The sequence below is a fragment of the Glycine max genome, chromosome 13 (assembly GCF_000004515.6).
Source record: "Glycine max cultivar Williams 82 chromosome 13, Glycine_max_v4.0, whole genome shotgun sequence".
In the NCBI taxonomy this organism is placed as follows: Eukaryota; Viridiplantae; Streptophyta; class Magnoliopsida; order Fabales; family Fabaceae; genus Glycine; species Glycine max.
The window spans coordinates 8,741,644-8,813,732 of NC_038249.2; the positions used below are offsets into that span (position 1 = coordinate 8,741,644).

At 40.6% G+C, this 72,089-nt stretch overlaps 2 pseudogenes; both read left to right on the plus strand.

The window, feature by feature from the left end:
* The first annotated feature begins 3,061 nt into the window (after nt 1–3,061).
* Nucleotides 3,062–6,679, plus strand: LOC100811266 (protein WUSCHEL-like; annotated as a pseudogene).
* Nucleotides 6,680–61,540: 54,861 nt separating this feature from the next.
* On the plus strand, nt 61,541–63,200 carry LOC100812327 (transketolase, chloroplastic-like; annotated as a pseudogene).
* Nucleotides 63,201–72,089: the final 8,889 nt, after the last annotated feature.

Consider the following 72,089-nt stretch of genomic DNA (forward strand, 5'->3'; position numbering starts at 1 on the left):
TTACGGAAGGAAAACAAGTATCGTTACGGAATTCGTAAATTTTCGTAACATTACGAAAAAAGAATCAGCAAAAGAAGGCAGGGGGTGTATTTAGTTAACAGGGGGATGCAAATAGAAACCAGGCCCACTTGGGCCTTCTAGGATGTTCCTCTAGAAGGTGGTTGCTTCTGGAGGAAGCAACCTAGCTCGCCTGGGCGAGCTGGGTGGCAAGCTCCTCTCCCATTTTCCTATAAATAGGGGGAGGAGTGAAGGAGAAAAATGTTCAACCCTCCTGGTATCTTGGGATCACTTGAAATTAGTGAAAAAAATCGTTTCCGTGAAGAAAATCCATGCCGAGGCGCTTCCGTAACACATCTGAAACGTTTCCGTGGGTAATTCCGTGAAGATTTTCCGTCAGTAAGTTCTCAAAATCGAACTTTTTAATTCATTCTATGTACCCTTGGTGGTCCCCACTTGTTTCGTGTACTTTTATTTTCATTTCATTTACTTTCCGTACCCCTTTTTGACGTGCTTTAGTCATTTATTTAAGTCATTTTCTCGCCTAATCAAAGAATAAAATAAATTTCCATCGATCATTTGAATTGTAACATCCGTTAATTTCTGTTAAAATGAAATACGACCGTTCGGTCATGCTGTAACCACATTGGAAACCCAAAAAGAGGTAAAATAATAATATAATAATTAAAAAAATATATTTTAGTAAAATAAAGCAAAAAAAAATCAATCAGACGTTTCTCTTTGGGATTTTTCTATCTTAATTAAATTGACTAATAACTAAAGTGAAACTAAGGCTAAAATCGACTCACAAAATCAAGCTTTGTCCGCAAAAATCACTAAAAAACGTTTTAAAGTCCAACGCCTCAGCTTTTCTCACCAAGTAAAAATGGATCATTTTAAGGTCCAACGCCTTAAATGACCACCTTCCAAGTAAAAAGAATCGCTTGATTCGCCCCTTTTGAAAGAACTACATAGGTCTGATTTCCTTTTCGATGGAGGGTACGTAGGAGCAAGAGTCCCGCTTTTGTCGATCTCAAAAATAAAAAAGAAATAAAAGTTTAGATACACAATTTCACACAATTCTAATTTAAGGCTGTTGTCCTTTGGGACAAACGTGAGAGGTGCTAATACCTTCCTCAAACGTAAATACAACTCCCGAATCTGGAATATTCTTCATGACTGGTTTCCATTGGTTTTTCTAACGTTTTCCTTTCAATAAACGTTGGTGGTGACTCCGCGCATTTTCCTCCTTTGGAAGACGCACCCGTGAGCCTCGCCTCTCTCGCCCGCAAAAGGGTAGGTTGCGACAGTGTCTGTGAAGGAAGCTATGAGAAAATTGAACTAAAAAAAAACATAACAAAATTGTTGCATATCATCATCCTATTTCCCTTCATTATGCCTACTATCATGATTCTTGGTTCCATCACCCGCATGCTCATGCTCACACCTCCCTTCTAATTTCTAAACACTCGCTCACTCACTACTCTCATTCCAATATTAGTTATTAGCACTTCCCTTTCAATCTTTTGAGCAAATATCCACTAATTAAACAGATCATTTGCGTACAATCCAATATTAAACAATTTAAAAACTCAATTAAAATGAAACAATTGTACTAAACAGGGCCTAAGATGCCTAAACCATGTGGCTTCAACGTTATATAACGGGAATCCTGCTACTTGTGCATTTAGTTTTACTTTAGTTTCACTGAATCCAAATAAGAAAACAAAAGTACTCTAGACTCTAGGTAGTGGTTACCTTTGTATGAATGAAGTTTTCAACACTGGTTCTGACTTCAAACTATCAGATTCAGAGCTATAGAGGTAGCATGTATAGCTTCATTGCTTCACCAATATCCCAATTCCCATACCAATGTATTGTCCTGTACGTGTCTCCAAAGAAGCTAGTGTTTGGAAACTAACTTTTAACGTGAAAAACCAATTTTAGCTTGGCTTACTTTAATTGTAATGTCATCCACACTACACTTGCAGTCTATGGTAGCTAGAAATAATTAAAAGCACTGCTTGTGCATGTGGCTACTATAGGGTCAAACGTTTTGGTTAACAAAAGTGTAATTCCCACCCACTTGTCATTCTCAACAAACACAAATGATGCAGCAAGATCAAGATAGTTGCTTGATAAACAAATTTCATATATAACCAATTCTAGCTTGTTTACCTTACTACACTTTAGCCACCCATTATTCATACTTCAAATACTGAATAACTAACAGAAAGTAATGATTAAATAGTAATACCTGTAATTGAACACCCACAAGTGGAATACAACATTGAATTAAGGTATCATTTAATTCATTTTGACCTGTAATTCAATTAAGTGGCATATCTAATGAAGACAAAACCACAAAGTTGAAATTGCCAGGACGGCAAATATGTCACATATAGCAGTGTTGCGATTCTGAATACTCGTTTAGAAATTGCCCAAAATTATGAATCAAATTCAAATTAAGATGCTGATATTAAGATATTATGGATACCTAGTAGGAAAGAGACTAGTGGAGAACCAAGAATACTATGTAATGCAGTGAAATAGTTGAACAAAAGCAAAACGAAAGAAAACCTACTTATTATGACTAAAAGCTACATGAAAACCCAAGGAGAACAAGTGACCTTTCTAGCTAAACAATCAGCATGTCGCGCCTTTTAAGAAAATGCATCATTAAAGCAAATATTTGACTAAACATCAAGAGCAACAACTCCACAAATAAGGTAAGAGGTATAATAACATACATTACTACAATTTTTTTAATAGAAGTGAAAGGCTTAGGACAAGGAGCTTTGGGGAAGAAAGGTAACTAAGCTTGAGATGGAACAGGTAAAATGCGTGGGATACCAACTTGTGTGTTTTCACCAACAACATGATGGCAATCAATTTCCAAGTGTTTGGCGTGTTTGTGAAAAACTGGATTTGCAGCTATGTGAAGAGCACTTTAGTTGTTACAATATTAATTTAACTGAGGTACATGTGCATTGAACTTTGAGATTAGAGAACAAATACATAAGTCATTATAGTTCACAAACAACAGAGACAAATGCTTTATATTATGGGTTGGGATAAGTGTTTTGTTTTGTTTGTTGAGAATGACAAGTGGGTGGGAATTACACTTTACTACAACAATGGAATTGGATCCCTGAGTGCAGAGCAGATTCAGAGGATCTCTGCAAGGTTGAGGCAGTACGGTAAGATTGAAGGCAAGAATGTCTTGTATTGGTTCTAGAACCACAAAGCTCGAGAAAGGCAGAAGAAAAGGTTCACCTCGGATCATAATCATAATAATGTCCCCATGCAAAGACCCCAACTAATCCTTCTGCTGCTTTGAAACTTGATCTAGTTGATCCCATTCACACCACCAAGTATTGTAACATCTCTTCTATTGCAGGTAGGTTAACCAAACCAACCATATACTTATTTACCTCTCTCACTTCTTATCTCTCAAATTATTTTCTTAACTTTCCTTTTAGGATAACTAAATTAAATATGTCTTATTCTTATATTGTGGCCATGTTTGTGTATGTAGGGATCTCTTCGGCATCATCTTTTGTTGAGATGGTTATTGTGGGACGGATGCGGAATTATGGGTATGGTTCTATGCCCATGGAGAAAAGTTTTAGGGTAAGTTAATTAAGATGACTCCTGCTATGAATAATACTAGGGGCCTGCAACTAGCAAAGAAGCAGCAAGAAGAGAGTGAAGCTAGGCCCAAGAGAAAGAAGGCGATACCCATCTATTTGGAGGACTACGTACGAAATGGATAGATAGTCATGCAGGCTGCTATGCATGGCGTGTAAAGCTCTGAACCCATTTTGTTAGGATTTGTAGAATATTCTCGATGCGGTTAGGATATTCGCTGTAAGAGAACTCATTCTGTTAGGATTGTTGGGCCATGTTCCCTAGTCATATAAAAACCTTGTAATAACTCATTGAAGGAAATAAAAATACATAAGTTCAATCATTCTCTCTCTACATTCCAGAGGCTTCTTGGTCCTCGAAAACCAAGTGTAACATTGGGTGCTTTCATTGCACAACAATGGTGGATGCAACTCGTTCTAAAGCTTCTGCAGATCGCCTGGAAGATGCCATTGTGAAACTCACAGCCTCTCAGCTCTCCATGAATTCAAAAATTGATGATCTTCTTCATCGCATGTCGCAACTTGAAGCTAACCAGCAACCTCCACAGACACCTCCATCGTCCTCGGTGAGACCTGTGGCATCACCGTCGTCGGAACTTTATCATCGTATGAAGCTTGACGCGCCTTGATTTGATGGCTCCGATCCAACCGGTTGGACCTTCAAGATCATGCAATTTTTCAAGTATCACTCCACGCCTAATCAGGAATGCTTGACAATTGCTTCATTCTATATGGAAGGATCATCTCTCGCGTGGTTCCAATGGATGCACCGTAATGCGCAGCTCTCTTCGTGGTCAGCGATTCTCTATGCTTTGCACTCTCGTTTTGCTTCATCTACATATAAGGATTCCACATGTTCGTTGTGTAAGCTTCAACAATGTTCATCGGTAAGCGCTTATTTGTCCGAATTTGAGTCTCTGGCAAATCGTATAGTGGGACTACCAGCACCATTTGTGTTGAGTTACTTTATTTCGGGGTTGAGTCTTGCCATTCGCCAGGAGGTGCAAGTCCTACAACCTATCTCCTTGGCTCAAGCAGTTGCTTATGCTCGCTTACAGGAGGAGAACCTCCTCGATGCACGCAGGCCACCTACACATCGTTTTCAACCGGCCACCGCAACAACCATAGCCACACAATCAACTTCAGTCAACCCCACGCCACCACTATTACCTACTCCTCAAAGAACCTCAGCTCCCTCCATTCCTTTTAAGAGTTTCACACTAGAAGAGCTCGCGGTCCATCGTGAGAAGAGGTTATGCTTCCATTGTGACGAGAAGTTTTCTCAAGGTCACAAGTACTCACCCTCATTGTTAAGAGCTCGCATCGGAGGTGGTCCCACCATGATCACCATCGCCAACCTCTGATTTACTCCCTGAACCTCCTCCGGCACAGCTCAGTTTGCATGCCTTATCAGGCCACTCAGCGCTTGAAACTTTACATATGAAGGGGCTCATTGACAAGCATCATGTCAGTATACTGATTGATGGAGGCAATACGCATAACTTCCTCCATCACTGTGTCGTAACGACATTAGGTCTCTCACCACAGGAGATAGCTCCACTTCGAATTACTGTGGGTAGCGAAGACGAGATCCGTTGTCATCAGCTTTGTACGGCCGTTACAATACAAATTCAAAGGCACTCCTTCACTATTGACTTTCACATCCTACATTTATGTGGCGCTGACGTCGTGCTAGGGGTGTAGTGGCTTAAAACCCTGGGACCAATGCTCACAGATTACACTTCATTGAACATGAAGTTCATTACAAGCGATAAGCTAGTCAAATTGCATGGTGACTGCGAGAAAGACGTGGAACCTGTTTCCCCTTCCCAGTTACGTCGTCTCCTTCATACGAACCCTTCCAACACCTACTTTCATATTCGCGTGGAATCATGCCCTCAGTTGCCTTCCACGAAACCAACCTTACCAAAAATCACCTCTTTAACCACCAAATACTCTTCATTATTCTAGCCACTCACAACCCTACCACCCTCACGGCTGACAGATCACTCCATTACCCTTCTACTCAACTCGGCCCCAATGAATGTGAAACCCTATAGATATCCCTACTATCAGAAACAAGAGATCGAAGACCAGGTGACTGTCATGCTTGCGAAAGGTTTCATTCAACCAAATTCAAGCCCATTTTCTTCGCCAGTTTTGTTAGTGAAGAAGAAGGATGAAGCATGACAGTTTTGTGTAGACTTGGAGGGTGAGTTGTTGGACGAACTTGGAGGGGCCTAATTTGGTTTTTATGGACATGAGAGATGTTATATATAAAAAAAATTATACCCTCTCTCCCAATTTAATATGAATTCCTATCTATATATATTCTCTTTTATCATTGCTTAGTGACCATGTATGTAACTTTGGGATGCATTGAAATGGAAAGCAATATCCATGATCCATGACATGTGTAGTGCACAAGTAAGTGATAGTCTACAATATACCCACGATATATTATTTAAGAACAAAACGGAGCGACAATCAGTCTTTTACACTATTCAATCCTTGAAACTTCCATAAAAGGAAGAACCCCACTGGTCTCTTGACTCTCTTCTATAACGACAAAGCAATGTATATAAAGGAAAACATTTCATGAATAAAACTTATACATTTCTCTTGAGAGAGAGGGAGTATCCAAAGTTCGAACAAGGAGTTCACTAGCTTATAAGTAGATTTACAAATCATTTCATAATTAAGTGTTTGATTAATTCTTAATTAATTCATTTTGTTTTGAATCCTTTTAATTAATTTCTTATTAGGACTGCTCAATATCAGCTGGGGATAGCAGTGGCCATGTTGGAATAAACCACAACTTGGGGTGGGTTGGTGTGGACCCATATAATTCCTCAACCCATGCCAACTTCTTTGACAAAATAAGGCCAAGTGATCAAGAAACCCTGGAAGAAGAAGCAGAGAACATTGGTGCTACTAAGATATTAGCTTGTGTTCATGTGCATCTCCGATCTAATAGTGTGCTCGGCCGGACAAGCGTTCCAGTGGGACTGGCCAAGGCAAATTGGTTTTAATAACACTGGATGATTGCATTATATTGAACTAACATTTTAAACGAAAAAAAAAAACTGATGATTAATGAAAAAATAAAGAACAAAGAAATCTATATCTATAAATTTGAAAATATTTTAAAAAGTTCGGAATCCACTAAAATTTCTCATTTAACATGTTTTAAATAGTTACAGTTTGTCGAGATCATTTAAATTTTGAATCTTAATTTTTTTATAGGATTTTTAATAAAGGTTATCATTACACAGAAACAAAATCATAAATATGTTGTTTCTATTTTGAATAACTATTTCCGAAAAATATAAATTATTACAAATAAATCACTGTCCTCATTATTAATATATTGTAAGATATTAGCTTGCATCAAATAATCACAGAAGCAACAATTTGGTTCATATAAAATTATTTTAAATTAGATAATTAAATTAGTTAATGTGATTTTAAATTTAAAATGGATCATTACTTTTAACCTAAATATCAAATTTCCATTGAAATTATTTACATATTAAAATAATAATTTATGATCATATTATTTACTTATTTATTTATTATTCATGTTGTTAATTCAAAATGATTTACTAGAATTCTTATGGATTAAAATTTAGAATTGATAATCAATTTGAGATAACTATATAATTTTATTTTATTATATTTAAATTGAATTGAATTTTATTTTCTTTCTCATTTTCTAAATTAAATAATTGAATGAAATTAAAAGCAAGCAAATTTCATTATTATCATCATAAATTTAAAATGATTTAAATTTAAATTAACGAATAAATAATAATTAAAGAAACAAAGAATTTAAAGGAAAAAGAAAAAAATTCAAAATATATTAGAAATGTGTAATTAATTTTATATTAATAATTAATTCGATTAATTAAAATACTTAACTTAATTTTATATTTATAAATGAAGAATTAAAAAGAAGAATTTAATTTAATATTTTCTTTTAAATTGATAAGTAACAATTTTAAATTTATTTATTAGCATAATTTCTATAAATTAATTTTATTAGATGGACTAAAATATAATAAACGGACTAATATATATGAACAATCAGTAATTAATGTTCATATTATCAAAGTTATATATAGTATATTTTTTATTCAAATTTTGTTTTTTATTCAGTATATATAGTATATAGACAAATCTTTATACGAATAAAAGTAACAGTTTTAATATGTTAAAAAGGAAAGTTTATCTTACCCAAAACAGGGTCATTTTTTAAAATTTGTTTGTGCATCCATTTTTCAATTAACTAGCATTTATTAATTATTCAATTACATTAAAAAAACATTAACTATATAAACTTGAGTGATCCTGAAAAATTTTAACAATTTATTTTTCAGTAAATAGGATGGTTTCTTAATAGAATGGAGTTTTCAGCAAATAGGATGATTTCTTAATAGAATGGGTTCAGATTATCTGCTTTAATATCGAACCCATAGCAGCTTTATTTTTTATAATTAACGAAGGATTTTTTTTAAAATGATACTAGTGTTGTTTTGTTTAATAAGCATACTAATGGCATGTTTATAATAATTAAGGATGTTGCTGCTCTATTTAATCTGCAATCCGCTAATAGATAAATAAATTGTTTCATCTCTTCTAAAATAATGGTTTCGTTATCATTACTTTCATATTATTCCGTTCTGAAATTCCTTTCTTATTCTAAACTTATTAATTTGTATTGTAATCTTATATTTTGAGTTTATTTCCAGATTTCAAATTCTCTTGAAGTGTACAAATTTAGTGTTTCCATTAGAGGAGGAATTTTTTGCATTCCATGTATCGAGAGGTAATACATATTTTGTTTGGGGTGTTGATGTTACATTATTGTGTGTTATTGATTTGTTTTGTGGTCCTATTTTCTATGGATAATTTTGATCTCTAAATCTTTATTGGATTAGAATGTTTTGCAATTCGTTGTAAAATGAGAATGTCTTGTGCTCTTTCTTAACTAACTTTATGTATATCTTATAATATAATTTTTAATTTTTAAAATTTTAGAATGTTTGTAATTACATTTTTACACTAACATTATATGAATTTTATTTTTATTTTATTTTTTTATATAAGTTCTATTTGGTGTATATTTTAGTTTCATAGTATGATGAATTATTGTATACTTTACAATGATTGTTATTAAATATGTGTACACAATTATTTTATTACTTTTTTTGTTATACTAAAATTTAGGACAATAAAATAACGTTAAGTTTACCATGAGATTTTTATCATGTTAAAATATGTTTTTACTCGTGATGAAATTAATGTTAATTCATTATTTTAAGCTAACTTAATGTTAATTAATTTGAATTATATTATGTATAAAAAATATTTTAAATTAAGACATATTAACATTAATTGAAAATATTTTTTAGGATGATAAAATCATATTAATTACAGATTTTGTTTAGAGCATAATTCCATATTATATATTATGTTAAAATTAGGATAAAAAATGGGCAATAATTTAATTTGAACTTCAAGGACTAAAATAAATGTCATTTACAATTATTACTATAAATATAAAAAGGTCAATTAAATTGTTTCCAAATTAAGTTCTATTATAGTTTGGCAATATATGAAACATATTACCTGTCATTAAATAAATAGATCAATGTAGGCTTTTTTTCCTCCGACCATCATTTTACATTTTTTTCTTAAACAAAGACATGCATGGTTTTTTTTGTTTCTGATTTTTTAAAAGAAAAAAAATACCATACATATTTTCTTTTTTCCTTTCTTCTCCATCTCTTTCATTGAAAAATGATTTTTTTTATATTACTTATCAGTATTTGAAATTAAAAAATCATTTATTTAAATTAACAAATTGTTTTGTTTTTAAAATAAAAAGAGTATTTTTAATTAATAAATTGTCAGGTTTTTAAAATTTCAATAAATTGGAAGTTTTGAATTTCAGTAAATGAAAATAATAAGTAAAATAAAAAAGTAGAAAAGGATCATTTCTTAAGTTACCAAAAATAAATGACTATAGATGAGATTCTGAACTGCGAAATCCAGTTGACATTTCGGAAGACGCGTTAAGAATCTAGCAATTGAATTAATAAAAAAATGAAACTAGCAAGAAAGTTACAAAGTCAATTTGTTTATAGTATTAAAGTTTACATATAAAACTCTTCTCATTTTGTTGTACTTTTAGTTCAGAACAACAAATAATGAGTGGATAAATTTTTTTAAGAAAATCTAATTAAAAAGAAGATATAAAATAGGAAAAAAATATTCTTATTTTTAAGACTTGACGTGATAGAGGAAACAATTTGACATAGGTTTTAAATCCAATATCATATATATGTATAAAATTATGGTTATCAATCAAACCCTTTACAATGGTTGGCATCGTAAGAAGTATAATTCACTCCTACCTAGACCTTTTGGCATCATATGACAAAATTCTTTGAATGTTTGAACCAAATTGATGGTGGTAACGAACTATCTATCATCTTTACATGGAATTATGAAATATTTCAAACACAAAATTTTATTTTTATCTATTTAAAATTCTTCAATTAATATATTCACTATTAAAAAATATATTTTTTACATTGGTTATTTATGACTTTTTACATCAATTTTTAACCGATGTTGAAAGTACCGATGTTGAAAATATTATCGTTAACATCAGTTTTTTTTTAAACCGATGTTAACGTAACATTGACAACATCGGTTATTTATTTAAACAACCGATGTTATATAATAAAAATTACATCAAAAAAATGTATGAATATTGACAGTTCACATCAATTTTTATACAAGACCGATGTTAACTTATACATTAACATCGATTTTCTATAAAAAAAAAACCGATGTTAACGTTAACATCAATTTAAGTAAAAAAACCGATGTTAACTTATACGTTAACATCGGTTTTTGTTTACAAAAATCGATATTAACATTTTTTATGTTAACATTGATTTTTAACAGAAACTGATGTTAACGTATAAGTTAACATCGGTTTTTTTACAAAAATCGATGATAATGTTTTTTGATATTAACATCGGTTTTTTAAGTTATGAGAAATTTTTTTTAAAATACTCTATTTTTACAAAAAAATCCAAAATTTAACCTGTAAATTTAAAATCAGACCACACAACACAGAATATATCATTGGCATTCTGTTTTCAAACCGGTTTTAGTAGAAAGCTAGCTAGTAAACTATCAATTGTAAAAGATCAAATGATAACTATGAATAAATAATTTATTAATAACTATCAACAAAGAATATTCAATGTTAAAATGAAACAGTAATTGTAAGAAATGTAATGCAAGCTAGTAAACTAATTAAGTAACCTAAAGTTACATAGTTCCCTAACATCCTAAGTTTGATTTCTAACTTTGAGATAATATTGTGCCCACTGAATGTGAAGCGCCTTCAATCTCTCTGCTTCCAATGGTCTAACATCATTAAAATACTGCATGATCAAATAAAACATAAGTTATTAATGTAATACCAATGATAAGAAAATCAACTTTGTTTGAAATAAACAATTACCGTTTCCCAATTATTCCTGAAAGTTCCTAAGATTATCGTGGACATCCAGTATATGACGTAATAGTTGCACTCAGTGATTCCTTTTTGTCTATTACACTAAATACATAATGAAATTTGGATATTAAACGCTAACTACAATTAGTGTACACACACATAAAATATATATAAGTAGAAGTTTTATTTAAATCACGTACCTTAACAACAATCCACCTAGCACCAGCCTTGGATTTAGGTTGTGGAGTATCATCAAGTCCTTTCAAAGCATCGTTGAATACAAGGAACATTAAAATTTTGATGTTGTTGAGTTATGCTAATGCAAATGTATTGAAAAACAACACTGACCTGTTAATTATTCCTTTAAGGTAGTTGTCTGGCCTGTTATGCAAGGAACAAAACCAGACAACAATATTTTCCTTAGGCAAAATGACAACCATTTGCCAGTGTGTGCTGCAGTGGAAACCAATATGGGTTATTGTAGTATTATACATTATTTAAATTCAGTTGTTCATTCAGGTAGACTCCAAGGTAGACATTGCGTTTTGAACTCTGCATCCAACTCTTCATGTAACTTTCTGATTCAAATTGTGATTGCCCAGATCTCTGAATGGACTATGGCTCGAGGAATCCATACACATCGGAATTCCCTGCTCGCATACTTGTCTCAGTCTGATGCCTATTGTTGTTAAGACAAAGTTAATTATGTATGAATTTAAAACAATAACTAAGGTAATTAACAATAATCTAAATTGACTTACAAATTCCACAACTGTATAACAGATATGTTGAGACATTGACCACCGTGTGCAATTTCAAAGAGATCTTCGTGCTTTATGTACAACGGGAAATGTTCATTAAACACCCTGAACACGGTAGCATCCCACATAACCTGGAGAGGCTTCAAAAAAAGTTGTGGGATGGTCAATGTCATCAAATATAGGGGATCATCGACCTCATGATCCGGCCTATCTGGAGGTTTTGCAGGAGACACAACTGCTTGTTTATCCAACATAGTTAATTAACATAATTTAATTATAGTGAACAATTCAATTGAAAAAAATAAGCATATAATGTGAGTAAAATACCTGTTGTGATAAATGTTTCACGAGATGTGTCAGCCAAGCACGGAAAGTGTTAAGTGTCTGCCCCACTAAAATAACCTCGTCAATGGGTACATGAATGGGAGCCTCTGCATCTTTAACCTCCTCAACACCAACCTTCACTTGACCATGCAACAAAGGGATGTTGTGAACTGCTGTGGATCCCTCATAAACTCTTCCTAGGGCAACCAGGCAGAAAGGATTTTCTTCGATGTACAACCTGCATTTGTCTGAGTCGCCCGTGTCTGGATCGGTCGGTGAGAGATCAACACAACTCCCCTTTGTGCTGACACGAGCAGCTGAGGTACCAACCTCAGGCTCCAGAGGCAGTGCAAGTCCCTGTGATTGGATTTGTGATTGCAACTAGGATTGCATCTAGCTAAAGGATAACATCAGCTGCCGAGTCACTTTTTTTGTGATCGACTCCTCCAGTTGGTCCCTGATTTGTTGAGTTAGCTGCTCGAGTTCTTTGGAAGCCATGGAGGAAGAACTGCGGGAGGTTCGTGGAGCCAATCCAAAGTATTGCTTTATGGTCACACCGGCTCCAACAGCACGTACACGGCCAGGGTGTTCTGGTCGCCCAACGGCAGCAGTCAAGAGATCCCGACGTCCATGTGGGACAAACGAACCCTGTGACGCCTGCTCCTCCAAAGAATCCTATACATAACACATATTTGTTTAGTCATTCACAGAATAAACAAAGATAATTACAATTCTTAATTGAAAATGACTTACAATCTTCTCAGCAATTTCCTTTGCTGCCTCAGACGTCATTTGCCTAGTTTTCTTAATGGGGGCCATCTTCCACTTCACGTGTCGTCTGATGGGAGATGGAGGGTCAATCACGCCCTCAGTGCTTACGGATTGAGCAGCCTCCTCCAGTTTTTTCTTTGTCTTCTCAGCCATCAGCTTCTATTCTAAATATTCATAACCCCCATGAGACAACACGTGGGGGGCGGTGTTTTGCTTCTGGATGGCCTGTGCCTTTTTCCGCACATCCTGCAAAAATCGAACATTAATGAAAATGATTACTACAATGTATTATAAGAACTAAATTTTTAGTGGAAAACAATTAAAATGACAAAGTACATACCTCCCACGAGGGGTCTCAGCGGGTTTGACAAAACTGGGCCCATTTCTCCTTACTAATGTTGTATTTTTCACAAACAGTGTCGTCCACACTGTCCTAGTCGGCTGCAAGTACCCATTTTGTCATCAAATCATATTTAAACTGTCTCCACTGCTCGCCGACATTTTGAAGTACTTTCTTCTTTTTCCTACCGTCAGAAGCTTTAGGGATATCAAATTCAGCCTGACAAACAATAAATTAGGCTTTATTGTTAGTAAATTATAAATTTTGGCTAAAAAAGAAAATGAAAGATGAAAACTAAAATACCTGAATATCCTCCCATATCAAATCCTTCTGAGCAGCAGGAACTTCCTTCCAAGTCTCGTATGTCTCGTCGACCTTATCACAAGCGACAATCCCTAAATATGTTCTTAATTTCTTCTTGTGGAGACCGTCAGCCTTTCCGGTCGCAAGATCGACGTGGACCACCGGTCTCTCTACCCTAGGTGGTCTAGTGGCCAAGGATCATAGCCGTGTGGCTTTGCGTGTCCGCTTCAAGGTAGACAGAGACGTTGATGCTACTGCAAGAGGAGGAGAAGGAGGAGGAGGAGGAGGAGGAGGAGGAGGAGGCGAGGCAGGTGGAGTAGCCATGGGCCTGTAAAGAAAAAAACTTGAGTTAGCTAACATTATCAAAAAAACTAAATTAGTTATGTAAATGAATGTACCGAAATGAAATACATAATTAGAAAATTACATTAGACGATGTTAATTAATTTTCCTTTATCCTGATCATTACGATTAGCATGAACGTCGTCAGCTTCTTCTTCTTCTTCGATGACGTTAGGAGTCATTTGTGTGGACAAAGGACTAACATAAGTATCAATGTATGAATCATCATCTTCTACATTAATGTCGCAACCTACCCTTCGGCGGGAGGGCGACGTGTGACTCGCGGGATGCGTGTTCCACGAAAGGAATACGCGCGGAGTCGCCACCAACGTTTATTTGAGGAAAACGTCGGAAAAATCGGAAAAGACGCGATCTACGAACTTTTAAGTGAAAGGTTCGGGTGTTGTATTTACGCACGGGGAAGGTATTAGCACCCCACACGTCCGTCACAAGGGACGGCAGCCTTTAATCGAATGTGCAAACATGACTTTGAGTTTTACGTTCCCTTTTTATGTCCTTATATCCTTTATACCCTTTTTATATTTTTTCTCTTTTTGTGGTCGACAAGGGTGTTGCCCTTTGCTCCTACGTATTCCTCAATTGCGATGAGGAAATCAGACCTACGTAGTTCTTTTTTATCAAGTGATTCCTTTTTTACTTAGTAAGAAGTTTTAAATGATAAAATTCAAAACCTATTTTTATGGACGAGCTTGACTAGGCGAGTTGATTTTAGCCTTAGTTTCACTTTAGTTATTAGTCAATTCAATTAAGAATGAGAAATCCCAAAGAGAAAACGTCCAATTGATTTTTCGCTTTATTTTACTAAAAGGTATTTTTTTATTATTATATTATTATTTTACCTCTTTTTTGATTTCCAACGTGGTTATGGCACGACCGAACGGTCGGAATTCATTTTAATCGAAGTTAACGGATAATACAATTCAAACGATCGGTGGAAACTTATTTTATTTTTAGGTTAAGCGAGAAATGACTTAAGTAAAATGGCTTAAGCACGTCAAGAGGGGGTATAAAAAAGTAAATGAAACAAGAATAGAAATACACAAAACACAATGTGGACCACTACGGGTAAATAGAATGAATCGAAAAGCTTGGTTCGAGGTACTTACCCGTTGAAGATCGAAGAACGAATGAAGAATGTCGAAGAACGGTCGAAACCTTTGCAAAATTCTTCACGGAAACGTTTCGGAAGCGCCTCGGCTTAGATTTTCTTCACGCAAACAATTTTTCCAAGCAAATTCGAAAGAGAGAGAAGTGCCTAAGGGGCTGAACCCTTTTCCTTCTCACTTCCTCCCCTATTTATAGCAAAATAGGGGAGATGCTTGCCGCCCAGCTCGCCCAGGCGAGCAGGGTTGCTTCCTCCAGAAGCAACAGCCTTCTGGAGGAATCTTCTGGAGGGCCCAAGTGGGCCTGGTTGCTATTTGCACCCCCATTTTTACTAAGTACACCCCCTCTGCTTTTTTTTGGTGATTCTTTTTTCGTAAAGTTACGGAAACTTACGAATTTCGTAACGATACTTGTTTTCTTTCCGTAATATTACGAAACCTTGCGGATTACATAATCATCCCCTTTTTGACTTACGGAATGTTACGGAACGTCACTAATTATGCAACGATGCTTCCATTTGATTTTCGGTGTGTCACGGAACCTTACAGATTGTGCATCAATATTTTCTTTTGTTTTCCGGCATGTCCCAGAATTTCACAAATTGCCTAATGATGGGTGCCAAGCACCTTACAAGGACCAAACAAAGGTCGCATGTCATCAAGCAAAGGTCCCCGGACGAAATTAGGGTATGACAGTTGCCCCTCTTTACTTGTCTTTTATTGGAGATAAAAGGAAAGTAAAGATAAGACACTAATTTCGTTCCTCTCGATTGACGAGAGTCGCGGGTGACCATAAAATCTCCGCATGCAAATGACTTGTTGTTCCCGAGGGAACAAAAGGTGCAGAAGACGATGTCAGTCTCTGCATGCTATCAAGCGTTCTGTCTTACAGATAGCAAAAGAATGTTTATACGGATAACCACTCGGGTATTTCCGCCCGTCAGCGTGACTCAAGAGTCAGTATGACAGATCTTGTGAGTGCGGAAGATGATGTAAATCTCCGCGTGTCAACGGGCTTGTCGGCCGCGATTGACGAAGGGTGCAGAATGACCATAATTTGTCTCTACGTGCCATTGGACAGGACTGTGTCTGAATGGCAAAGGGGTGCGGAATGACCAAATTTTGTCTCCGCATGTCATCGGGCCCGCCGCCTCTGGATGACAAAAGGGTGCAGAATGACCAAATTTTGTCTCTGCGTGCCATCGGACACGACTATGTCTGAATGGCAAAGGGGTGCGGAATGACCAAATTTTGTCTCCGCATGTCATCGGGCCTGCCGCCTCTGGATGACAAAAGGGTGCAGAATGACCAAATTTTGTCTCTGCGTGCCATCGGACACGACTGTGTCTGAATGGCAAAGGGGTGCGGAATGACCAAATTTTGTCTCCGCATGTCATCGGGCCCGCTGCCTCTGGATGACAAAAGGGTGCAGAATGACCAAATTTTGTCTCTGCATGCCATCGGACACGACTGTGTCTGAATGGCAAAGGGGTGCGGAATGACCAAATTTTGTCTCCGCATGTCACATGACCTCAGGGTCAGTATGACAGAGATTGTGGGGTGGCCGACAAAAGCAAGGCTCTTGCTCCTACGTATCCTCCAATGAGGAACTCAGACCTACGTAGTTCTAGATAACTTGTGAGACTTGAAAAAGTCTCCACCGGAAGATGTTGACATCTCCGGAAAGGGCGCAGATGACCATATTGGCCTCTGCTCATCAATCACACTTGGGGTCACTGAATGACGAGGTGCGGATAACTGTAAGGTGTCTCCGCGGGTTACCAGCTCTTGGGCCATGGCAACAAAAGGTGGTGTGGTCGACAAAAGCGAGGCTCTTGCTCCTACGTATCCTCCAATGAGGAACTCAGACCTATGTAGTTCTGGATAACTTGTGAGACTTGAAAAAGTCTCGGTGTTTTCTCCACTAAAATGCAAACATGCTTTAGCAAAGAGACAAATATTCCAACTGATTAGAGCAACATATGCTTTTTTGGAGTGAAAAACAATGCGTCTACCGGGGAAGGAGAGTCTGCTGATGAAAACCTCCCCATAACCATAAATGAGATTTTGGATGTTTAGCATTTCGTTTCTAAATGACCATTTAGAGGAAACACTGGGTTCGATAAAAATAGAAGAAATCCACTCAAAGTGTATCAATCTCGCATAGGTAAGTGTTTTATCCTAATTCCGAACTATAGATATGTCATGACTTGATTTTACAAATCATTTCCTATCAAATCAAAGATTACATGTGTGATCATGGATCAATAGGACTTCCCTTGGAAACGGGTTCTTTTGGTGGTTTTTTCGGCTTTTGATTTTTTTTGGCTTTTTCCTTTTCTGTTTTGGTTTAGTGCGGGGCGAAAAAGTCGCTAGCACACAAGATTTTGGTTAGCAATTAAAGGGAGAAGACCACTTTTAGGTCATGGTTTCCTTTCCTTCCTTTTGTTCATTTGGTGACAATTTTGTATTGTTTAGATATTGTCTGGTCAAAAGACCTTTCTGCACATTTCTTCTAGTTTCTTTGATCAGGAACTTTCTTTCCTTCCTTTTTTACTTTCTCCCATTCTTTGGTTGGGAATTTTCTTTCTTTTCTTTTTTCTTTCTCCCACTCTTTGATTGGGAATTTCCTTTCCTCTTCTTTTCTTTCTCTTTGATTGGAAATTTCCTTTCCTTCTTTTTTTTTGCTTTCGAGGGTAAGGATTGACATTCTCACCCTGGGTCAAGGTTTATGGCGAGTCAGGATTTTGGCTCAAGGCTTGTAGAATGGCTAGACATGATACATGTCAGGGTTTGGTTTGGTTCAAGGATAAAAAGGGATGCCCCACATTATTTCCATGACACAAATGCAAAAATGATGATTTGGAAATTTTACGCAAAACTGGTCATGCATGCACCTATGCGGACACTCAAGTGTCAAATTTTTATGGTCATGTGATGCTAGGGATCAGGATTCATTTCCTCCATTTTAGTCAACCCAATGTTTCCAAAATATGTTCTTTTATCAATTTGTGCATTCATCCGAGTCCATTTCGGGCGTCCGGGAAAATTTTCACAGCATTCACCCTTCAGGTGTACACACATTTTTCAAAAACTAGCCATGATCAGTGAATTTTTCAAAGAAAAGTTGGAAGTCATCTCTTTTCAAAAGCATGTTGGTTTTTCAGCTAGACAACTTATTTTTCTTTTTCTTACTTGCTCTCTTTTTTCCTTTTTTTTCTTACTTGCTCTCTTCTTTCCTTACTTGCTCTCTTCTTTTCAGTTCATTTTTATTTTTATTTTTATCATGATTTTTGTTTGTTTTACATATATATTTTTTTGACGATGTTCCTAAACGAAGAACTCTACACGGTTCCAGAATTTCAAACATCATTGATAGTAATGATATAAACACTAACGCAACAATCCAAACAAAAATGTATGCGCTGTACAAATGACAATCGAAGCAACAAAAACAAACATTAGTCTCTCAAGTCAAAAAAAATAACATAACATAAAAATGATAAAAGAAATATGAAAGAAAACATGAATCTGGGGATCTCCCAGTCATGTAGCTCCACTCCCTCCCAAGAAGTCAAGCAAATCGGCCATCTCCTCGTCTTCGTGGGCCTCCTCGCCATCGCCGGGAGCTTCTGGGGGCACCTCTCCTGCTTGGGCCTCGGGCCAATCTCCGGGCCATGCAACCTCTACCCTGAACTGGTCTGGAGTAGGGCATGAAAAAGAAGCGAAGCCCTGGCTCTGCATGCTGAGGCTCATATGGTACAGACAATCATGGGTCTGTACATGTGCCCGGTGGTTGGCCGCCTGCTGGCGAACCAAATGTCGTAAATACTGCTCCATGTCAAATGACTCAGCCTGGCCAGCCTCATGAGGTGGTGGTGGCGCGCCTGCAGCCTGTGGAGCATCACCCTGAGCCTGTCTCTGGGTACAGTACTTCTCAATAAAAGCCCAAGTGATGGGCGGCCGAATTACCTTGGTAGGTACAACGGGGACTCCAAACGACTGGCAGAGTCCTGTGATCAGCGAGGGAAATCCCAGGGCCCTGTTGGACTTATTTGGATCCAAAGGGTGCCTGGTAGGCGCCATACCTGCAAAAATATAAATGGCATCAGCGATTAACTGAGCCACATGGATGCTCATCCGTGTCAGGATGGCGTACACCAGCTGACACTTCGGCAGAGGGAGGTCGGAATTATGATCGCTGGGTAGGATGTTGCTGAGGAGCAACGTCATCCATATCTGGGTCAGGGTGGTCATGTTGGTGCGCATGATTCGCACTCGCCTCCCTGCAGCAGTCCGGGCAAAATCCTGCCCCGGTATACATAGTGTCTGGGCGATAGCCTCCTCATCGAACCCATCAGACCGGTTCCTCCTCTGGCCATACTCGCACTCCTGGCCTTCTTCCAGCACTAACGGATATCCCAGGAGTTAGCCGATAGCATCTGCATCGAACAGGATCCACTGACCCCTTACCCAGGACCTCATGTCACGCATGCCCTCCTCTGTTGGCCAAGCATTGGCATAAAACTCAAGGACTATTTCTGGATCGAACTTGGCCATGGGGGTAACCAGTGATGTCCACCGCCGGTGCCCTATCTCCTCCTGGAAATCAGTATACTCATCGTCCCTGAGCTGGACACGTCGCTCCCGGAGAAACGACCATCCCTTGATGGCCTCGAAGCGCTGCTGGTGTACAGCGCTCCTAAAGCGGTGACTGTCATATTCAGGAGCGGAACTAGTTCCTTCGGCCACCTTATCCTTCCTGGACCTCTTTGAGGCAAGCTTCCTCGGGGCCATTTCTTGCGAAGGCAAACATTTGGAAAGTTAGTTTTACCAAGAAATGCTACTCTTAAAACAAAAACGGCATACAACCTCCTTTAATAAACACAAACATCAATGTAAATTTAGAGTAAACTCATGCACATACTTTATTACGAACGTTCACTTGCACAAGATATTCTCCTAACTAAGAAAAATGCACCCACGCACAACCAAGGCACCTTCGTCACCTAGATTATTTATATGTACTTCCGGGGTGTATTTGTTACCTACATCACATGTACTTCCTTGGCTAAATTTACACACACGCATACTCAAAGCATTTTGACTACCAAAAATTGCACACATGCACATTCTGGTGTTTCTAATACCTATGCATATACAAACTTTGTGATGAATCTTGGCTATCTACACAATAAGGTGCTACATTTCATGCTTTATTCAAGTGTTTTTGCTACCTAAAGCCGCATGCAAATTCAAGTATATTTCCTTTTGCTGACTAAAATTGCATTCATATTAAAAGGCATTTTTGGTAAGGTATTTTCTTTACATAACATGCAATATATATGTATTTTTTTGTGAGACATTTTGACTACCAAAGATTATATGTACATATATCCTAGTATTTTGCTACCACACCCAAAGTGTAAATTGCCAAAGGTATTTTGCTACCTATTCTAAACCTACACATTTATGATGAGCAAAACTCCTAAACATCTCGGCGTAGGGAAATTATTGTAGCGTGGCTCATAGCTGATTGCTGGCCAAAAAGGGTAACTCTACCCAATATGGACCTCCCCTTGTGTTCTTTTGCATGAAAACTTTGGTTCCTAGGCCTAGGACATACGTGGGGCAATTACTCTAGCCCTTTCGAAACTGAATGCATACCCCGAAAAATAGAAAATATGTGCAAACCGAAATGCCCCATGGGTTGTTTCCTTACAAAAATCACGCGCTAATGCCATTGAGGCATTTCACCGAACACTTGGTGAGCGCGCGTTTAGGCATCAATAGCAAGAGAACGGGGACAATGTGGCATGCCCCATTACTTCAAAATGCATCATAGGCCTAGGGCCATCTCATACAAACCCCCAATTCAACCCAATCAAGCAAGAAAACAAACCAAAATTGCCCCACATATTTGAGAACATTCCCACATTTTAGAGCACCAAAAGGAGATCAAAATACACCAATGAAAAGCTAGAAAGCTTAGGGATGGAATTCTTACTTGTTGGTGATGAACAAAAGCGCAAAACGAAATCAAAAAATGCGAAGAATGATGACCCTAGGGCTGCAAACTCGTAAATCCCGTGGGTATGGCTTTTGAAAGGGGGAAAAAGAAGTTTTTGAATGCAAAAACGCCCCCCCTTTCGTCACTTTTATATTTTGGTGCAGGGGTGGCTCGCCCAGGCGAGCTAACCTGCATTTTTTTTTTTGAGGGGAACATTAACCATGTCCCCTCCTTTCTCATGGGTTAGCGTCTTGCCTAACTTGAACTTACTTAAGTTTAGAATTTAGGCGTCGACTTATTATTTATTATTATTTTCTTTTTAAGACAAACAAATAGTAAAAGAAAACTGTGAATACAAAGGATACGGGGCTGTCTTGCAGCGATGTTCTCTGCTTGTTCAGCGCAGAGAAGGGGCAACGATCAGTCGGTTGTGACTGCATCCCCACTTGCATCCGTTCCTAAGTACCTGCAAGTAATAAACAACCAGGTATGGCCAATCTTGACCGCGTCGTTGTCTTACCTTGATTGGTTTCTGCTTTCCATGTTTGGTCCCCACCCCAGAAGGTAGCTCAAGATGATCCTGCCCCTGTTTTACCACAACAATATGCATGCGTATGCGTATGCATGAATGTTTTCAAATGCAACAAATTTGAGCGAAAGTTGGTTTAGGTTCAATTTTAATTAAGCGCTTGGGGCATCCCATGAACCGAGCGGAAGGGCTCAGGTGATCACAAATCAACGCAAGGTTTGAAACCAACGTGAGGACTAAAGCCTCGAATCCACGTTCATTTCTTTGAAAGATTGTAACGAGAGATACAGTAGACGGGAAATCCCTGGGGGAAATCCAGAAAACGCATAAAGATAAAGAACATGCAGCGACATCCTTAATTGCCCCAGATTCTAGGCATAATATCGCTTGACGACATCAGAATTCACGGGTGAAGGTAGCTCTTCGCCATCCATGTTGGTAAGCAACAGGGCTCCTCCGGAAAATGCCCTCTTCACAACAAAAGGACCTTCGTAGTTCGGGGCTCATTTTCCTCGATTGTCCTTGACAGCATGGGACATTTTCTTTAGCACAAGGTCTCCCTCATGGAACTTGCGCAAACGTACTTTCTTGTCGAATGCACTCTTCATTCTTTGCTGGTACAAACGCCCATGACTCATGGCCGTTAAGCGCTTACCCTCAATGAGGTTGAGCTGGTCATAGCGCGTTTGAGCCCACTCTGATTCCTTTAATCCGGATTCTGCCAAGATCCTTAATGACGGGACTTCTACCTCAAACGGTAACACAACCTCCATCCCATATACCAATGAGAACGGCGTTGCCCCAGTTGACGTTCGCACTGAAGTTCGGTAACCGTGTAATGCGAATGGGAGCATTTCGTGCCAATCCTTGTATGACACGGTCATCTTTTGGATAATCTTTTTGATATTCTTATTGGCCGCTTCCACGGCTCCATTCATCTTTGGCCGGTAGGGTGTGGAATTGTGATGCTGGATTTTAAACTCCTCGCACATTTCCCCCATCATCTTGTTATTCAGGTTGGTGCCGTTGTCTGTGATAATCTTCCTTGGCAAACCATATCGGCAGATGATCTATTTCTTAATGAACCTGACCACTACACCCCTCGTGACACTGGTGTAGGAAGCCGCCTCGACCCACTTGGTGAAATAATCTATCACTACGAGGATGAAGCGATGACCATTCGAGGCCTTGGGCTCAATGGCCCCGATGACATCTATTCCCCACATGGAGAAAGGACAAGGGGCGGACATGACATTCAGAGGATGTGGTGGGGCATTGACATTATCTGCGAACGCTTGACATTTGTGGCATTTCCTCACATGGACACAACAATCACTTTCCATGGTAAGCCAGTAATAACCTGCTCTTAGGATCTTCCGGGCCATAGCATGCCCGTTGGCGTGCGTTCCAAACGAGCCCTCATGGACTTCCTCGATCATGTGATTTGCCTCCCTGGCATCCACACACCGCAGGAGTGTCATGTCGTGATTTCTCTTATACAGTATACTTCCACTCATGAAGAAACCGGCGGCCAACCTTCTCAATGTCCTCTTATCATTGTCGGCAATTTCTGGCGGGTATTCTTTGCTTACGACATATCGCTTGATGTCGAAATACCAAGGCTTTCCGTCCCGTTCCTCTTCTACCTGGCAACAATGTGCGGGTTTGCCACGACACCAAAATTCAATGTAAGGTAGATCCCCATGCGGCGTTAGCTGGAACATAGACGCCAAAGTAGCAAGCGCATCCGCCATTTGATTTTCCTCGCGGGGAACATGATGGAAGGAGATCTCATCAAAGGTCTTAGCCAATTCCTTGATATAGGCTTTGTAGGGTATCAGCTTGGGATCTCTAGTTTCCCATTCCCCTCTCAGCTGATGGATTACCAACGCTAAGTCGCCGTACACCTTGAGTAGTTTCACATTGGAGTCAATCGCTGCCTGGACGGCTAGGGCACATGCTTCATATTCGGCCATGTTGTTAGTGCAGTCGAATCCTAGCCTGGCTGTGAAAGGTACACATTGATTGTCCGGAGAGACCAATACTGCCCCAACGCCATGGCCTAGAATGTTTGATGCTCCGTCAAACCATACGGTCCATTTGCCCCGATCTTCGTCCAATTTTTCCTCAAATAAGGCCATGATGTCCTCATCCGGGAATTCAGGATGCATGGGCTGATAGTCGTTAAGAGGCTGTTGAGCCAAATAATCTGCTAAGGCGCTTCCTTGTATCATCTTTTGGGTGACGTAAACTATATCAAACTCGGATAGCAGGACTTGCCACCGGGCGATTCGTCCCGTGAGAGCTGGCTTTTCAAAGATGTACTTAACCGGGTCCATCTTGGATATCAACCAGGTAGTATGGCTCAGCATGTACTGCCTTAGGCGATGGGATGCCCATACTAAAGCACAACACGTTCTTTCGAGCAACGAGTAATTCATTTCACAGGTCGTGAACTTCTTACTTAGGTAGTAAACAACGCGCTCTTTCTTTTCGGATTCGTCATGTTGCCCCAGCATACACCCCATTGACTCGTCCAAGATTGTCATGTACAAAATGAGAGGCCTTCCAGGTACTGGTGGCATAAGCACGGGAGGATTCATAAGGCACTTCTTGATCCTTCCAAAAGCTTCTTGGCAATCCTCATTCCAGCGATCAGTTTGGTTTTTGCGTAAGAGCTTGAACAACGGCTCACAAATGGCGGTGAGCTGCGATATGAATCTGGCAATATAATTCAAGCGTCCCAGGAAACCTCGGACTTGCCTCTCTGTATGGGGTTCCGGCATCTCAAGGATAGCCTTCACCTTTTCGGGGTCTACCTCTATCCCTTTCTGACTTACAATGAAACCAAGCAATTTCCCTGATTTGACCCCAAAGGTACACTTAGCGGGGTTCAACCTTAATTGATATTTCTTAAGCCTTTCGAACAACTTCCGCAGGTTGACAAGGTGTTCTTCCTCGGATTTAGATTTAGCAATTATGTCGTCTACGTAGACCTCGATCTCTTGATGCATCATATCATGGAACAAAGCTACCATGGCCCGTTGATAAGTTGCCCCGACATTCTTGAGTCCAAAGGACATCACCTTGTAACAGAACGTCCCCCACAGGGTGACGAAAGTAGTCTTTTCCATATCCTCCGGCGCCATCTTTATCTGATTGTAACCGAAAAAACCGTCCATGAAGGAAAATAAAGCGAAATTGGTCGTGTTATCTACGAGGATATCGATGTGTGGTAAAGGAAAATTGTCCTTGGGACTGGCTCGATTCAGGTCCCGATAATCCACGCACATTCGTACTTTCCCATCTTTCTTAGGGACCGGTACGATGTTGGCAACCCATTCTGGATACCGGGCGACGACTAGAAAACCAGCGTCAAATTGCTTCTTCACTTCTTCTTTTATCTTCAAGGATGTTTCGGGCTTCATCCTTCTCAGTTTCTGCTTTACCGGGGGACACTCGGGATTTAGAGGTAATCGGTGCTGTACAATGTCAGAACTCAAACCGGGCATATCTTGGTATGACCAAGCAAAGATGTCTTGGTAGTCTCTTAGCAGGATTATTAATTCTTCACGGATAGGTGCGGTAATACCTGTGCCTATCTTTACTTCCCTTTTTCCACTGCCAATTCCCAAGTCTACTAGCTCTGTTTTTTCTTGATGAGGCCCCATTTCTTGGTCCTCATGGGCGACCATTCTTTCTAATTCTGGGGGAAGTCCCACATCCTCGTTCCCTTCATCTTCCGTTTGATTCGTTTCTTGCTCGAAGTTGATAAGCGGGTCCCAGGTATTAGTACGTTCGGGGGACTCGTCATCGGATCTGCCGTTTCAAAAATAAAGAAGTAAACATGCAAATGAATGAGAATGGGTAGAGACGTAGGAACAGATGAAGAAAGATCTTTGTATTATAAATTCAAAAGACACAAAGCCTTAACAAAAGGAAAAACTCTAAAGCCTAGGCCCAACTATAGAGCTTTTAAAACCGTAAAGGTTTACATTATGCTCGTTGCGTAAATGCCGGGGCATTCCTCCACTCGCCAATTTCCCAGCTGGAAATCAGGAGGGCATGGTTGTACTAAATCCAATGTACTCGGAACATCATCTTCGTATATCGCGACCACTTGACCTTCGTCTCCCAAACCTGCGCTTATAAAGCTTCTACTTATGTGGCAGGGCGGACTTCCTTTACTTTCTTGTCTCAACTGCGAGCTTTGGCCACTGCTTTTCCTTCCCGCGATGCTTCTCTTTATATCCTAAACCATACTTCCCACGATTTCCTTTGGCATTTATCAGGCTAGTTATGCCGCCGTTGTCTTTGCCCAAACCCATTCCGGGTTCGTAACCGTTTCCCAACATAACTCGGGCAATCATTACTGCTGCATTGGATAGGCAAGGCTACCTAGAAAAGGAATCCACGGAGGAAATGCTTACCACCTCGAAAGACTGGAAAACGGTTTCTAGTGACTCCTCTGCGGCCTCCACATAAGGCATAGAGGACGGGCAGCTCACCAAGATGTCTTCCTCGCCTGACACGATGACCAAATGCCCCTCCACTACGAATTTCAACTTTTGGTGGAGTGTTGAGGGAACAACCCCTACTGAGTGGATCCACGGGCGCCCCAACAGATAGCTGTAGGGAGGGTTAATATCCATTATTTGGAAAGTAACTTGACAGGTGTGAGGGCCTATCTGTACTGGGAGATCGATCTCTCCCCTAACCTCTCGGCGGGTGCCGTCGAAGGCACGAACCACCATTGAACTCGGTTTTAAGTGGGAGGCATTGAATGGTAATTTCTCCAAGGTGCTCTTAGGCATCACGTTTAAACTGGAACCATTATCGATGAGCACTTTGGCTACGATATGGTCCATACACTTGACTGATACGTGCAAATCTTTATTATGCCCTCTCCCCTCGGCGGGGATCTCTTCTTCGACGAAGGCGAGATAGTTGTTGGCAGTGATATTATTGACCAGCCCTCCGAAACCTTCTATCGAGATATCTTGGGCCACGTGGGCCTCGTTCAAAACCTTCACTAGCAGAGCCCGATGAGGCTTGGAACTCATGAGTAACTCCAACAACGAGACCCTAGTCGGAGTTTTGTTGAGCTGTTCGATAACCTTGAATTCGCTCTGCTGAATTATACGGAGGAACTCGCTGGCTTCCTCTAGCGACACTTCCTTTTTACCATCCTTTTTCTCCGGAAGGCCTTTTGCCAGAATATCTTTATTCGAAGCGTGGGGTGCTTCGCCATCTTGTTCCTCCACCACTTTTCCTTTTCCCTTGGCGTTCGCGGGTTGGACTGGTAGGTCTGGAGGCGCGAACACACGACTGCTACGGGTCACACCACTCAGTCCCGTGATATTTGTTACTTTAGCCGACAATGAGCTGACGTCGGTGGCTTCTTCTTCCTTCTCCCTCGGAGGTGTATATCTCCATGGTACTGTGTGGCTATTTTGGTACGGGAAAGGAACAGGTTTAGCTACTAAGGGGTGTCCGGGCTTTTGCGAAGCTGTGCCTTTAGTGAAGTATATCACCAAGGGTTTGGGTTTCGCAACACTGCTCCCATCCGTGGACTGCATGCATATGTGCTTCTCTTCTCTTCCTTCACTGCCAACTTCCAGTCGACCTTGATCTATCATCCGTTGTAACAATTCCTCTACTCCCAAACACGTTTCCATGTCATGCAGCTCGCCGGAATGCAACAAACAGGAATCCTCCTTACATCCACTATGGGGAATCACACCTCCCTTTTGTAGGGCCTCAAAGATAAACCTCCTAGGGGTTGCCACATCCCTTAAAGGTTTAGACCTGCGCGACCTATCGGACTCAACGGCGTTAACTGCTCCCCCTCCATGATTGGCGAGTGGATTGGTTCTCACATTGGGCCGATCCTCTTGGAAGGTCAGCCATCCAGCATCCATCAAATGTTGGACCTTGTATTTAAGGGCCAAGCATTTTTCAACGGAATGTCCCGGGACACCCCCATGGTACTTGCAAGTTGCATTAGGGTCATACCACTTTGGGAAAGGGGATTGGAGGACCTTTCCGGGAGTTACAACGGCCAAATGGTTGGCGATGACGGACGGCAAGAGGTCTTCGTACATCATTGGGAGTGGGGTGAATTCTTGAAATGGCCTTGGAGGGAAGTTCCTTGTCGCGTTGGAATTACCGGCCGTGCGAGTCGTGTTCAGAGTTGGAACTTGGGGAGCTTCCCTCTGGGTGGGTGCCTTAGGCTGCACGGGTGCTGAAGTAGAGGCGTTCCCAGTATGAGCCGAGAAGCTCGGGTGATGTTGCGCGTACTGATGGGTACCATGAGGTGTCTGCGGGGGTTTGACCCACGCGGGCGTTGAAGAGACGGCATGGGCATCTCCTTCCTTCCTTTTTGCCCCTGTTGCCCCGATTCTTTTGGCATTCGCACTCGTGGAGGAAACGTAATCGAACTTTCCTCTTTTCAACCCTACCTCGATTCTTTCCCCGGCGAACACTAGGTCCGCGAAGCTGGACGGCATATAACCTACTAGCTTCTCATAGTAGAACACTGGCAGAGTGTCTACCATCATGGTGATCATCTCTCTCTCAACCATGGGAGGAGCTACTTGTGCCGCCAAATCTCTCCATCGCTGGGCGTATTCTTTAAAGGTTTCGCCCTCTTTCTTGAACATATTCTGCAGCTGAGTGCGATCGGGAGCCATATCGGAGTTATATTGATATTGCCTTAGGAAGGCAGTAATCAGATCCTTCCAAGTACGGATACGGGAAGCTTCCAAATTAGTGTACCAAACTACCGCGGCTCCGGTCAAGCTATCTTGAAAGAAGTGTATTAAAAGCTTCTCATCTTTAGAGTGTGCGCCCATCTTGCGACAGTACATCTTGAGATGGTTTTTGGGACAAGTCGTCCCTTTATACTTGTCGAAGTCCGGCACTTTGAACTTCAGGGGGATAACAACATCGGGTACTAAGCAAAGATCCGTCATGTCTGCGAACGGATAATCCCCAAATCCTTCCACGGCTCTCAATCTTTCCTCGAGGAGATCGAGCTTCCTCCTTTCTTCAGTTGCCGGGGGTGGTCCTTCCGTGGACAAAACTATTGGTTGTGTCGTGATGTTGGGCTGAGGCAACGTGCTGGGTGACGGCCCTTCGGGGATCGGGGGATAGAACTCGACATCCCTTCGAGCATAGTCTTGAGGGTCTTTGTGGACCTCGTCGGGCTGTTGAGGAGGTTCTCTTTCAAGGACGGGAGAAGCAATATGGACCGCATCGTCTTGCAAGACGGGTGGTGAGTAGTTGGGCGGCAATCCATAAGGGTAAGCCGTTTGGTTGTATCCCAGGTGAGGGCTGCCATCGTGCCCCAGTGTGTCCCTTCCCCGTCCTACTATGTTTGAGGGAGGATGGTGCGCAGTTGCCAAGAGAGTTGGGTCTTCTTCGGCAGCCGAACTGACAGCGGAAGCGCTGGCCGCGTTCTTCTCCATGAGCTGCCTCATTCCTAACATGGCCTCCATCATAAAGGCCATATGTTCTTTCAGAGCCGACATGTCGGCTTTCATCTGTTCCTGTGTCTCCTCTTGATCACCCATCGTTCTAGATTTGGATCTGGTGTGATAGGGATGCCTTGTGGCGCGTTTAGTTATGGTGTTTTTCCCTAAAAAACCAAACGTGAGGAGTGGGTAAAGAAAGAAAGAATGCATGGTAGAGATGAAATGCAAGAGTGATTTGATTCGCACAAGCTTTTGGAGTAGAAACATGGGACCAACTCATTTTATTTCAAAAAGAAAGTCGTATCTAGTCAAGGTCTGAGAGACCATACAAGTTTCCTAGCGATTTCTAATTATGTGGGACATTAAGTCTATCATATGCTGACAATAGCCTAGAAGCCCATGAATTTCTTCGGGGGCGGAGTAGGTGTCCGCCATCACCTTGGCCTTGGCTAACAATCGGGGAAGTTCTTGACTCCCGTTCAAGGTAAGAGCAAACCGATCCATCCACATGGTTGCCTCTTGGTGTAAAGAGTCGATCACCCTTCCTCTAGCCTCTTTTTCCGCGTATACTTGGGCATACTCGTCCGCGACCCTACGCTCGTGGGCCGTGGCTAGACCTAACTCTTCTTGGTACTTGGCGATGATAGCTAGCATGTTGGTCTCCGTCTCGCATAAACGCTGAGACAAGCTTCTTTTGGACCTTGAACAGGCAACTAACTCCTCTTCCAAAACCATGCCATGTGCTCGCGACTGGTCCCTCTCTTCCCTTCGCAGCTTGAGTTCATTGTTGCTACCCCACAGAGCTCCGCGAAATTTGTTACGGCCATACTCTTCCTTGCGAGCCCTCTTGGTCTCTTGTTCAAGGGCTTTCGCGGTAGTCGCATTCTCTTCCCGAAATCCGGCACACTCCTTCCGGATGTGTGTAGTGGCCAACTTGAACTTCTCCTTGGCAAGTTTCGCCTTTCCTAACTCGCTTTTGAGAGCTTGGACTTCTTCGTCCTCTTCCGGTGCTTCAAAACTCTCTTCGCTGACGACTTTTAACTTGGCGAGCCAATCTAAACCTCGTATATGAACTTTCAGCCATTCATGGTACCCACCAATGATGCCATTACGAATGCCCCTAAGTTCTTGATCTTTCCTTAACGGGGTTTCCCATGCCTTATGGATTTCTTGTATAGCCTTGAAATTTTGTGCGCCGAAATCCCTCACAAGGAAAGGAGACATGCTTTCTTCCATCGGTGCTCCCCTCATGGGGTACCCTAGTTGTCTTATAGCGAGCGCGGGATTGAAGTTAATACAACCCCTCGTTCCTATCAGCGGAATGTTTGGGTACCCTCCACATGAGAAAAGAACTCCCTCCTTTCCTTCTTTCCATCGGGGGAACCAATTGATTGTTCTACCTCCTATCCCGGCCAAAAGCTGGTCCCAATCTATTCTCCTCTTTTCAGTACACGAGCGATGGCTCAGGAGCGGACATGGATGCCTTGTGTCTTGCTGGAACAAGTGCGAAACCAACCAAACACAGAGGGCGGGCAAGCAACAGATGATCCGTGCGCTACTCTTTTCGCACCTTCGGTCAAATGTGTCAAATAAATCTGCCAGAACAGCTACCACCGGACTTTCCTTGCTATGGTGGTATGCAAGGAAAGCGTCGATTGCTGCTAGGTCCACCAAACCATCCACGTTTGGAAAGAGGACGACCCCAAAAATTAGCAAAGCTAACACATCCATAAACGGGACCCAATCTCCTTGATTGGCCATACCCCTCGCCTTGTCTTCTAGGTACCTCCGTGGTAGGCCCGCTATGCCGTTCCGAGTCTATTTTATGCGGTCCAAACCTCTTGCTGAATCCTTGACCACAGTTGCAATTCTACTCAAAGAGGGGAGACACCCGGAGGAAAGGTATGGTTTTCTTCCCCCGAGAGGACATCCTAGAATTTCCTCAAATTCTTCAATGGTTGGTACCAATTGGAAGTCTCCGAACGTGAAGCATCTCAAAGGCTGGTCGTAGTATTGGGTGAGTGATGCAATGGCTTCTATGGATACCTCTGCTATGGTCAACTCTAAGATCTTTCCGTAAGTCTTGCGGAAGGCTTGCATTTGGAGAGGCTCCATCAACCGCCCTAATTCCTTGATGCTGGTGGTATCTAGGCTTTTAACCTTGACTTGGTAAAACCTCTTGCCAGTTTGATTTGTTCCCATGCTTACTAAAGTGAGACAAAAAGCTGGTGCAAATCAAAACTCCGATATCTCATGGGTGGGATGGATGAATGCATGAAGGAATGCATATGACACAGATGCAATCTAGGAATGCGGGGGCCCGAGGAATTGTCTCCTTCTTAGATACAATGTCTAGGGGTAGCAAAGTGCCCCAACGTATGTATTTAAAATGGTGACCCGGACCCTCCATTGATTTGTCTATAGAGAGGATCCAGACAGAACCCCTATGCGATGCATATGCAAAAGGCGCAACAACATGACAATATTCACTGAACATAAGCAAAATGGTATATGATATTTATGCATGGCAGTGTGAAAAATGGCACGCAGCGTGTTTGCTTCGTGCCCCTATTTAAGGGACCTATAAGGGAGAGAACTAACTAGGCTTTTAGCAATAATCCCCAAAGGTAGTCATATCTCTCTTGATGGTTTCTAGAGGTATCATCCCCTTCGAAGAACATATTGTAGCAGTAGGGACTACTAGCAACAATAAGTTTTCAAAGAGAAAAGCTCTAGATGAGGGTTCACTGTAATCAAGCAAGTCGGAGACCTAGCATGATCACAGATTCACCTCCACTCCTTATGTTCCCATGAACCCGGGTATAGGGCCCTTTTTCACTCACAGTGTGTGCAAATAGTGTTGGTGTTTGTGTGCATCAAATGAATAAATATTTACTTCATGTATACATTTTAAAACGCACTAAAAGCAACAAAGAGTTTATATACACAAGAACATAATGAAGGGAAACCAACAAAGGGGTAAGTCACGGTAAAACATTGCACAAGATTAAATGGCCTAACTCTCTAAAAATAGTCCCCAGCGGAGTCGCCAACTGTCGCAACCTACCCTTCGGCGGGAGGGCGACGCGTGACTCGCGGGATGCGTGTTCCACGAAAGGAATACACGCGGAGTCGCCACCAACGTTTATTTGAGGAAAACATCGGAAAAACCGGAAAAGACGCGATCTACGAACTTTTAAGTGAAAGGTTCGGGAGTTGTATTTACGCACGGGGAAGGTATTAGCACCCCACACGTCCATCACAAGGGAGGGCAGCCTTTAATCGAATGTGCAAACATGACTTTGATTTTTACGTTCCCTTTTTATGTCCTTATATCCTTTATACCCTTTTTATATTTTTTCTCTTTTTGTGGTCGACAAGGGTGTTGCCCTTTGCTCCTACGTATTCCTCAATTGCGATAAGGAAATCAGACCTACGTAGTTCTTTTTTATCAAGTGATTCCTTTTTTACTTAGTAAGAAGTTTTAAATGATAAAATTCAAAACCTATTTTTATGGACGAGCTTGACTAGGCGAGTTGATTTTAGCCTTAGTTTCACTTTAGTTATTAGTCAATTCAATTAAGAATGAGAAATCCCAAAGAGAAAACGTCCAATTGATTTTTCGCTTTATTTTACTAAAAGGTATTTTTTTTATTATATTATTATTTTACCTCTTTTTTGATTTCCAACGTGGTTACAGCACGACTGAACGGTCGGAATTCATTTTAATCGAAGTTAACGGATAATACAATTCAAACGATCGGTGGAAACTTATTTTATTTTTAGGTTAAGCGAGAAATGACTTAAGTAAAATGGCTTAAGCACGTCAAGAGGGGGTATAAAAAAGTAAATGAAACAAGAATAGAAATACACAAAACACAATGTGGACCACTACGGGTACATAGAATGAATCGAAAAGCTTGGTTCGAGGTACTTACCCGTTGAAGATCGAAGAACGATGAAGAACGTCGAAGAACGGTCGAAACCTTTGCGAAATTCTTCACGGAAAATGTTACGGAAACGTTTTGGAAGCGCCTCGGCTTAGATTTTCTTCACGGAAACAATTTTTCCAAGCAAATTCGAAAGAGAGAGAAGTGCCTAAGGGGCTGGACCCTTTTCCTTCTCACTTCCTCCCCTATTTATTGCAAAATAGGGGAGATGCTTGCCGCCCAGCTCGCCCAGGCGAGCAGGGTTGCTTCCTCCAGAAGCAACAGCCTTCTAGAGGAATCTTCTGGAGGGCCCAAGTGGGCCTGGTTGCTATTTGCACCCCCATTTTTACTAAGTACACCCCCTCTGCTTTTTTTTGGTGATTCTTTTTTCCTAAAGTTACGGAAACTTACGAATTTCGTAACGATACTTGTTTTCTTTCCGTAATGTTACGGAACCTTGCGGATTACATAATCATCCCCTTTTTGACTTACGGAATGTTACGGAACCTCACTAATTATGCAACGATGCTTCCATTTGATTTCCGGTGTGTCACGGAACCTTACGGATTGTGCATCAATATTTTCTTTTGTTTTCCGGCATGTCCCGGAAATTCACAAATTGCCTAATGATGGGTGCCAAGCACCTTACAAGGACCAAACAAAGGTCGCATGTCATCAAGCAAAGGTCGCCGGACGAAATTAGGGTATGACAATTAACATCAATTGTTTTCCCGTGTAGAACCACGGACCACCTTTCATCATAAGGGTCTTGCACATAAAATACCTATTTAGCTTGTTCTGTCATGATGAAAGGGTCATTGTGGTGAGCTAGTTTCTTTAGGTCTACTAACGTAAATCCTACATCATCGGTCCGCACACCGGTGTTGCTATCAACCCATTTACATTTGAAAATACAAACAGTAAATTTGACATAGTTAAGCTCCCAAATTTCATCAATGAACCCAAAGTAAGGGATGGAAGCTACACAGGGATTGTCATCATATACACTTGCGAAGTGTTGAGATTCAGCCCTTAGGGTGACCTTGTTGTTTTGCATTGTACTTTTCTCATCTTGTGCTTTTGTATAAAAGGAATACTTGTTTATGTCGTATCCTTGCCAAGTTATAACATTTCTTTTAGGCCCATCTGCTAGCTTTCTTAATGTTTCAGAAGCATTTTCATCAGCAAAGATGGTATCTTTAAACCAATCAAAGAAAGTCTTGTTATGCATTTTCAAGACCCAATTCTTTGACATTTTTGGATTACTTTGTTTGACTAAACCTTCATGCTGAAGTATGTATGGCAAAACTTCATTACTGTTATTCAACACATACAAGTGAGCTTGTAACAAATCTTCTACACTTGGAGTGATAACATGCAGTCCTCTTGAACCCTTACCGCCCACTCTGTTGTCATGGTGAGACTCAGGAAGGCCAACAGGTTTAGCCTTTTCAATGTACTCTAAACAAAATTCAATGGCTTCTTCTGCAATGTACCTTTCAACAATAGATTCTTCCAGACGATGTAGATTCTTGGTATACCCTTTTAAGATGTATCGCTCAACCGGGTACATCCATCGCAAATAAACAAGACCACAACATTTGATTTCTCTGACCAGATGAATAATTAAGTTAATCATGATGTCAAAGAAAGCAGGAGGAAAATACATCTCCAACTGGCATAGTATAATTGCGGCCTCATTTTCCAGGTTATCAAACTTGACAGGATCATACATATGGCATTGAAGAAAAAGCACAGGCGAGTTATGGCTAACCTGACTTTGTTAGGCAAAATGTCTCGTATGGCCATGGCTAACAATTATTGCATCAACACGTGACAATCGTCAGACTTTAACCCTACTATCTTCAACTCCTTCAACTGCACAAGGCTCTTAATATTTGAAGAGTATCCTTGTGGGACTTTGACCTGGCACAGACACTGACAAAAACTGATATTCTCCTTTCTGGACAAAGTATGACAAACTGGAGGCAAGTATATTTTTTTTACCATCAAACCTTGGATGCAATTGCGATTGTATACCCATGTCAGCTAGATCTTGACGGGAATTCAGACCATCTTTCGTCTTGCCTTGAACGTAAAGGAGCATCCCAATGACACTATCACATACATTTTTCTCCACATACATAACATCAATACAATGTCTAATATCTAGATCAGACTAGTATAGAAGATCAAAGAAAATGGACCTCTTCTTCCATATGCAAGTCGTACTTTTATCCTTCTTTTGGGTCTTTCCAAATACAGTATTTAGGTGTTGAACCCGCTAGAAGACCTGCTCACAAGTCAACGGTATCGGCGTAGTTTCGTGCTCTTGACTTCCATTGAATGATTTTTTCAATCACCTGTAAGGGTGATGAGGTTTTAGAAAACGGTGATGCCTAGTGTACACTGTTTTTCTACCATGTTTCAGTTGTATGTAGCTTATGTCTTCTTCACAGATGGGGCATGCATGATGACCCTTGTCATACCCTAATTTTGTCCGGGGACCATTGTTTGATGGCATGCAACCTTTGCTTGACCGCTTCGAGGTACTTGGCACCCATTGTTGCACAATACGTAAAGTTCCATAATGTGCCAGAAGTCAAAAGACAGCATTGTTGCACAATCCATGAAGTTCCATAACATGCCGGAAATAAAAAGGAAGCACTGTTACACAATCCGTGAGGTTCCGTAACATTTCGAAAGCCAAAAAAGGGATGATTACGTAATCCGTAAGGTTCCATAACATTACAGAAGGAAAACAAGTATCGTTACGGAATTCGTAAAGTTCCGTAACGTTACGGAAAAATAATCAACAAAAAAAGGCAGGGGGGTTTATTTAGAAAATAGAGGGTGCAAATAGCAACCAGGCCCACTTGGGCCTTCCAGGAAGTTCCTCCAGAAGGCACCGCCTTCTGGAGGAAGCAACCTAGCTCGCCTGGGCAAGCTGGGTGGCTAGCTTCTCCCTCTTTTCCCTATAAATAGGGGGTGGAGGGAAGAACAAAAATGTTCAACCCTCCTAGTATCTGATGATCACTTGAAATTAGTGAAAAAAATCGTTTCCGTGAAGAAAATCCAAGCCGAGGCACTTCCGTAATGCATTCGAAACGTTTCCGTGGGTGATTTCGTGAAGATTTTCCGCCGTCTTTCGTTCGTTCTTCGTTGTTCTTCGGTCTTCAACCAGTAAGTTCCCGAAATCAAACTTTTCAATTCATTCTATGTACCCTTGGTCGTCCCCACTTGTTTCGCGTACTTTTATTTTCATTTCATTTACTTTTCGTACCCCCTTTTGGCGTGCTTTAGTCATTTATTTAAGTCATTTTCTCGTCTAATAAAAAAATAAAATAAATTTCCACCGATCATTTGAATTGTAACATCTGTTAATTTCTATTAAAATGAAATTCGACCGTTCGGTCATGCCGTAACCACGTTGGAAACCAAAAAAGAGGTAAAATAATAATAATATGATAAAAAAATATCTTTTAGTAAAATAAAACAAAAAATCAATCAGACGTTTCTCTTTGGGATTTTTCTTTCTTAATTGAATTGACTAATAACTAAAGTGAAACTAAGGCTAAAATTAACTCACAAAATCAAGCTTTGTCCGCAAAAATCACTGAAAAAACATTTTAAGGTCCAACGCCTTAAACGGTCCTCTTTGCTTTTTTATCGATTAACATGGACCGTTCGAAAGCGAAAAATCAACACATCACTGCCTTTTGAAAGAACTATGTAGGTCTGATTTCCTCTTCGATGGAGGGTACGTAGGAGCAAAAGGCTCGCTTTTTTCGACCACAAAAATAAAAAAGAAATAAAAATTTAGATACATAATTTCACACAATTCTAATCTAAGGCTGTTGTCCTTTGGGACAAACGTGAGAGGTGTCAATACCTTCCTCAAACATAAATATAACTCCCAAATTTGGAATATTCTTCATGACCGATTTTCTTTGGTTTTTATAACGTTTTCCTTTCAATAAACGTTGGTGGCGACTCCGCGCATTTTCCTCCTATGGAAGATGCACCTGTGAGCCTCGCCTCGCTCACCCGCAAAAGGGTAGGTTGCGACAGTTGGCAACTCCACTGGGGAAAGTTTTTGTGAGTTAGGCCTATTTTAGGAAAGTGTGGAATTATGAAACTTTGTGTGTGCATTTTTTCTTGAACTGTGTAAAAATAATAAATGCTGTCTTTTCCACATTTTTACACCGCATTCTAAGCACCCACGGGTTTGAGTAAAAAGGGGCCCTATACCCGAGTTCATGGAAATCTAAGGAGTGGAGGTGGATCTATGGTCATGCTAGGTCTCCGACTTGCTTGATAATAGTGAAACCTCGTCTAGAGCTTTCTCTCTTTATAATGTGTTGTCGCTGGTATTCCATACCGCCACAATATTATTATCTTGAGTGATGATACCTCTAGAAAATAGCCGTGTGAGATATGGATCATTGGGAGTAGTTATTAGAGACCCCTATATATTATCCTATAGGTCCCCAAATAGGGGCATGGAGCAAGCACGCTCTATACCATTTGTTCTCATGCATTCTTCTGCGAATAGCACATAAATTATAGTTTTGCTGTATATCTAGTGATATCTTGTCTCTTTAGAGTAACGCGTCACTTTTTAATGCATATGTTGGGGCGCCACAATGCTTAGAGCGTAGTATTAAAAAGATGGATCTTTTTCGGTCTCGTATATGTAAATTACCACTTGTTTTTCTTCTTTTCGTTTCATGCATGTGCATCGCATCATTCATATCAGAGCCTTGATTCGCCCCTTTTTAGGTAAATGATGGGGACAAATCAAATCGGAAAAAGATTCTATCAAGTCAAGATTAAGGGCCTAGATGTCACCAGCCTTAAGGAGTTAGGGCAGTTGATGGGTTAGCTCCAGCGGCAAGCTTTTCGCAAAGCTTACGGTAAAATCTGGGACCTAGCCATGATAGAAGTCTCCACAGGGGCCATTGCCTCCCTCGCCCAGTATTATGATCAGCCGTTGAGATGCTTTACCTTTGGGGACTTCCAGCTGTCACCCATGGTGGAAGAATTTGAAGAGATCCTAGGATGTCCTCTAGGGGGAAGGAGACCATACCTCTTCTCAGGGTTCTGTCCCTCATTAGCTAGAATTTCAAAGATAGTCCAAATCTCGGCGCAGGAATTAGACCATGGAAAGCAAGTCAGAAATGGGGTGGTTGGAATACCGAGAAAATGTTTGGAGGCAAAAGCAAGAACCTTGGCAGGTAGAGGCGAATGGGCCCCGTTCATAGACATTCTCGCACTGTTGATCTTCGGAGGAGTCCTCTTTCCAAATGTGGATGGGTTGGTGGATCTAGCAGCAATCGACGCTTTTCTCGCCTATCATGACCACAAGGAAAGCCCGATTGTCGCTATGCTAGCCGACCTATATGACACCTTCGACCGAAGATGTGAGAAGAGCAGTATAAGGATTGTTTGCTGTACTCCAGCTCTTTATGTATGGTTGGTTTCACACCTTTTTTGCCAAGAGGTGAGGCATGCTTGCCCGCTAGAAAGCCACCATTCATGCACAGAGAAAGGAGGGGCAAATTGGGATCGACTCTTAGCAAACAAAGAAGGTGCGTCTGTCAACTGGTTCCCTCGATGGAAAGAAGGAAGAATCGGGGTTCTTATTTCATGCAGAGGATTTCCGAATGTTCCCTTGATGGGGACAAGGGGTTGCATCAGTTACAATCCCATTCTTGCTATAAGGCAACTTGGCTATCCTATGAGAGGGGCATCGCTAGAGGAAGAGCTCGCGCTTGTCATTTCATGAGGTTTCAATAAGACCAACGTGGAGACACTTCAGAAGGTCCGCTAGGCATGGGAGGTGGTGCAAAAGAAGGACAAAGAACTCAGGAGCAGTAACAATGGGCCCATCAATGGCTACCGAAGGTGGTTGAAAGCCCACGTGCAAGGTTTGGATTGGCTCCCGAGTTTGAGAACCGCTAAAACGGAGGAAGTTGAGGCACCGGAGGAAGACGAAGAGGTGCAGGCCCTTAGGGCAGAACTCGAGCAAGCCCAAACAGTCAAAGAAAGGTTCAAATCAGCAGCTCTTAAAATCCGAAAGGAGAATGCCGAACTAAGAGATATAAATATAGCTACCGCAAGAGCCCTTGAACAAGAAACCAAGAGGGCGCGCAAGGCAGAGCATGGCCGAGATAAATTCCGAGGAGCTTTGTGGGGCAGCAACAATGAGCTCAAGCTTCGAATGTAACGACCCGCCTCGTCGCTACGGTATCCACACTCTAATATTAGATAATTTCAATTTTTATAAAAAGAACTCCCTTAATTTTTGCTTATGAAAATAGAAGTGATTTTGTCACAACATAAATTCATCCAACAACACGCCATTACTTAAGTGAATATGCATAATTACATAGAAACAATAATTCGGTATATGTCATACACATAACGAAAATTAAATATGTTCATATATATAATTAAAATTTCAGTTTTACATCTTTAACTCAACAAAATAAAACTTTAAAACCAACTACAGGGGAGTTGATTACAAAACACAACTCTCTCCCAAAATAACGCCAACGTCATTACGTCGGCTCGGCGGCTCCTCACCAGAATCTTACTCCCTACACCTTGCCACTGTCATTCTGCTCCCACGAACAAGGTTCATGATCATCACAGGTATCAACCACACGATACAAAATTGCAAGGGTGAGTTTATTATAAAAGAACCAATACCAAATAACCACAATTAGCAAGGAACACAGGCAAACATGATAAGCATACACAACAATCATTATTCAACACTCATATCCAACAAATATTCATCATTCACATCCAACAATTACTCATCATCCATCCATGGACCCAATCAAGACTGCACAGAATGATGCATGCACCTGACTCAACACTCAAATGCAATGTGGTACGTACCAACAACAACCTAATATCAGGAAATAGCCTAAGCATGTTCACACGACACTCTCACTTAGGGAACTGTGCTGAGTTTGTCGAGACCACCCGGTTGTGCATGTAACAGCCCCCCTCCCATAGGTGATCAGCCTGGGAGCCCAAAGGTGTTCCCTACCAGGTGACAGCCCCCTAGTACAAAGTACACTTGGCCACAGTTACTCTATTTCTTGTGTCGTATGAGCTATGATCACGGCCAAAAGTAAGGGCCAAAGACCATGGACCAATTAAAGCGCCTAAGCATCCCCTAAAAAATGCTTAGATTCTCTAACCATGCTAGTTACCCACGTCTGGGCCATCCGACAAGGTCAGTGCACTCTACCCCCCATGACATACACTCCATACGACGTATGTTTGTGGCCAAAAGCTAGTGCCAAAGACCCTGGAAGGTCAGTGCACAGTGCCCCTCACAAACATACACAACGTCCAACGTATGAACGCGACCAAAAGCTAGTGCCAAAGACCCTGGAAGGTCAGTGCACAGTACCCCCCACTAACATACACAACATGCACATGCTAATGCATTTCCAACATCAATCAACATTCCATTTCCATGTCATTCTCAACATAAATATCATCTTGTCTCAATGATGTTATCAACAACAACAACAACCTCATTTTATATTCACATATTCATCAATAATAGCAATTCATGTTGACATGGTCTTTATTAACAACGTCATCTCAAATCAATATCATCATAATTATCATTATCATCACATATAAATTAAAATCCTCAATAGCAACATCAACAACAATTCAAACAAACACAACAATATCATTTCCACACGCACGGTCTTCAAACAACACATTTCAAACAACCAAAACAATATCATTCATCACAATACATACATACATACATATATATATATATATATATATATATATATATATATATATATATATATCGCATCCCATTAGTTAAAACGTAATTTTCTTTGAAGAAAGATCAGCATGCAATAGGGACAGGCAGATATCCTCATAGCTAGGTTCCCTGACCCTAACTATGGTGTTAAAACGGTAAATTTTATAATAAACTCCCATTACCTATCGTGAGCTACCCCGCGGATTCCTCGTTGCGTCACTTGAAGATTCCTTTTTGTCCTTGCTCGTCGATTCCACACAAGCCTCTAACATGCCAAAACGAAGGAGACTTAGTATGGATTTCAGAAAACAAAGCTAGTAACAGTGCTCTGGGTCAAACACCCACATCACTACATGAAAGAGCCGATAGCATTTCGGGTTTTACAAAGGAACGTCATTTGGAAATTCCGACCACACCAATGTGACTGGGGTTCAGTGTAGGTTACGAAAATAACATGCATTTCATGAAAGGATGACGTTTACAAAGTCTCTTTCTCTAAGGTTTTTCAAAGGAAGCATAAGACATGCAATGGCGATTCCAAAGTTAGAAAAGATGCAAAGATAAGATGGAACTAACAAGAAACAAGCATAGAACCATGGTTACCTAGAAAGAAAATGAAAGGTCAAATTAGGATTTTCGTTCTCTACCGAAACCGCAAGCCAAGTTGGAAGATTCCGCTTCGGTTGAAGGGTTCCTCTCAGTATGGGTTTTCAATGGAGAACAATGATGGTTTGTGATGGCTAATGGTGGCTGTGGGTGATGGAGAAAGTGCTTGGAACTTTATAAATGGCTTTGGAAGAAAGAAAGAAGAAGAAATGACGTTTTCCCTAAGCTACACGAAAGAAAAGGCTGAAGTGCTTAAATAAGAAATGCTCTCGGGAACGGAAGCTTCTAGCACATGCCAGACATCTTCTCAAAGATCCCAACGGTCAGATCATGGAAAAGTGTCTTTTGAAGTTGCAAACCAAATTTCGAGAAGATCCAACAGTTTACGAAGGATGGGAAGCGTTTTTACCGAGGCAGCTGCATGTAGTTTTCTCTAGAAGCTTCATTAAGAGGCTTCCTCCAGAAGCTTTATTAAGAGGCCTCTAGCACACTCCAGACATCTTCTCAAAGATCCCAACGGTCAGATCATGGAAAAATCTCTTGTGAAGTTGTAGACCAAATTTCGAGAAGATCCAACGGTTAACAAAGGCTGGGAAGCATTTTTACCGAGGCAGCTTCATGTAGCTTTCTCTAGAAGCTTCATTAAGAGGCTTCCTCCAGAAGCTTCCTCGTGGCTTCTTTGAGAAGTTTTCTCAAGAGCCTTCTTTGAGAAGCTAGATCCTTATCTATTCATACCCCTCTATTAACTAAATTAACTTCCTTAAAAATAATTACGAATGAAAATAACGCAACAAAGAATCAAACATCAAACATAATTTCTAATAATATATATATATATATATATATATATATATATATATATCAGGGTGTTACATCGAAGGGAAGAGAGAGACCAATCACGAGTACATAACATGGTCTTAAAGGAGGAGTTAGCTGCTTGCTCAAGATCCAAGAAGAGTTTGGCCCAACACTTAGAAGCCACAGAGCAAAGCATGCTAGCTATAATAGGGCAGTACAAAGAAGAGTTAAACCAGTCTTTGACCCATGAGCAAAAGCTAGTAGAGGACTTCGCACAAGCATACGCCGAGAAGGAAGCAAGAGGGAGGGTGATTGATGCATTGCATCAAGAAGCGACCATGTGGATGGATAGGTTCGCCTTGACCTTAAATGGAAGTCCAGATCTCCCGCGACTACTAGCCAAAGCAAGGACCATGGCCGAAGTGTGTTCAGCCCCAGAGGAAATTTACGGGCTAATCAATTACTATCAACACACGATAGATTTAATGGCCCATATAATTAGAAACCGATAGGTTCTGTTGTAACACTTTTGTAAAATCTTGGCTAGATGAAAGCTTTTGTTCCTTTTTATAAAAAGAGAAGTTCTGAAACTCATCACGTTGTCTAAAAGGGCCTTGAGGTGGATCTAAGTGCTCTGATAATTCATTAGCATATTCATGATTTGGTGGCATGCTCACCACTGTTTGTTTCTTTAGGAAGCTCACCATAACTAAAAAAGCGCAAAGGCACTCCTATAACACCCGATCCCAAAGCAAGATGGTAACGAAGAGGGAGTGCAAGAACAGATGAAGGCCGACATGTCGGCTTTAAAAGATCAGATGGCTTCTATCATGGAAGCCATGCTAAAAATTCAAAAATCAATAGAAGACAATGCTACGGCGGCCGCTTCCAATACAGCTAGGGAAGCAGAATCGGTGCTACAGCCCGGAATGAACTTGGGCCGGGACAGAAGCGCGACGGGTTTCAATCGGAGGTATAGTCCTCAAGCCTACCCATATGGTTTGCCTCCAGACTTCACTCCCCGTACCGCTCCAGACGATTTGAGCCAAGCCCCTACCTTAGAGGGGTAACTCCCTCCTCATGCCGACTATCCTCTGCAGGAAGATGATGAAGGAGATGCCCATTTAGGCCCTCTACTTCCCCCAATGGAACCGGCCAACCAAACATAATCCGCCATGCCTCGTCTCAATCTGCACCCGTTAAGGAACTCGTTCCCTTTTCAAAAGACAAGGGAAAGATCAATCTGCTTGAAGAGAGGTTGAGAGCGGTGGAAGGCCTCGGTAACTATCCTTTCTCGGATTTAGCCGATCTGTGTCTGGTACCTGACATCATCATTCCTCCCAAGTTTAAGGTACCAGACTTCGACAAGTACAAAGGGACAACGTCTCCAAAGAGTCATCTTCAGATGTATTACCGAAGGATAGGGGCATATTCCATGGATGAAAAGTTGTTAATGCACTTCTTTCAAGACAGCTTAGCCGGAGCAGCAGTGGCGTGGTACACAAATCTGGAAGCCTCTCAGGTTCGGTCGTGGAAAGACTTGGCAACTGCTTTCATTAGGCAGTACCAATACAACACAGATATGGCTCCCGATCGGAACCAACTTCAGAGCATGAGCAAACGGGAACATGAGTCCATCAAGGAATATGCTCAAAGGTGGAGAGACCTAGCAGCCCAAGTCATCCCATCTATGACTGAGAAGGAAATGATCACGATTATGGTAGATACGCTGGCTACGTTCTACTACGAGAAGCTGATAGGATATATGCCGGCCAACTTTGCAAACCTCGTCTTCGTCGAAGAAAGAATCGAGTCCGGACTGAGGAAAGGCAAGTTTGAATACGCCTCCAACGCTGGCCCGAACAACAGTAGAAGTGCCCCAGTGGTGGGCACACGGAAAAAGGAAGGGGATACCCACGCGGTCACCACCGCCCCAATGTGGATGAAAACACCCCAAAATGCTCAAAACTCATACCAACACAACCACCCGAACTTTTCGATTCGAGCCGGAAGTTCCTTCCCAGCTCAAGTAGAAGGGCCTGCCACAACAGAAAAAACGCCTGCACCACACGCGGCTCCAACCACACCCCGGCCAGCCAATAATACGACTCCTGGCATGAGCTATGACAATCCACGACGCTCCCCGAGAGACCAGTTCTCTCCTATTCCCATGGTGTATTCCGAGTTATGACCCTCATTATTGGAAAACCATTTGGTGGTGACCATACCCGGGAAGGTCTTCCAGTCACCATACCCCAAGTGGTACAACTCAAATGCCACATGCGCATACCATAGTGGAGCCCCCGGACACAACATTGATTCTTGCCTGCCATTCAAGTATAAGGTGCAACACCTAATAAATGTCGGCTGGCTATCATTTCAAGAAGAGGGCCCCAACGTTAAGACCAATCCACTAGCCAGTCTTGGAGGAGCTAGCGTAAATGCCATCGAAAAGGATAGGCCGTCAGGGTCAAAGAGATTAGAAGATGTGGCTACATCCAGAAGATTCATCTACCAATCGCTGCAGGCAGCATGCATGGTCTCTCGTGGCGGAGACAAAAGCGTCGAATATCTGTTTCATCTCGAGGAATTACACGACATGGAAACCTGCCCCGCGGTGGAAGAGCTACTTCAACGGCTCATGGACTGGGGGCAGCTTGAAGTGTCCGAGAGAAATAGGGAAGAACCGCAGATTTGCACGCAGTCGACCGAAAGGAAGGCTCCCCCAACCCCCAAAGCCCTAGTAATATGTTTCACTAGGAATATGACCAGCCCCAGGTCCGAGTACCCCCCGACAGTGCCCAAGCCGATGCCATTTTCCTATCAAAGCAATAAGGTCGTCCCATGGAAATATCCCCCTCCCGCTTTTGGAGAAGGGGCTGCAACCGAGGTTGACTCCTTGTCAGCCAAGGTGACCAACATTACCGGCCTTAGTAGCGTAACCCGCAGTGGTCGGGTGTTCGATCCCCCTCACTCGGCGGAATTTCCCTCCAAGGGGAAAGCACCCATGACCCAAGAGTCCACAGGCATGGCCACCCTCTCAAAAGAAGTGGATCCCTCGGTAGTAAAGGGAGCTGAAAAGAATGAAGGTCTCCAAGGAAAGGCAGTGACCTTGGAAGAGGCTCATGAGTTCCTTTTTCTCATCCAACAAAGTGAGTTTAAAGTAGTTGAGCAATTGAATAAAATTCTAGCAAGGATCTCCTTGCTCGAACTGCTCATACGCTCCGAGCCTCATCGTGCACTATTGGTAAATGTCCTCAACGAAGCCCACGTAGCACACGACATCTCAGTCGAGGGTTTCGAAGGCATTGTTAATCACATAACTACCAATAACTATCTCGGGTTCGCGGAAGAAGAGATTCCAGTTGAGGGGAGAGGGCACAACAAAGCTCTACATGTGTCTATCAGATGCATGGACCATGTCGTTGCTAAAGTACTCATCGATAATGGTTCAAGTTTAAATGTGATGCCAAAGACCACCTTGAAGAAACTTCCTTTTAATGCGTCATGTCTAAAACCATGTTTGATGGTAGTACGAGCTTTCGACAGTAGTCAGCGGGAGGTAATGGGGGAAATTGACATCCCCATTCAGATAGGCCCCCACACTTGCAATGTGGTTTTCCAAGTGATGGACATAAATCCCGCCTACAGCTGCCTTTTGGGGAGGCCATGGATTCACCCGCTAGGAGTGGTCCCTTCGATGCTTCACCAGAAATTGAAATTCGCGGTTGGTGGACTCTTGGTGATAGTGTCAGGCGAAGAGGATATGTTGGTAAGCTACCCCTCCTCGGCACCATATGTAGAGGCAGTGGAGGAATAATTAGAAACAACTTTCCAATCCTTCGACGTGGTAAGTTGTGCCTATGTGGAAACAAGTCCATTGCTACCTTGTTTCTCTAATGCGGCCCTGATGGTGGCGCGGGTAATGCTCAGGAACGGTTATGAGCCCGGAATGGGTCTGGGCAAGGACAACTACGGGAATGCCGATGTGGTTGACATTAGGGGTAACCCGCACAAATATGGGTTGGGGTATGAGCCCGGGAAACTTGGAAGAAGGAATGCACCGTCAAGACTCCAGGCAGATAGGGCATAGCCCGGTCCTGTTAGCCAGTGTTTCACAAGTGTCGGGATAATGTTCGAGGAAGAGGTGGCGGCAATAGGAGAAGAGGCTCCACAAGATCCACCGAGTTTCGTGCGACCGTGCCATCCCAATTTCCAACTGGGGAACTGGCACGTGACGAGCCAGTCGGAAGTCTATACCACTAATTCAATGTAATTGGAGGCTATAGACTCCTTTCTCTTTTGTTTTGTGAAACCTACCTTATTAAATAACAAAGAGATCTTGTTTCATCTGTTCTTGTGATTCCACCTTTTCTCATATCATTTTGCATGTTTTTGTTTTTTGTCTTGAATGGTATAGATGTGAGGATCGATCCTTTGAGGATCCTAACAACGAGGGTTTGATAATCGATTTTGACCGAGAAGTAAGTCAAAAAATAAACAAAGAAGAGGAAGAGGACGTCCTTTCACCAGAGTTGGAGAGATTGATCGTTCAGGAAGAACGCGAAATGAAGCCTCACCAAGAGGAAACCGAACTGATAGACTTAGAGACCGGAGAGGGAAAGAAAGAAGTGAAAGTAGGAACTGGTATGACTGCACCTATTCGCCAAGGTTTGGTAACCCTTCTTGAAGAATATCAAGACATCTTCGCATGGTCGTACCAAGACATGCCAGGTCTGGACCTCAACATTGTGTAGCATAGGTTGCCATTGAATCCTGGGTCTTCCCCGGTTAAGCAAAAATTACGAAGGATGAGACCCGAAATGTCTTTGAAAATTAAAGAAGAAGTGAGAAAACAGTTTGATGCAGGTTTCTTGGCTGTGGCTCGATACCCGGAGTGGGTAGCCAACATTGTCCCTATCCCAAAAAAAGATGGCAAAGTGCGAATGTGCGTAGACTATCGGGATTTAAACCGAGCCTGTCCCAAAGACAATTTTCCCTTACCACACATTGATATACTAGTAGATAATACAGCTAAGTTCGCCCTTTTCTCATTTATGGATGGTTTCTCAGGGTATAACCAGATAAAAATGGCACCCGAAGATGTGGAGAAGACCACTTTCGTCACCCTATGGGAAACATTCTACTACAAAGTGATGGCCTTCGGGCTAAAAAATGTTGGGGCAACCTATCAATGTGCCATGGTAGCTTTATTCCACGACATGGCATAAAGAGATAGAAGTCTATGTAGATGACATGATTGACAAATCTCGGACCGAGGATGAACACCTCGTCAATCTGTGTAAGCTATTTGGAAGGCTACGGAAATACCAACTGAAACTAAACCCCGCCAAGTGCACCTTCGGGGTAAAGTCGGGAAAGTTGTTGGGTTTTATCATGAGCCAGAAAGGGATAGAGATAGATCCCGAGAAAGTGAAGGCCATTCTTGAAATGCCAGAGCCACGCACGGAGGAGCAGGTTCAAGGTTTCTTGGGCAAGTTGAATTACATCGCGAGATTTATCTCGCAACTCACCCCTACCTGCGAGCCCATCTTCAAACTATTGCGTAAAAACCAGGCGGTCCTGTGGAATAGCGATTGCCAAGAGGCCTTTGAAAAAATCAAGCAGAGCCCTACGAATCCCCCGGTGCTCATGCCACCTGTAACAGGAAGACCTCTTTTCCTGTACATGATTGTGTTAGACGAGTCTATGGGGTGCGTGTTGGGTCAGCACGATGACTCTGGGAAGACGGAACAAGCCATTTACTATTTAAGCAAGAAGTTTACCGCCTGTGAGATGAATTACTCAATGTTGGAAAGGACGTGCCGTGCCTTGGTATGAGCATCACATCGTCTTAGGCAGTACATGCTCAGTCATACCACTTGGCTTATTTCCAAAATGGATCCCATGAAATACATCTTTGAGAAACCGGCCCTCACGGGACGAATCGCTAGGTGGCAGGTACTACTATCTGAATTCGATATTGTGTATGTCACCCAAAAGGCGATAAAGGGAAGCGCCTTGGCAGATTATTTGGCCCAACAACCCCTCCAAGATTATCGGCCAATGCACCCTGAGTTCCCGGATGAAGACATCATGGCCCTATTCGAAGAGAAGCGGACGCACGAGGATATAGACAAATGGATTGTTTGTTTCGATAGGGCATCTAATGCTTTGGGCCATGGAGTAGGGGCAATCCTTGTATCCCCAGATGATCAATGTATCCCTTTCATGGCTAGGCTGGGTTTCGATTGTACCAACAATATGGCCGAATATGAAGCGTGCGCCCTTGAGATTCAAGCTGCCATTGATTTTGACGTAAAGCTACTCAAAGTGTATGGAGACTCGGCTTTGGTAATACATCAGTTGATAGGAGAATGGGAAACTAGGGATCAAAAATTGATACTCTATCAAACTTATATCTTGAAGTTAGCCGAATTCTTTGACTACATTTCTTTCCACCACATACCTCGGGAAGAGAACCAAATGGCCGATGCATTGGCCACCTTGGCATCCATGTTTCAACTTGCCCCACACGGGGATCTGTCGTACATTGAATTCAGATCTTGGGGCAAGCCGGCACATTGTTGTGCGATAGAGGAAGAGCGAGATGGGAAACCGTGGTATTTCGACATCAAACAGTATGTCGAGAACAAAGAATATCCACTAGGGATTTTCGACAATGAAAAAAGAACGTTAAGGAGACTGGCTACTGGTTTCTTTGTGAGTGGTACCGTCCTGTACAAACGAAACCATGACATGACCCTTCTGCGATGCATAGATGCCAAAGAGGCGAACTACATGATTGAGGAAGTCCATGAGGGTTCATTTGGGACACATGCCAATGGGCATGCTATGGCCAGGAAGATCCTTAAAGCAGGTTATTACTAGCTCACTATGGAAAGCGGTTGCTGCACCCATGTAAGGAAATGCCATAAATGTCAAGCATTCGTAGACAATGCCAATGTTCCGCCACATCCTATGAATGTCATGTCTGCCCCTTAGCCTTTTTCCATGTGGGGGATAGATGTCATAGGGGCCATCGAACCCAAGGCTTCGAATGGTCATCGCTTCATTCTCGTGGCGATAGATTATTTCACCAAATAGGTCGAAGCGGCTTCCTATACCAATGTCAAGAGGAGTGCGATGGTCAGATTCATAAAGAGGGAACTGATTTGTCGATACGGACTCCCTAGGAAAATCAATACTAACAATGGCACCAATCTGAATAACAAAATGATGCAGGAAATGTGCGAGGATTTCAAAACCCAGCATCATAACTCCACCCCCTACCGGCCGAAGATGAACGGGGCTGTGGAGGCTGCAAATAAAAATATTAAGAAAATTATTCAAAAGATGACAGTGTCATACAAAGATTGGCATGAGATGTTTCCTTTTGCGTTGCATGGATATCGAACCTCGGTACGAACTTCTACTGGGGCAACGCTGTACTCCTTGGTTTATGGGATGGAAGCGGTACTCCCATTTGAGGTAGAGGTCCCTTCCCAGAAGATACTAGCGGAATCGGGCCTAGAAGAATCAGAGTAGGCTCAAGCACGCTACGACCAACTCAACCTTATTGAAGGTAAGCATTTGACAATCATGAGCCATGGGCACCTGTATCAACAAAGGATAAAGAACGTGTTTGACAAGAAGGTGCGCCCCCGCAAGTTCAACGAGGGGGACCTTGTGCTGAAAAAGATATCGCATGCTGTTAAAGATAATCGAGGGAAGTGGGCCTCAAACTACGAAGGGCCTTTCGTTGTGAAAAGAGCTTTTTCTAGAGGGGCTCTAGTGCTCACCAACATGGATGGCGAGGAGCTACCCTCACCCGTGAACTCCGATGTTGTCAAGCGATACTACGCTTAGGATTTGGGGCAATTGAGGAAATCACTGCATGTTTTTTTTATTTTTGTGTGTTCTCCTTGGTTTCCCCCAGGGATTCCTGTCCGCTATAATTTTCTCGTCACAATTCTTTAAAAGAAGAGAACATGGGTTTGAGGCTTCCGTCCTCACTTTGGTTTTAAACCATGTGCAGTTTGTGATAACCTGAGCCTTTTCGCTCAGTTCATGGGGTGCCCCAAGCGCTTAATTAAAACTGAACCTGACCAACATTCAGTAAAAAAGATTGTTGCATCTGAAAAAGTTCATGCATACGCATACACATGCATATTTTGTTACGACAGGAGCAGAATCGTCTTAGGCAGTGGTCAAATGTCGGGATGGGGCTAAAGGCAGAAACCGATTAGGGTAAAATGGTAACGTGGCCACAGTTTGTGGCGCGATGTCGTTTCCTACTTTCAGGTACTTAGGAACGGACACAAGTAGAGGCTAGGGTCACAACTGATAGACCATCGTCCCTTGCCCAGCTCTCGACAAACGGAAAGTGTCGCTGCAAGGCAACCTAGTATCCTTTAAATCCCCAATAATTATTACTGTTCTATCTTTAAAGTAAGTATTGGATGCCTAATCTACCCTGAGGGGGTTCGAGTAAGCGAACACCGACCCGTAGGAATCCATACTTATTTGATACCCCAAAAAAAATGCAGGTTAGCTTGCCTGGGCGAGCAACCTCTGCATGAAGGGGGTTAAAAAGGGGGAGGGGGAAGGTTTCTGCACCAAAAAACTCTTCCCCCTCATTCAAAAAACAAAGGCTCACGGGATTCACGAGTTTTGCAGCCCGTAGGTCACCATTTTTCACGTTTTGATTCCATTTTGCTCTATTATTCATCTCCAACAAGAAATGGCTCCGAAAAAGATTTCTGCGAAGAGATCTAGGAGGGACGCTATGGCTGAAGGGACCAGTGCCGCCCCCGAGTTTGATAGTCTCCGTTTCCGGAGCGCCATGCACTAGCAGCGCTTCGAGGCCATCAAAGGATGGTTGTTCCACCGAGAGAGACGCGTCCAGCTCAGGGACGATGAGTACACCGATTTTCAGGAGGAGATAGCTTGAAGACATTGGACGTCGCTGGCTACTCCCATGGCTAAGTTTGACCCTGAGGTAGTCCTGGAGTTTTAGGCTAATGCTTGGCCCACAGAGGATGGAGTGCGGGACATGCGTTCATGGGTGAGGGGTCAGTGGATTCCTTTTGACGCAGATGCCCTCAGCCAATTCCTGGGTGACCCGCTAGTGTTGGAGGAAGGCCAGGAGTGCGAGTTCAGTCAAAGGAGGAATAGGGCTAACGGGTTCGACGAGGAGGCCATTGCCCAGCTATTGTGCACACCGGGGCAGGATTTCGCCCGGACCGCTGTCGGGAGACGGGTGCGGATCATGCGCACCAGCATGACCACCTTGACCCAGATGTGGATGACGTTGCTGCTTAGTAATGTCTTGCCTAGTGATCATAACTCCGATCTCCCTCTGCCGAAGTGTCAGCTGGTGTATGCCATCCTGACACGGATGAGTGTTCATGTGGCTCAACTAATTGCTGATGTCATCTATTTGTTTGCAGGTATGCCACCCACTAGGCACCCTCTAGACCCGGATAAGTCTAACAGGGCCCTGTGGTTTCCAGCATTGATCACGGGTCTCTGCTAATCATTCAGGGTTCCTGTCACCCCTAGTAAGGTGATCCAACTGCCGATCACCCAGGCTTTCATTGAGAAGTACTGCACGCCTAGACAGGTGCAGGGGGATGCACCTCAGGACCCAAACGCACCACCGCCACCTCATCAGGCCGATCCCACTGGGTCACTAGGCATGGAGCATTATCTATAGCACTTGGTTCACCAACAGGCGGCCAACCACCGGGGGCAGGTACAAATACATGAGTGTCTCTATCGCTTCAGCCTTAGTCAGCAGGGGCAAGGTTTCACTCCTTTTGCGTGCCCTACGCCAGAGCAGTTTAGGGATGAGGTCGCATGGCCGAAGATTGGCCCGAGGCCCAGGTAGGGGAGGCACCTGCAAGATCCCCGGGCGATGCCGAGGAGGCCCGCATGGATGAGGAGATGACAAATTTGCTCGGTTTCTTGGGAGGGAACGGAGCCACATGACCATGGGATCCCCAAATTCATATTCTTTTTTATGTTTCATCCTTTATCATTTACATCTTATTTTATTTCTATGACTTGAGGGACTAACATTTGTTTTTGTTGTTTCGATTGTCATTTGTTTTGTGCATACATTTTGTTTGGACTGTTGCGTTAGTGCTTACTTCGTTATTGTCGATAATGTTTGTTGAAATTCTGGAACCATGTAGAGTTTTCATTTAGGAACATCGTCCTAAAATAAAATGAACAAACGTAATGATAACACCAAGAATAGAAAAAGAAAGAGGCGTTGTGAACAAAATGTCATATTTGTATATAAAGAAAAGAAAAGAGTTTTTGTGTATAAAAAGTGTATGAAAAGATTTTGTGTGTATAAATAATGTGTGAAAAAAAATTCTTGTGTGTGAGCAATAAGTGTATATAAAGAAAATTTTTGTATAAACAATGAGTGTATGTTGAAAAAGGAAGAAGAAATCTTTGAAAAGGAATAGATGTTTTATATAGACCATGTTGATATAAAGAGAAAGAGTTTTTTAATGCGTGTGTATACAGAAAAAGTTTTTCGTGTATAGGAATGCAGGTGTACAGGGAAAAAGCTTTTCTCATAGGTCGCGATGGATGTATAGTTTTTGCAAGCATGCATAAGAAAAATGAAACAAAAAGGAAAGAGAAAGAAAGACCTCGAAGGTCAGCATGTTATGGTCATAGGAAGCACAAATCATTCGTAGAGAGCAAACATATCTTTTGGAAACAAGAAACTGACGCTAAGAGTTTATTTTCCAAAATAACCGAGATAAGAATGGATGGATTCGTTGAACCAATGAAAGAACATAATTTGGAAACGTTGGGTCTACTTGCATAAATCCCAAGCCTTAGTATCGCAATGCCATAAACTGGATGCTTGAGTACCCACCTAGCTGTATGCATGACTAATTTTGCACGTTGTTTCCAAATCATCATTGTTACGCGTGCCTCGTGGAAATAATATGGAAGTTTAACCCGAAACCGACACCCTGACACATGAATTTTTTTTGCCCCAAATATCAAAATCGGGCACGCACAATGAAAAGACCATGTTGAGACACAACCTTAAGCTACTTTGAACCATGGCCCGTGAAGAGAATCCTCATCCTTTCCCCCGAAGAGGAGGACAGTAGAATCTCCTCAAGGGTGGGCGAATAACGAATTGCTAAAACTCGAATTCCCAATCAAAGATCAAAAAAGGAGGAGAGAAAGAAATGAAAAGGAAGAAATGAAAAGAAAGAAAAAGGAAGAAATGAAAAGAAAGAAAAGAAAAGATAAAGAAGGATTCCTGATCAAAGATCGGAAGAAAGTAAAAAGGAAAAGATCAGAGAAAAACAGAATAATTCCCGATCAATAAAGGAAAGCAAGAAAGAGAACAGAAGATCTTCGGACCAGATAAATTTTCGGCGAGGTAAATAACCGCCGGCAAAGGGAAAACCCATTTTTAAAGTGGTTCTTCCTTTGGGATTGCCATTCAAGGTCATTCCCGATTGGCGATGTCCCTCCCCACATAAACAAAGAGGAAAAGACCGAAAACACCCGGCTTCCTCTCCAAAAACACTACCCTCGAGAAAATCCTATTTATCCGTGATCGCACGTGTAATCTTTTGGTTCGATCGGAAATCATGTGCAAAATAAAGTCATGGTCCAGCTATGGTTTGGTATTAGGGTAAAACACTTACCTGTGTGAGTTTTTTATACACCATGAGTGATTTTATTCCCAGTTTCGGTTTGACCCGACGTTTCCCCTGAATGTTCATTTAAAAGCTAAACGTTGACATCCTACCCGTCATTTTCGGTTACAAGGAAAACTATTTTGGCATATGCAAGGCATCCTAAAATATGGTGCTCTCGTGAATGATTTATTTTTCTTTGCTAAGGCATGTTTGCCTTTTAGGTGAAAGAATCTGGTGGATCATTCGGTCCCACCATCAAATCTTATTCGGAGCCCCATGAATTGATTGTCATTCATGCATCCTCCACCATCGAGTCCGGAGTCCCACGAATTGATTGCCTAGCGCTGTTCGTGCATCCTCCACCATCAAATCTTATTTGAAGCCCCATGAATTGATTGCCATTCATGCATCCTCCACCATCGAGTCCGGAGCCCCACGAATTGATTGCCTAGCGCTGTTTGTGCATCCTCCACCATCAAATCTTATTCGGAGCCCCATGAATTGATTGCCATTCATGCATCCTCCACCATCGAGTCCAGAGCCCCACAAATTGATTGCTTAGAGCTGTTCGTGCATCCTCCACCATCAAATCTTATTCGGAGCCCCATGAATTGATTGCCATCCATGCTTCCTCCACCATCGAGTCCGGAGCCCCACAAATTGATTGCCCAGCGCTGTTCGTGCATCCTCCACCATCAAATCTTATTCGGAGCCCCATGAATTGATTGCCATTCATGCATCCTCCACCATCGAGTCCGGAGCCCCACGAATTGATTGCCTAGCGTTGTTCGTGCATCCTCCACCATCTTATTCGGAGCCCCATGAATTGATTGTCATTCATGCATCCTCCATTATCAAGTACGGAGCCTCCGGTGGGGGGAAAATATAGTTTTTTGTTATTCTCCCAATTGGTTCCTTCACCAAACATGTGTATACGTATATATTATGTTATTTTTGTTTGTTTGTTTGTTTTGTTTTGTGTAGAGAAAGAAGAAGGAGAGACGGGAGTCACTTATTTGAAATCGTTTTGGGTTGGGACTATTGTGATTGAGATCAATTAAATTCCCATGATGGGCAAAGGATGGCCTTCAGGGGTCATCATAGATTAATTACGGAAAAGGAATAAGACGAACGAAATCAGTGTTTTATCTTTGCTTTCCTCCTATCTCCGATAAAAGGTAAGTAAAGAGGGGCAACTGTCATACCCTAATTTCGTCCAAGGACCATTGTTTGATGGCATGCAACCTTTGCTTGACCGCTTCGAGGTACTTGGCACCCATTGTTGCACAATACGTAAAGTTCCATAATGTGCCAGAAGTCAAAAGAGAGCATTGTTGCACGATCCATGAAGTTCCGTAACATGCCGGAAATCAAAAGGAAGCATTGTTACACAATCCATGAGGTTCCGTAACATTCTGAAAGCCAAAAAAGGAATGATTACGTAATCCGTAAGGTTCCGTAACATTACGAAAGGAAAACAAGTATCGTTACGGAATTCGTAAAGTTTTGTAACGTTACGGAAAAAGAATCAGCAAAAAAGGCAGGGGGTGTATTTATAAAACAGGGTGGTGCAAATAGCAACCAGGCCCACTTGGGCCTTCCAGGAAGTTCATCCAGAAGGCGGCGGTGCCTTCTGGAGGTACCAACCTAACTCGCCTGGGCGAGCTGGGTGGCAAGCTTCTCCCTCTTTTCCCTATAAATAGGGGGAGGAGGGAAGAACAAAAACGTTCAACCCTCCTGGTATCTGAGGATCACTTGAAATTAGTGAAAAAAATCGTTTCCGTGAAGAAAATCCAAGCCAAGGCACTTCCGTAACGCATCCAAAAATTTTCCGTGGGTGATTTCATGAAGATTTTCTGCCGTCTTTCGTTCATTCTTCGTCGTTCTTCGGTCTTCAACCGGTAAGTTCCCGAAATCGAACTTTTCAATTCATTCTATGTACCCTTGTTGGTCCCCACTTGTTTCGCGTACTTTTATTTTCATTTCATTTACTTTCCGTACCCCCTTTTGACGTGTTTTAGTCATTTATTTAAGTCATTTTCTCGCCTAATCAAAAAATAAAATAAATTTCCACCGATCATTTGAATTGTAACATCTGTTAATTTCTGTTAAAATGAAATCCGACCGTTCGGTCATGCCGTAACCACGTTGGAAACCAAAAAAGAGGTAAAATAATAATATAATAATAAAAAAATATCTTTTAGTAAAATAAAACAAAAAAATCAATCAGACGTTTCTCTTTGGGATTTTTCTTTCTTAATTGAATTGACGAATAACTAAAGTGAAACTAAGGCTAAAATCAACTCACAAAATCAAGCTTTGTCCGCAAAAATCACTGAAAAAACATTTTAAGGTCCAACGCCTTAAACGGTCCTCTTTGCTTTTTTATCGGTTAACATGGACCGTTCGAAAGCGTAAAATCAACACATCACTGCCTTTTGAAAGAATTACGTAGGTCTGATTTCCTCTTCGATGGAGGGTACGTAGGAGCAAGAGCCTCGCTTTTGTCGACGTCAAAAATAAAAAAGAAATAAAAGTTTAGATACATAATTTCACACAATTCTAATCTAAAGCTGTTGTCCTTTGGGACAAACGTGAGAGGTGCTAATACCTTCCTCAAACGTAAAGATAACTCCCGAATCTGGAATATTCTTCATGACCGATTTCCTTTGGTTTTTCTAACATTTTCCTTTCAATAAACGTTGGTGGCGACTCCGCGCATTTTCCTCCTATGGAAGACGCACCCGTGAGCCTCGCCTCGCTCACCCGCAAAAGGGTAGGTTGCGACAACCCTTAACACTGTAACTGCTCAGATTCCCATATGCTGGAAAGTCATTAATGGTACAAAAAAGCATTGCACGCATTTGAAAAGTCTCCTTGCAAAACCCATCAAACACTAAAACCCCCTCGTCCTATAACTTTGTCAGGTCTTCAATCAACGAACTTAGATAAGCATTAATGTCATTTCCTGGCTGTCTTGGGCCCGATATCATCATAAACAACATCATGTATTTTTGTTTCGTGCACAACCAAGGAGGTAAATTGTAAATTACTAGTAGAACTGGCCATGAACTATGTTGAGTGCTTAAATTGCCATATGGATTCATTCCATCACTGGCAAGTCCAAGCCTAAGATTTCTTGCCTCTTTGCCAAAATCCGAATACAAGCCATCAATCTTCTTCCACTGGGAGCAATCAGCCGGATGACGGACCATTCCATCAGAGTTTCTCCCATTTGCATGCCAGGTAAGGTCTTTTGCATCGTCTCCATTAGCAAAAAGATGCTTAAACCTTGGAATGATGGGAAGATACCACAACACCTTCGCTGGAGGGCCCTTCTTTGAGTTTTCATCAGAACTGCAATCCTCATCATCCTTCACTTTGTACCGTGATGCCCCACACCTAGGGCATTTGGACATTTCTTTGAATTCATGCCTGTAGAGTATGCAATCATTCGGGCAAGTATGAATCTTCTGATACTCCATACCCATCAGACACAATATCTTCTTGGCCTTATAGTAACTTTTAGGCAACGTGTTTTCCTCTAGAAGTAGATCATTCACTACTTGAAGCAGTGAACTAAAGCTTTTGTCACTCCACCCATATCTGGTCTTGACATTAACTAGACTTAACACCACCGACAACAGCGTCAAGGAATTCTTGCACCCCGTATACAAAGGCTTCTTTGAATCACTTTGCAATCCTTCATACATAGGAGCATGTGCTTGCTAAAGAGACTCTTGTCCAAGGTCATGAATCATATCCTCCAAGCGATCTCCCATTTCTACATCAAACGGTTCAGATTGGGACCCACTCTGCATGTCTGTCAATTCACCATGCCATATCCATGTCGTGTAATTCTTTTTAATCCCATCACACAATAGATGCTCCCGTATATCGTCATGTATTTGTCATCTTCCATTCAAACAATTGATACAAGGACAATAATATTTTCCATCTTCATCCGGTTGACTTCTTTCTAAAACAAATTGCAAGAACTGCTCGACGCCTTCCTCATATTCTGGGCTAATGCGACTTTCATTCATCCAACTTTGATCCATCTAAGTAATAACTCCGTGATACTTACAAAGTTATTCGATGCATGAAAATCTCACATTTTTATTATATGTGTGGTCCTATCCCATTCAGGAAGATAATCTTTTACGGTAGCTTCATATGTCAGGGTTAATTCTATTTTGCTAAATTTGACAAAATTTCGGCAGCATTTCGCATTGGTCTCCAAGTACACGACATGAAATCGGCAAAATTAATTTCCCGATAATCAAGTATGCACTTAGAGAACAACTAGAAATGCATTGTACCAAAATTTCATTAATTTAAACAAAATAATGTTAACCTTAACGCATGAATCTACCATAAAAATATCAGTCTCCCCAAACTGTCCAAACGGACAATTCAAGATTGAATACAATGATTAATGCAAACTGTTCGCAAGAATCATTGCATTCAGTCTCAAACAGGAATCTAAGGTTCTCTCATCATGAACACAATTTGTATATCATATATCAGATGTCTTTAATGGTAGTGAACGAGTAATAAAAACATTAATTGGTAACAAACATTGGTACCTGTGATGATGAACAACACGGTCCAAAATAAAATGAACAATCTAACAAATAAATCAATGACCACCTACATCAATCATCAAACAGATATCAATATGTGACAATGAGTAGGCTTAAAGTATGACATATATCAATTGACGCCACCAATGTCTCAAAATCATAAGTCTAACTAGCATACACAGTAGTGAGGACAGTCATACAATGTGAATAAGTCAAACAGTTTCAAAATTTGACTTTTGTAAGTAGTTCTTCAAGACAATCTTCAATTCTTAGGACCCCTCCCTCTTTGTTGGTTTCTAGGTATTGGACTCCTAGGATTATAATTGAGCTATTGATTATATGGCACTGCAAACCAAGATGTGTGTCTGATTTTCAAGCAAGTTAATGTGTCATGATTTTGAAGCAAGTTAATGTCTCATCATTTTCAAGCAAGTTAAAATTTATAGTGCTTCATCAAATGATTATAGCTATTTACTTTTTCTAAAATTTGTTGCAATATGAAGTTTTCATGACCTTCCAGGACTATATATTTGCTTTCTTTGTTGTAGTTTTCTAGGCAGTTAGCTAGTTTATATATTTGCTTCCTTGGATGACGGGAACAACTGTAAACCCATTATTTTGAGCTACATATTTTGAGTTCCATGGCTTTGCAAATCAGATGAAGAACTGGTTTATCCCACCAATCTCAATTTTACTTCACCAGAAGAACTGGTTTATCCCAACAATCTTACTTTATGTTTCATACTTTCATATCACTACTGCCAGTTTTTATATTTTTGTCATTCTCACGTGTATTTTTTGGATGAAAGGCGGAGTATAATACCTGGTGGAGAGATTGTTGTCAATTTATACCATCTAGGGATGTTGACATTGCTATCCTGGAAGAACCAGAACATTTGAAGTGGTATCCTACTAAGCTTGGATGAAGGTAGAAGCTAATTGACTATATTTTTGTTTAGACGCAAATGATATATCTAATGCTCCTTATACTTTCAACAGATATCAAATTATGAGAAAGAGATAGAAATAATGTAGACTATGACCAAAGAGGAGTATTTGGCCACTTTAAGGAGGTAAATACTTGTGATTTACCTCGAGAAGGGGCAGAGAAGTAATTGCAGTTTTATATTTTACAAGACATAGCAATAGTACTATATTAGTGTTTGCAGCAGATAAAGTTGTATAGAATTTGATATTATATATGATTTTTTTACTTTGGTTATTTTGAAATTAATTTTACAGAAAAAGCGGTGGATATTATAAGACACGACCTTGCATGCTTGGGACATGCATGCAAGCTGTGTCTTCTCACTAGCTACCTAGGTTTACGATTTAGCTATCTATCTAGCTAGTGAACTTCACAGTCTAGCTGTCAACATTTTAATTGGTGCTAAGCTCACAGTTCCAATGATACGTGCTTGTCCAATTCAAAATCAGATAGCAAGAGGGATCACCTCTTTGCTGGTTTAGTTGGTGAAGTATGGTGACACTATTAAGTCCATAAGAAGCTTATAAGAATTGGGAAAGGAAAGAAAGTAATGATAATTTTGTTACTGCATTTCACACCTCAACTTGATATTTTATTCTCATACTCATTCTACATTAACTAACATTCATTCATTTTCTATGTGGGACCTATAATTTGTTTTTTGTTCCTGTGCTCTTGTGTGCAAAAGAATGTCTTGCAGTGATCTCTCAATTTTTGTTGGTTATACAATTGCCTTAAATTGGTTATACAATTTTTATTGGGACTGTTTCTAGCATAACTAATAAGAGATTCAATCTCCATGTCCTTGAGGAACATAGAAGTTAGAACACATGACAAGAATAAAGATTAAGAGCCATGTTAAATAATGGAAGAACTTGGTTCAGGTTCAGCATTTTAAATATGGCAATGTTAGAAACTGGTTCAGGTTTAGGTTCAGCTCAATGATGCATGTTGTTATTGATGAACAGAATGAATGCACAATTTGAGTTGTGACTGTTTGGAACATGTAGAATAGCAAATGACAGATATAAGGCACAATCTGAAAGTTCTTGAGGAAGAAAATGAATCTTTAAAAGTGAAACTTTGACAGGCTTCAAATGAGGTTCACCTGGCTCACAATAGAATCCAAGATGCACATAAATTCGATCTAACCATGATTTTTTTTGGGCCATGATAAATAGGTTGATAAAGATGCACTAGTAGAAGTTGACACTCGTTCTGGCTGTCATTCTGGTACTAAGGATATTATTGAATGTAATGATGAACATGTTGGAAAGTCAGTATCAAATGACCTGGTAGATGATAGTCAAAAAACCTCCGCCCTTGAAGATTTTTGTAAGAAAAGTGAACTAACCGAACCTCAAACAAGAACTTCCAATGAGGAGGACCAAAGTCATTTTGCTTTGAGTAAGAGACTAAGAGCTAACAACTGTGCTTCAAATTGGTTTGGCTTATTCTATGCAATTATTGTTTGGCACTAAGAAATTGTTTATTTACTTTTCTTAAAATATGCAGGGTTTGAGGCCTCACTTTGTGGTCATGAACTTAAAGCAAGTATGGGTTTGGTTGCTGTTGCCAAGGTTTTTGAAGCACATCGGATATTTGCAGAAGAATTTGGAAGTTCTGCATTATCCATAATTAAGAATGAAAATCTTGTTCTGAAGTTCAGAGAGAGGTATCTGCTATGGGAAAAGGTTGCTCTTCTTGTACTTGGAATGACTGTATTTGGTTTAGACTTACCTATTGAGACCAAAGATACAATTCCAGTGGGACTGGATGATGTAGTGAAGGCCAAGAATGATGCTCTTGGACCAGCTTCATCTAGACACAGATGGAGACTTTGGCCTATGCCTTTTTGAAGAGTCAAGACAATTGATCACACTGATAGTGTATCAAGTGAGGAGGTATTTGTAGATTCTGAGTCTGATTGCCAAACTTCTGTTGTTGAGCCATCTCCAACATGTGTTATGCCCATTTCCAAATTCATTACTATTTCACAGGTAACCACTACCATTGGATTCGCTTCTCCAAACAAGGTTAATTCCTATAGTGTTCATGGGAGTGCATTAGGTGCTAAAGAAGTTGATGCTACAAGGAAGAATCTTGGAAGGCCATACGAGCTTTTCCATGTGCTAGAAGATGTCAAGAAGTATGGATGGAGAGTTAGAGATATCTTTGTTTCCTCTTAATCTGCTGAGATTTTCATGATCTAGAATGAAACTTTCTTTATTTTTCCTTAGGCATTGGAGTCGCCATACCCCTGAGGGTGCTAAGTGGAATGAAACTTTCTTTATTTTTCATGATCTTGAAGCTAAGTGGAATGCCAAGTTTGTGGAATATGAGAAGAAATACAGTGAGGAAGCTGCAGAGCTTAAGGCTATTATTACTGGCGAATTACCAGCTAGTTGGGAGAAAGCACTTTCGGTGAGTAAACTAACAAACTTCTAGGTTTCTCCTAATATGTATTTTGAGCTATATCTCCTTAGTAGTTGAATTATGTGTAGTCCAATTTTACTGAATGGTGGTGATTCATTTCCATGGTTTGTTATAATCATTAACTTTCCTAATTACAGTTAAAATTCATATTAAGTACATTGAATCTTCACTCATCATCCATCTTTTTGCTTCATGCATGTATAGCCTTCAAACTTTTAAGATCAATAAAACTTGACTTCCATAATTTGTTTTTGGATTATTGACTACCCTTCTAATTAAATTTCAACTTTCAGACATACACTCCAGAAAGCCTTGCAGATGCTACAAGAAATTTGTTTCAGCAAAATCTAAATGCCCTTTGTCTTCACTAACTACGTTGGAGCTGCCATAAGGATTTTTGCACTGTGTGAAGCTGGAGTTATTTATGTGTTGACTCATGATTCGATTGGACTTCGAGAGGATGGACCAACTCATTAGCCAATAGAGCATTTGGCAAGCTTCAGGGCAATGCCAAACACTTTGATGCTTCGTCCAACTGATGGTAATGAAACTGTTGGATCATACAAAGTTGTTGTGGTTAACAGGAAGAGACCCTCAATTGTTGCACTTTGTAGGCAAAAGTTGACCCAACTTCCAGGAACATCTATTGAGGGAGTTGAAAAGGGTGGCTACACCATTTCAGACAATTCATCAGGTAACAAGCCTGATGTTATTTTAATTGGAACTGGTTTTGAGTTGGAAATTGTTGTTGTTGCTGCTGAGGATCTAAGGAAGGAAAGGAAAAGCTGTTACAATTGCTTCTTTTGTTAGTTGGGAACTTTTTGATGAGCAGTCAGATGAATACAACGAGAGTCTTCTACCTGCTTCAGTAACAGCTAGAGTTAGCATTGAGACAGGATCAACATTTGGTTGCCACAACATTGTTGGAAGCAAAGGAAAGGTCATAGGCATTGATTGATTTGGAGCAAGTGCTCCAGCAGGAAAAATATACAAGGAGTTTGGTATCACCAAGGAAGCTGTTATTGCTGCTGCCAAAGAACTTCCGTAGATATATTTGTTGAGTTTCTTTTATCTCATCTAGAACTTGTGGTTTTCACTGGTGGCTTTGGGTTACTGTTACATGATTTGTTTTTTGAGATATCACTTTAGTGACAATAAGGAAGATTAGATTGTTCTTGCATATGATTGTCAGAGGAACCACTTACATTAAAGGATGAGTTGAATTAATGAAGTTGTATGAATTTGTAACAACTATTAGAGATGAAGGAAAGAAGAATGACAGAAAACATGAATGGATTTCTTAATAGGTTTAGAAATGCCCAGTGGGCACCACTATGTGACAAAACTCCATATTACTTCTAAAATATAGAACAATTAATGTGTAAATAAACTAGTGACTATTTAAGGAAAGAATGAAACCTACAGCATATTTCAGAGATTGAAAATGGAGCTGCGGGAAATTGGGATATTAAAATACGCAAGCACAACATATTTCATTACCTTGGAGTTGACCAACCCACCTTCACCCTCAATTTCTCTAAAGGTGATTTGATTCATTTCAAAGTATGTATATTTCTTGATCCTTGATTACATACCTTATCCATTAAGCCTAACTACAAATTTCATTGGCACTCACAAGTTCTAGTCAAATCATTGCTCAATATTATTCTTAGTTACAAGATAGCAATGCCTACTTCAAATTCAACTTAGGTTGCTATAAACAGGAAGGAAAAAGAAATATCAACATCCACTTAATAAATGAAATAACATTATGCATAAACCAAATTACTTAACATCCCAAAACTTGTGTAGGTGAGTACCTTATGAAGAGGCCAGCCAGCTTGTGACAGCTAATAACCCAGAATTGAAGAAATTTCTGCATATATAATTCAAGAAATTTTGTGTCAGCAGTGTATGTTGTGTGAATAAAGCTTCAAATAAAGTAATGAGGTTGACAATCAAGCTTCATATGGTTCTAGGCACATCATTGCTCAATATTATTCTTAGTTACAAGATAGCAATGCCTACTTGAAATTCAACTTATGTTGCTATAAACAGGAACGAAAAAGTAAAATGAACATCCACTTAATAAATGAAATAACACTATGCACAAAACAAATAACTTAACATGCCAAAAGTTGTGCAGGTGAGTACCTTATGAAGAGGCCATCTAGCTTGTGACAACTAATAAGCCAAATCGAATTGAAGAAATTTCTGCATATATAATTCAAGAAAAAGATCAAAGCCTGTAAGGTTCTGAATTCCCTATTTCCACCTTGAGGGCAAGGTGGAATTTCAAGGGGGAACTATTGTCAGGATGTATAATGTGGAGGGCTGAATAAGGACAATTGTTAGTTAGTTAGTCCATAAGTTATTTAGTGAGAATAGTTAGTTAGTTAGTCAGTATTAGAGTTTGGTTAGATAAATAAGGAAATCAGATTGAGGAGGGTATTCGACAAATCAGATTAGGGAGTGGGAGGAAAGATCCTTATTCAATTCTCCACTTTGTGTTCAATTTTCAATAGTAAAATTCTACTCTTTTTTATTCTTTCCACCTAGGTTCCATCTTATTTTTTGAGTTCCTATCAGGTAGTGATGTGTTATGCATATACTTTGCCCTGTTACTAATACTATAGCAAATCGAACATGCGGGGTAGTCATGATAATAACAAATACTCTCATTGTCCAAGACCCCAAGAAGTAAGCCTACATGAACTCACATTCATTTAAATTGGGTCTCCTTTGAGGTATGTTACAGACCTGGAGTATTAGTAACACAACTTTTCCTATTCATACACTTACATATAAGAAAATAAAAATGCCTAAAATTGATTCTAAATTTAAATACAAAATATTGACATGCCTGCTAGACTAGAACATCAAAGATTTTAGCAAATAAAAAATTAGTCTCCATATCCTCTTGCTTCCTAATCGAACTGGCTTAGTTTACAATTCTCAATACCCTCCAAATCATGATGACTACAGATAAACCCTTTCTTTTCCTTGTTCCTCTAATTATAAATATTGCTTTAAGTAGAGACATAGTCCTAATCTCTTAGATAGACCATCACATCCTATGCCTAGGAGTACCACCAAAGACAAACTTTAAGGCAATCCTTACTTCTCATATAGTTTTTATTTCATTTTTAGTGAATTCAATTTATAGTAACAACTAACAAGATTTCAGGCTAAGCAATCCAAAACAAAATGGGATAAAATGGACTGATATAAATAAAAACAATTGATTTATGAATGGATTAATTGTTGTTACATTGAAACTGGGATCTTCTTGTAATCTTCAGTATCTAACTATACATCCCATGTGGTGGCATCAAAGTCTCTACAACTGGCAGAAAAAAGCATCTTCTTCTAACACTTAGCAGCAGTCACAGAACAAATTTCCAGCCTTTCTTTTAAATACAACAAAAAAACATTTTAAAAAAGGATATTTATATATGTATTTTCAAGTGTATTCAAACCACTCATCTCTCACAGTTAGGTTGGCATACAAAACAGAATCGACCAATATTTCATTCAAAACCAGTATATAAAAAAATAATAAGAGACAACGAAAGGAGAATATAGATCGAATGCTATCCATTCGAAGTAAAATTTGAGAATTGTTACAGCTATCAAAAGTTGGAGACAAAACTTACAGAATCAAAAGTGCCAAAGAGAGCAACCTACGAAATAACAAACTCACGAACCCGTGAACCCACCAACTCACGAACTCATGAACCTACCAACTTAGGAACTCACGAACCCACTAACCAGAAGCCAAGACAATGTCTAAAACCTATAAAACAACGAACTCACCAACCCGAAGTTAACATTCTATAGGGATAAGGTTAAAGCAACATGAAGGTTTGCCCACGTACCTAAATCACGGCAGTCACGAATGGGAACTCGTCGAGCCTGTGTGAACCCAAACACGAACCTCAATGGCAGCTTGAGTAAGGAGGACAGACAGGTCTTTCAAGCCTGAGCAATAAGGAAGAAAGGAAGAAGGAATGGCAGCTTGAGTGAGGAGGACAGACAGGTCTTTCAAGCTTGAGCGATGAGGAAGAAAAGGAAAAGGGTTTTGGTAACTGATCGCGTGGGGGGAAAATGGATTTTGGGGTCTTAAGTTATGAATAAGACAACATCGGTTTCTTAAACAAAACCGATGTTAACTTTACAATGTTAACATCGGTTTTTTCAAAAACCGATGTTAACTTTCTACAGTTAACATCGGTTTTTCAATAACCGATGTTAAGATATTAATGTTAACATCGAGTTTTGGAAAAATCGATGTTAACATCAACTTGTTAACATTGGTTTTTTCAAAACCGATGTTAATTAAGTCAACTTATTTACCAAAATGCCACCGTGCTTTTATTTACATCGCTTTTGCGAAAAACTGATGTTAAGCTTGCGATGTTAAATCAATAATTTGTAGTAGTGATTTACCAAAGTATTTGTAAGCTTTTCGCATCTCAGGAAAAAGGCTAAAACACACAACAACAAAAGAAACATCATAGTAACTCAAATCTCCATAGTACATGCATGTAAACATAAACCGCATTATAAGGATAAATTACATAAACTCTAAGTCGGTCAACACTATACATAATTTTAAAGAGGAAACAAAATGAATAACATGTCTTCATGTTCAAATACGCATATTCATAGAGTCTCCAAATGGCACAGGATCACCTCTTATCCATTTATTCCCCACATATGTTAGATACAGGATCATCACATGTATGAACCACGCATACAACAATGCAAGGCTAAGCTTACCAAAACAAGCACACTGACATGGGATAAAACTTAATAGCATGATTTACTATCATCACATGTATAACATAACATGAAGAAATCATACATAAAGTATAAATCTTAGAATTCTCATGACAAAACATCTCATAATAATCATCAGTTCGTCAACCATTACATAAAGGTTCAATCATCATACATCATCGTTATCAACAATCATCAAATAGCACAATATTTCCATGACTCAATAAGTAACACATTACTCTTAAGTCACAATTATACATTCATATGTCTATCTATCATGTTATGTCATGCTGACTCTTTACTCTCGAAATATTTCACCTCCCGAGTGATTAATCCAAGCACATCCCTTAACATAGTTGTACTCTATGATCTAACCATTTAGGGAGACTCAAATTAACCTTGCGGAGGAAGTGTGATTTTATTGAAAATGGATAAGTATGGGTAGTGGCTTACCTTAGTAAGGCTTACAAAGAACTTAATCTATCTAGGAATTCGTCCACCCATTCGATGTTAGCTACTAGGACAACCTCTAACACTAGGTATGGGGCCTTCTTAACACCCCCAACTTACGTTCCTACTCACATGCAATGTCATTCATCAATGCATGCATGTTATGATCATTCAAATTAATATCATACATAATCACAAATTCATTCATCGATCTCAATACCATAAAAGGTTATAATATCATAGATTCACAATTCATACGTTTATCACATAAACATCATCAAAACTCTTTACAAATAGAAACTGATGAGGGGACGTGAAACTGATGACTAGATGCGATTTCTGCAGAATTTCAAAATTCTATAGAATTTCTTCTCATGGCTTCCAAATCCTCCTTAAACAAACCCAAACTCTTTCCTATCAATTCAAATACATAAACAACATAAAAAATCTTTACAAATAGGAACTTTTCATCAATATTCATCAAATAATTAAGAATCCCAATTTGAAACTCAAAACCTCACATGCTCAAACTTTTATTTTTAAACAACATACTCATTCTCAAGCAACATTTAAACCAATCCAAAGCAACTTAAGCATAGAAAAGGGTAAAACTTCCCTTACCTCTATAGAAGAAAAAGAGAGCTTTGTGAAGATGGAGGAGAAAAAGACGAACTTTGGCTCCAAGGGAGGAGTTTTCCTTCACTCCAACAACAAACCCATTTCAGCAACATCACCTTAAACCCAAAAGCAATCACAAACGAAATCAAAGCCCCAAAAACCAAGCTTTATCATGAACTCCTATGGATGGTCTATGAGAAAATGAAAATGGAACAAAGGGAGGAAGAAGAGAGGTCCTTACCACACTAGTAACAACCCAAAGAACAACAAGGAGAGTAGAAAAGAGCCTCCTTTCGCACAAGGAGGACCAAAACTCAAGCTCTTAAGAGAAATGTTCTCTTAGAGAATAGGAAAATAGTAGAGAATGATATTTTGGTTTAGTTTTTAGGTTTACAAGGATTTTGTGAGGATTTTATAAATTTCTCTCTTCTTTCTCTTCACACCCTACATTTCACTAAACTCACCCACCCATGTCTCATGACTCAAGCCTCATCCACTTAGGTCTAAACACTTTAAAACTCATCAAAACATACATACAACATGGCATATATACTTAACATAGGCATAAATATAACAATCCATCATCTCATAATCAATTACGACACTTAAACAGGATTTAATTACTCTTGCAATCTAATTAAAACACTTAATCAAACATTATGAAAAACATAATGTTACAATGGTTCCTTTTTTATATACATAATTATGATGATTTCTTTGTTTGAATGTGTATAAAAACTTGAATCAAATTAAAATCACAAATTAAATATATTATTGGGTAAATAGCTACTTTTGTCCTTGAAAGTGTAATTCACTGACAAATGTGTCCTTGAAAGATGAAAATACAAAATTTAGTCCTCAAAAGTGTAAAAAGTGTGAAAAATTTATATGGCCGTTAACTTTCATCCATCACCGTTAATAAAATAGCCTACATGGCACAGAGGGACAAATTTGTCATTGAAATGATTGTCAATGTGGTCATGCTGATTAGATCGGACGAAAATAACAGTAAGATACCATTTCTAGATGTAAATATCATTAATTTTTTGTTAGAAAAAAATGTTAATATTTTTTATGAAAGGGAGATTATGGACAAGCTCCAAAGGCTTCGACAAGGGAGCATGATTGTTGAAGAATATAGACAAAAAATGGAACTACTCCTTTTAAGAGTTGGACTTAGGGAGGAGGAAAGAACAAGATAGCTAGGTTCCCTAGTGGGTTTAATACGGAAGTGAGGGACAAGATTGAACTCCTTCCATATAGCAACCTAGATGAGCTAGTACAACTTTGTATAAGAGAGGAGCAACAACTTAAAAGAAAGTCTTCTTCAAAATCTTATGGCTTTCACTCTTATCCAAGGAAGGACCAAGCCTAAGGAATTTTGGGGGCTGCACCTTCAAAACCCAAGGAAGATAAGGGTAAGACCATAGAGAAATCCACCCTTAAGACTAGTTCCCAAGCAAGGACTAACAACATTAAATGCTTCAAATGTCTTGGGAGAGGTCACATTGCCTCTCAATGCCCCACAAGGAAAACCATGATTATGAGGGGCCAAGACATTTATAGTAGTTAAGAGGAGACTACTTCTTCCCCTTCCTTTAGTGGAAGTGAAGATGAAGTAAAGGGTGAAGAGTCAAGTGAGGAAGTCTACCCCTGTGAAGAAAGTGACCTCCTAATGGTTAGAAGGCTCCTTGGAGTTCAATCTTTTGATCTATCTCAATCCCAAAGAGAGAACATCTTTCATACAATATGCAAAATTTTAGATAAAACTTGTTCTCTCATTATGCATAGTGGATCTTGTTGCAATTGTTGTAGCACAAGATTAGTCTCCAAGTTGAACCTCACTATCGTTCCCCACCCAAAACCTTATAAACTTAAATGGCTCAATGAGCAAGGGGAAATGATGGATAACCAACAAGTGAAAGTACCTTTCTCCATTAGGACATATAAGGATGAAGTTAATTGTGATATAGTTCGCATGGAGGTTGGGCATATTCTTTTAGAAAGGCCATGGAAATTTGATAGGAAGATAATTTCCAATGGCCTAACTAATGAGATTTACCCCCACCCATCTTGGCACTAAATTTGTGTTGCATCCTCAAACACCTTCACGGATGGCCAAATATCAACTAACTATGAAAGATAAGAGGTATGAGGAAGAAAAACGAGAAAAACAAAAGAAAAAGAAGGATAGTAAGGCCTTGTCTTCAAAGGCCAAGGAGAAGGAAAAAGAGGAAAAGGATTCCTCCAACAAGATTGTTAAGAAGGGAAATAATTTTGTAACAAAAGCTGATATCAAAAGAGCACTCCTTCTTAAACAATCCTTCTACCTTTTCCTATCAAGGGAAACATCCCTTAGCACTGTCATACCTCTTGTGCTTGAGGTTATTCCTCAAGTAAAGGAGTTGTTGGATGAGGGTTTGGTTCCTAAGAGCTTAACTCCCTGTTCATTGTTGGTGCCCAAAATAGGTATTATGAGGCACTGAATCCCTATGATACGTGGAATGATGAATTTGTTTAGTGGTGCAACCCTCTTTTGTAAAATCACCCATGCATCGAACATCTTCATGATTCACATACAAAGGAACTCATTAGGTAGGTTTGTTCTTATTTTTAGTTTCAATACAAACTTAGGTGCTCATATGAGACACCTTAGGTTTGTCATACTTTTTGGTAGGAATAATCAACATGAAAATACAGAAAAATGTATATTTTATTGCATTACTTTCCTTAATTTTTTTAAATAGTGATCCAGGGGTTCCCACGAACCCTAAGAGAATAAAGGTCATTCATGAGTGGCCCACTCCACCAAGTATAAGGAAAATTTGGGGCTTCCATGACTTAAAAAACTTTTACAAAAGGTTTGTCCCATATTTTTCTATACTTGTAGCACCACTCATTGAGTTGGTGAGGAACCATGTTCCCTCATGGGAAGATTCCTAGGAAATGAGTTTTCAGATTTGGATTTGAGGTACACCACTAATATATAAGTTTTTATTCTTTTAACATGTGTTGAGGGAAAAAGCCCAGAGTTTCAAGAAACTCTAGAATTAAGGTCAAATCCTTTTCAAGGGGGAGGGAATGATGCAATCCTACCCCTCAAGGGCATTAGATAGAAGATTCCAAGAAGATTGGGCCAAAGATGCAATAGAAGGCCCTAGGGTTCTCATGAGCCTTAGGGTAGATTTTGGGCCCATGGACTAAGTATGAGCCCACTTATCTTTGTACATATTAGGGTAGATTTTAGGGCTTCATAGTGTAGGGAGGGTACCCTAGTAATGTAGGATTTTTCAGCCATTGTATTTTAGGGCACTTATACTAGTTTTTGTATTAGGATTATTTTTGTAATTTCACATGCATTAAGTGCACTATTTGATGTGTATGTGTTGGGAGATAAATTTAATTGAATTGGGAGAAGCCCAATCCAATTAAATTTTGGACAATCTTAAGGGGGAGGTAGAATTTGCTTGCTACACCCCATTGTCACATCATATAGTCACACTTTGTGCATGCCCTTTATGCTTTACATGCCTCATGACACCTAAGCACACTTAGTGGAGAATCTTGGACTTGATCTTGGATTAGTGGGCTGAACCATAGCTAAAATTCACTAATCATAATTAGTGAAATTTTGGCTCCAAATTTGGCTCCACAAATTCAAATTCATGTGAATTTTGAATAGAAATTCAAATTTTCCTCCAATTTTGTGTGACACTTAGCCTATAAATAGAGGCCTTGTGTGTATTTTTTTTTAACTTTGATCATTTGAGAATTATTCTTCAAAGTTCAGACTTCATTTGAGGCATAAAATTTTGTGCTCCTTCTCTCCTTCTCCCTTCACTCATGTTCTCCTACCTTCAAGCTCTTATCCATGGCTTCCTATGGTGGTGAGCTTGTTCTTAACTCATCTTCTCCTTGAAGTGGCATCTCCAATCATCTTTCTTCCTTCTCTATTTTGCTGCCATTGAATTTCAAGAAGCAAAGGACTCCATTGATGAAGAAGATCCAATGCCAACAAGCTCCACATGGAGCTACGTCACTAAAAATAATGGACAAAAGAGAAAAGTTATATCATTTTCTATACCTTAGTGGAGGATTTAAAGTGTGATTTGTCGAAAAGTAGTTTCTTTCTTTTGATTCAACATGAATTATGAATTTAGTAGACATGTCCCTATCTCTACAAGTTCTAGGTATATATAGCATATAAAATGTCAAAGTTTTTACTAAGAT